Genomic DNA, 72,089 nt, shown 5'->3' with positions numbered 1-72,089 from the left:
TCTATTTCCTCAAAGTGTAACTTCAGTAACACCTCGTTGAGTGGCTGTTTAAACATTGACAAGCCTCTATGAGAACAGACCATACATTCTTATCCATGGCCTAAGATAAGAGAAAGCTAGATGGAGTAAGATATAGCAACAGCCACCAGGCCAGAAACAAGTGCCAAACCCTCAACTTAGCAGGCCATTGTGTGACTTGTGTCACTGTAGAGAAACTGTGGATAGCTGTCAGTCAAAGTGGCTGTGTCTGTTACTGAATGTCCTGCTTGACTTGAGACTAACTTTTTGTGCAACCATGAGTGAGAGTGTTTTATTTCAGTTTATCTAATGTGTTGTGTTATGAAATGACATTATCTATGACTATGGGCAAAGATGGTCTCTTGTGAAAGAGTCACGTGTGGCCTTGTGTCAGTCAGTGGTTCTCAATTCTTTCCTCAGGGACCCCCAGCTGTTCCAGATGTAATTCACTTCATTCAACGTGTCAATTAACACAATAATAACATGTGTGGAATTGTAATAATATAATATGGCTGACCAGATGTTTCTTCAAAAGGATCTAAAAATAACCTTTCAGATTATCCATAAAGGTTCTATAAAGAACTATCGTGTCTTTACTATAATTTCCCAATATAACCTTTCAGATATTTTGATATCTGATCAATAATCTTCTGATGAATGATTTATTTATTTTCCCTCACCTTAGTCTCATTCCAAACATTGTAATTTGTTGGTTATCTGCACGAATCCAGTCTTCACTATGAGTCATCCATACATCAATTGTCTTAAATAATTGATTTATTACTAACTAAGTCATTTACATAAATGCATAAACAAACAGTAAATATGGTTACATGAGATGATAGAATGTGACCTAGTGGGCTGAACCGGTATGGAGGCGTGTTAGACAAAGGGGCAATGGGGGTGTCGACTAAGAAGTCCCTACAGAGTTAATTATAACAATTAAAATGCTAATCCCTTACACATGAACGCTCACTCATTCGGGAACAATTGCAATCAATATATATATTTACGCTCAGTGTCGTCTTGATCGCTGGTGAAAAGTCTTTCTTTTGTAGAATTGTCCATCTCTCTCTCTCTGTCTTGTTTAGAGGGGATAGTTCAAAGTGACATTCGTTATAGAATAGATGTTTCGGCGGTTGTCGTTCTTCGCGTTCAATGATACCGAATTCCTAGCTGCAGACTAGTAATCAATATCAAAGACTTGTTCTTATTCTGTCGGTATCGATAGTATAAGAGTAACCACGTGGTATGGTTAAAAGATTCAGCAATGGTCTACAACCTTTGTCCTCCCCTAATGGAGAAAAACATGGTCTGCTGATAATTTCTCAAAGTTGGGTTTTATTCGGAATGGCAGAAAAGGGCTGTCCCAGGATGTCTGACCCTAACTGGGCTCAAGGGCCGGTCCTCTAATTTAGTTCAAATCCAATTGGGAATTGTAATTTTCTTCATTAAACAGTCCACAATCATATTACACCATTATACAAACAGTATCATACTCACTCGTTCATCTTATACAACAATTAGATTTAAACCTCATATCTGAGGCTATTATATAAACAGCGTTATGGTAATGTGGCCACACCGTCTCTCTTGAGCTTCCCAAGTTGTGACAAACGCACCAGTTCGTAGCTGGATTCTTCACCGATCTTTTACACTTTCTCTGGAACATGAAATTTGTTCGTACCTCAAGTTCTGTGAGGTGGAAGGATTTCCTTTGTCCTCTGAAAGTTTACCCTCTAATACTGTGTGGCCATGAGGCAGGGTCTTCTGAGGAATTTACGACCTCTGACCACAGCAGCCTAGTTGAAGGAGGAAAGGGGGGCGGCAGGGAGCGGGGGATGGGGTTGCTATACTCAGAGACCAACGTCATGACAGAACCATAAAAAAAGGGTTCTAGATAGCCCCACAAAAGGTAACCATAGTGGAACCCATTTTTGGTCCTTTTTAGAAAAAAATGTATAGTTCTTGATAGCACCAAAAAGGGTTACTCTGTGGTTACAAGCAGGGCATAACATTTACTTTTTAGTCCAGGAAGATGGCAGCCACTCAGATTTTTTTACAACCCAAAATATTTTTTCTCCCGCTAATATTACACCAATAAAACACCCCAAAATTTATGAGCACGCTTTGTAATGTTTCTAAAACAATAAATGTATTACTAGTAAGAAGTAATGTGCAATATTGTTTAATTTATTTACATTTTTGTGACCTAATTATTTTAACCAAAATATCACAGATGAGACAAGAATGTTAATCTGCCAGTGTAAGGACGGAAGGATACCGTGGTTGCATGACTAGAGACATATTTGTGCCTGTGAGATTGAGTTTGACAAGTAGAAACATTGTCTTTTCTTCCCTAGCAGTTGAAACTCAAACTTAGGGAAAAAAACGTTTAAATAGCCAAGAAACACAAGGACAAATTCTCACTTCAGTAGACGTTCACTTCAAGTAAATTAGACCAACTTTTATGCCTGTGCTCAGCGCTTCTAAAAATGAATCTTTTACTCAGCTCTTCATGTGTGCACAGCCACATGAAGCCGGAATAGGCTAAATCGGATTCATAGTTCTTTGATTTTGTGCGATTATTTAACCAGCTATGAAACAAAACGTCAAAAATAGTTTGAAAACAGCTCCTGCAGCATTTATTTTACTATTTATGATAATACTTGACTATTGTTATTAACAAATGTGAGTGGAATGCTCGCGCTGGGGGGCCCTGCCCACCCGCTAATGTGGCTGGTGAAATTAACATCTTAAAGGCACTGCATGGATATTCCGATCGCTGGATTTGCCGTGCAGCATTTACAGTGATATGATTGACCGGCTCAGTCTTATGTAGCAAAATTTGAAAGTTGATAAACTCACTTTTGAGAAAAGGGCCTTTGAATGTTTTGGTACCTCCTGGAGAGCTCTCCTTTGTCTCTCCTTTGTCTACACCCATTCAGCATTGTTCAAACTCTCTTAAGCCAGCCCCACCTATCTCTTTAAGGATTCACATGTGAGGTCATGTGCTAAACAAGAATAAGACTAAAAGTGGGATTAGCCTACAATAAGGAAAAATTCCAGGTAAACAGAAAGTGTCCAGATGAAAATATTTCAGAAATATTAGGTGACGCTAGCCCAGACACCGTTGTCTAAATTGATGGGTCATGTTAAAGAAATGCTATAACCGCCAGCCACATCCAGTGGTGGAAAAAGTACTAAATTGTCATACTTGAGTAAATGTAATGATAGAAACCTTCAAAGTAAAATACTTGATTAAAAGTATTTGGTTTTAAAAAATAAAGTATCAAAAGTATAAATAATTAAAAATTCCTTATATTAAACCAGACAGACCATTTTTTTTATTTACAGATAGACAGGGGCACACTCCAACATAATTTACAAATGAAGCATTTATGTTTAGTGTGTCTGCCAGATCAGAGGCAGTAGGGATGACCAGGGATGTTCCCTTGATAATGATATATAATAGTGAAGTAAAAGATTCCAAAAATATAAATAGCAAAGTAATGTACAGATACCCCCCAAAATACTTATAGTACTTTAAAGTATTTTCTGAGGCAACCTTTGTCAGCCTCAGAAAGCCTGGCCTCTCAACAATTTGAAATGGCATCATGTCCTTTGCAATGTAATATGAAAAGGACTGCAGTGAGGTCTTGAGCATTTTTTTGACGTGGGTCCATAAGCAGCCTGACTTTTTAAATGCGTGCTCGAGTGTCTGTGTCACAACCAGTAGCATCACTGGGTTTGTCTGCTGCATACCCACTCTGTAAACAAGGGAATAGCAAATGTATTATTATTACTAGTATTGTTACTTTATGATTATTATTCACTTACACACAGTCTATCTTCGGTGTTGCATTTGAGTATATGCAATGACCCAATGGACAATTGACATAAATACAAATGAGTCTTAAGACCGTGATAGCAATTGTAATGAGCCCAACAATTGACATAAATACAGGAGTCTTGTATAGTGTTTCTCCTGTTGGAACACTTTTACAACCAAGTCGACGTCTGCCGGATTTTAAATGAACAAAATATGTTGGCGGGTGACTAAACTACCTAACGTGTTATCGTGTGCAATGGGCGAATAGAGTCTGCAGACACACGATGCATACAGCAGCAGAACAACGTGTAGTGTTTTTACAAGAGTAAATAACACTGAAAGCTTCAGTTTACATTATTGACAAGCTATTAGCAAGTTAGACTAACCTTAAAATGTTTCCCCATTCCAAAGTCCCCACATCATGCATTGAGCTAAAAGTGAACTTACCTTGCATTCGCTATGAAGTAGTGGGTGGTGGTCACCAAGATGACTCAAAAGATTTTAAATGTTGCCCCCTTTCGCATCAATTTTTTGTTGTTGCATGTTCTGCAGACAGGGTGACCATCTTCGATTAAGTTTCCCTCAGCACTCTTATGAACCCCAAAATACGACGACACTTCAGATTTGGTCCTCTTGGAAGGCTGAAAAATCTCCCGAGCGCTGTCACCGCCATGTTTTCACACAAAACAACAAAACCCACGTTGCATGCTGCGCCTGCTTCAGACTGTTGCTAACTTTGGTTGATGCTGGACAGTATTTACAGTGAGTTTTTCAAACCGTGGTAATCAAACATGGTTTTAATTATAATTAATATTTGAAACGGTAATATTAATCGTCTGGAATTTTACCGTGGTTTATCGTGAAACCGGTAACCGTTTCATCCATACGTTACACACACTTCATACACGTAAGTTAATGTTAGCTAGCAAGCCAGCCACCACTAATGTTAAGCTAATTTAGACATGTCAAGTTAACGTTAGCTAGCTAGCTAATTTCTTTTACTTGAATCCCAGTCCATAAAGTAACGTTACCAGCAATACAAACCGATTGTCATAGACAGCTAAATAACTTCAATGTTAATCAGCAAGCAGCCATCGAAATGCAGCTGGCTGTCTAACAGCAAGCTTTAACTAGCAATACAAACCGGTTGTCATAGCTAGCTAAAGTTAACCAAATAGGTTCAATGTTAGCTAACTAACATTAGGCTATAACTAGACATGCCAAATGGCATTCTGAGAAAACATCACTAACGCTACCCACACTTCATACACGTAAATTAATCTACAATGTCTTCTTCAATTAAATTGTTTTACCTAAATTTATCATCTGATTCATTTTCATAATCAAAGTCTCAGCATTCCACGACCTTCCTCCAGAAATTAGTCCAACTTTTTCCCACTGATCTTTGTCAATAGTGCCCGATAAATTCAGGGCAGCAAAGTTATTGAGAGCAGTAGCAACATATTTGCAGTTCTCCATGGCTAACGTTATATATATATTTTTAAACTGCAGTAGAAAGCATTTTCTACGCATAACGACCAGCTAATTTTATAGACACAAGATGCTACACCGCAGACCTATCTGAAACTAATTTCTCTGAATGTCCAGCCGACTCATTATCTCAGCCAATCATGGCTAGTGGGAAGGTTCCTGACTTTTTCTTTGGCTAATCCCACAGGGCTTGTAATTTAACAACTTTATTCATATTTACAGATGACATAAGTTTGTTATCGAGAAGGCAATTCTGCCAAAAAACGCATATTGCTAAAAAAATAAAATAACGTTCAAACGTCTCTCCTGTGAAGTCATGACTTGCGACATATGGCAAGTTTCCTGAATTGGGTCATATATGTCCACTGCTGAAGTCAGTGCATTCATACTTCTTGCGCTTCGCAGCACAGAGCTGTTGTGAAGGTAGTTGTCAAGGAAGTGAGTTTGTGTTTATGCAGGATCTCCTACCTCAACTACCGTCAACCAATCATGTCAATGCGGAGCTATATGGAGCCCTCCGCATTGTTACAAAATATGAGAGGTGCATGGCGATGCGTTACAAAGCTCATTTTGGCCTTTGCGTGCCTATGGAGGCTCTGCATTTGCGTCACACCATCCATATAGCACCTCCAACCACATTTTCGGATCAAGCATGAATTGGCTCTTACCTGCCAATGTCAAAATCTACCAGCATTTGGCAGGTGGTGGATGTTAACTTCTAGGTCCTGGTTACAAGCCAAAGAACCTCTATCTGGTACTATTTAGAACCATTATATTTGAGTGTGTATTTTTTTGTATCTATTTTTTTTAATTTAACCTTTATTTAATTAGGCAAGTCAGTTAAGAACAAATTCTTCTTTACAATGACGGTCTACCCCGGCCAAATCCGGACTACACTGGGCCTATTGTGCGCCGCCCTATGGGACTCCTAATCACGGCCGGATGTGATACACTACACAGAAGTATACTTTTCACTGTGTGTGTACAATTTCCTACTGCATGTCCCAAAGTTGTTGTTTTTTGTCCCATAGGTATTACTGGAAAGGAGAGGTTCAAGATGCGACAGAAATTCTGATGGTAAGGTTATTTGGCAGAGCTTTTAAGTCTCTGGCCAGTCATTCAGAATTACGCTGTGAGTTGATACCAACTTTCCAGAGTGATAACAGGGACTTTTCTGCATTGTAGTTTGTGAAGACGAGGACCTCGAAGATCCAGAGGGTCACAGACTTTGTCAAGTAAGTTACATTTGGTTCCTTTAGAAATCATCCCAAGCAGTTACATGTCAGGTAAAGCCAAAGCATTTCTGGGTCCAGGGCAACAGTACTTCAGGTCTCAGGAAGGCAGTAGGGATGCTAATTTGCCTAATGTCTATGTTGTTCCATCCCTCCACCCCAGATCTGTCCATCCCTATGAGACTCCAGAGGTGCTGAGTTTTCCAGTTGAGGACGGGAGCCTGCCATATATGAAATGGATGGATGAGGCCGTTCCTGACGACTGACGAATGAGGGAGCATAATATCCCCAATGGTCTGTGATCTTATTGGATGTGAATCTCCAATCGGTTGATTAACAGGAGAGTTAGGCCACAGGGATTGGCTAGGAACCAGGAATCTTTGGATTAGATCGAGGGGTCCAAAGTTTAACTCATGCTTTTGAACTCTCAATCCACAGATGATAACGGATTAGCTCCCACCAGAGGGGCATACAGTGCCTTGCAAAAGTATTCATCCCCCTTGGCGTTTTTCCTATTTTGTTGCATTACAACCTGTAATTTAAACTGATTTTTATTTGGATTTCATGTAATGGACATACACAAAATAGTTAAAATTGGTGAAGTGAAATGAAAAAAAATTTAATGGTGCATGCATATTGTCACGTCCTGACCTTAGTTCCTTTTTTTAATGTCTCTATTTTAGGTTGGTCAGGGTGTGAGTTGGGTTGGGCATTCCATGTTTTGTTCTATGTTTGTATTTCTATGTGTTTGGCCTGGTATGGTTCCCAATCAGAGGCAGCTGTCAATCGTTTTCTTTGATTGAAAACCATACTTAGGCAGCCTGTTTTCACCCTTGAGTTGTGGGTAGTTGTTTTCTGTCTCTGTACCAGACAGGACTGTTTCGTTTGTTCCATTTTGTTATTTTTGTTCTAGTGTTCAGTGTAATTAAAAGATAATGAACACGTACCACGCTGCACCTTGGTCCTCTCCTTCTTCCACCAATGATAACCGTTACACATATGTATTCACCCCCTTTGCTATGGAGCCCCTAAATAAGATCTGGTGCAGCCAATTACCTTCAGAATTCACATAATTAGTTAAATAAAGTCCACCTGTGTACAATCTAAGTGTCACATGAACTCAGTATATGAACACCTGTTTTGAAAGACCCCAGAGCCTGCAACACCACTACGCAAGAGGCACCACCAAGCAAGTGGCACCATGAAGACCAAGGATCTCTCCAAACAGGTCAGGGACAAAGTTGTGGAGAAGTACAGATCAGGGTTGGGTTATAAAAAATATCCAGATCTTTGAACCTCCCACGGAGCACTATTAAATCCATTGTAAAAAACAAATGGAAAGGATATGACACCACAAAAAACCTGCCAAGAGGGCCACCCCCCAAAACGCACGGACCAGGCAAAGAGGGCATTGATCAGAGAGACAACAAAGAGACCAAAGACAACGCTGAAGGACCTGCAAAGCTCCAGAGCAGAGATTGGAGTATCTGTCCATAGGACCACTTTAAGCCATACACTCCACAAAGCTGGGCTTTATGGAAGATTGACCAGAAGAAAACAAGCAAACATGTTTGGTGTTTGCCAAAAGGCATGTGGGAGACTCCCCAAGCATATGGAAAATGGTACTCTGGTTAGATTAGACTAAAATTTAGCTTTTTGGCCACCAGGAAAAAAATGTCTGGTGCAAAACCAACACCTCTCATCAACCCAAGAGCACCATCCCCACAGTGAAGCATGGTGGCCATCTCATGCTGTGGGATGTTTTTCCTCAGCAGGGACTGGGAAACTGGTCAGAATTGAAGTAATGATGGATGGTGCTAAATACAGTGACATTCTTGAGGGAAAGCTGTTTGTCTTCCAGAGATTTGAGACAGGGACAGAGGTTAAACTTCCAGCAGGACAATGAACCTAAGCATACTGACAAAGCAACACTCAAGTGGTTTAAGGGGAAACATTTAAATGGTCTTGGATTGGCCTAGTCAAAGCCCAGACCTCAATCCCAATTGAGAATCTGTGGTATGACTTAAGGATTGCGGTACACCAGCGGAACCCATCCAACTTGAAGGAGCTGGAGCAGTTTTGCCTTGAAGAATGGGCAAAAATCCCAGTGGCTAGATGTGCCAAGTTTATAGAGACATACCCCTAGAGACTTGCAGCTGTAATTGCTGCAAAAGGTGGCTCTACAAAGTATTGACTGAAGTATTGGTGAATAGTTATGCACGCTCAAGTTTTCACTTTTTTATTTCTTGATTCTTTCACAATAAAAAAAAATATTTTGCACCTTCAAAGTGGTAGGCATGTTGTATAAATCAAATGACACAAATCCCCAAAATAATCCATTTTAATTCCAGGCTGTAAGGCAACAAAATAGGAAAAATGTCAAGTGGGGTGAATACATTCACAAGCCACTGTACTACAAAGCATGATCAATGAGTTAGCCAGCTAACATTGATGAACAACCAGAAATAACCTTATTTTTGTGTGATTCATTTAAGAAAGCTACATTTACACATGTTTATGTTGTTGAGTCAACTAGATATGTCCATTTCAAGGTTATCTTAAAAAAATCTAAAAAAGTTGGGTCTGAATATTTAGGCAAGTTAGCTTGCTAACTCATTGATCCTCCTTTGTACCCCTCTGGACATTGAGATTAAGTCAGACTCAGAGTTGTTAGACTCTTGTTGTTAGCGCTCTGTGTTATACAGGTCTGTGTTTTGTCATGTGTTTGATATGACCTCTGTAATGTTTGTTGTCAGTTTGTTAGACCTGAAAGAATTTGTAGCTCCAAATCTGAAAAGAATTGCCTGGAAACAGCATTAGGCTTGAAACAGTAATGTTATGTGTTTAATCAAGGTATTATAGTTTACTACATAACATTATAAACTCAGCAAAAAACTAAACGTCCTCTCACTGTCAACTGCATTTATTTTCAGCAAACTTAACGTGTAAATATTTGTATGAACATGACAAGATTCAACAACTGAGACATAAACTGAACAAGTTCCACAGACATGTGACTAACAGAAATTGAATAATGTGTCCCTGAACAAAGGGGGAAGGATCAAAATGAAAAGTAACAGTCAGTATCTGGTGTGGCCACCAGCTGCATTAAGTAGTGCAGTGCATCTCCTCCTCATGGACTTCACCAGATTTGCCAGTTCTTGCTGTGAGATGTTACCCCACTCTTCCACTAAGGAACCTGCAAGTTCCAAGACATTTCTGGGGGGAATGGCCCTAGCCCTCACCCTCCGATCCAACAGGTCCCAGACATGCTCAATGGGGTTGAGATCCAGGCTCTTCGCTGGCTATGGCAGAACACTGACATTCCTGTCTTGCAAAAAATCAAGCACAGAACGAGCAGTATGGCTGGTGGCATTGTCAGGCTGGAGGGTTATGTCAGGATGAGCCTGCAGGAAGGGTACCACATCAGGGAGGAGGATGTCTTCCCTGTAACTTACAGCGTAGAGATTGCCTGCAATGACAACAAGCTCAGACCGATGATGTTGTGTCACACCGCCCCAGACCATGATGGACCCTCCACCTCTAAATCGATCCCGCTCCAGAGTACAGACCGCGGTGTAACGCTCATTCTTTCGACGATAAATGCGAATCCAACCATCACCCCTGGTGAGACAAAACCGCGACTCGTCAGTGAAGAGCACTTTTTTCCAGGCCTGTCTGGTCCAGCGACGGTGGGTTTGTGCCCATAGGCGAGGTTGTTGCCGGTGATGTCTGGTGCCCTCAGTCCAGCCTCTCTCAGCCTATTGCGGACAGTCTGAGCACTGATGAGGGATTGTGCGTTCCAGGTGTAACTCGGTCAGTTGTTGTTGCCATCCTGTACCTGTCCCACAGGTGTGATTTTCGGATGTACCTATCCTGTGCACGTGTTGTTACACGTGGTCTACCACTGCGAGGACGATCACCTGTCCGTCCTGTCTCCGTGTAGCGCTGTCTTAGGCTTCTCACAATATGGACATTTCAATTTATTGCCCTGCCCACATCTGCAGTCCTCAAGTCTCCTTAAAGCATGCCTAAGGCACGTTCATGCAGATGAGCAGGGACCCTGGGCATTTTCTTTTGGTGTTTTTCAGAGTCAGTAGAAAGGCCTCTTTAGTGTCCTACGTTTTCATAACTGTGACCTTAATACACAAACCGCTTACAGACGGTAGGCAATTAACGACCATTCCACAGGTGCGTCTTCATTAATTGTATGGTTTATGGTTCCTTGAACAAGCATGGGAAACAGTGTTTAAACCCTTTACAATGAAGTTATTTGGATTTTTAGGAATTATCTTTGAAAGACAGGGTCCTAAAAAAGTTATTTTTTATTTGTTATAAGTTATTTCCATTGAATTGTATTCCTAAAACATCAGATTAATGATTAAATCACATTTGTTTTTCTTATCTGGTTTCCGTAAAGCTGGCACAGCATCCCTGTTTATCGTTTCACTGTGAAGTGAAAGTTGATAGTACTGCATTTTGAGTAGGGATTATTGAGCTGAGTTTGATATTATTGCTCTAAGGATAGCGTTTTGTAATATATAATGGGTCACAAATACTTTCCTTCTTCCTTGAGGTGATACATGATGCTTTGTACCAGTTAGGGTTCTATTCAATCTGTATCACTGAATATACATTTTAAGGTAAATTCCAATTGAGCCGACATATACAGTGTTTCTGTGAATGCAGTCTTCGCTAACACTGGAACATTGCTTTTAAATTTCAATCATGCTGTGATGCTGAACTTCCGTGGTACGGATTGAATAGAGCCCTTACATGTTTGAATTGTAGGGTGGGGTGAAGGCATTTACACATATTTCCGGGTTTTGCCTTACATGGAAAGAGGAGATTTGGTGCATGCACTAGCACTCTGTATACTGTAGTGTGTTGTGTTCACCAATTTTTAGCCCGTGATCCCTGACTGTTAGATCCAGAGAGGAAGCTGTGTGTCCACATTAAACCTGTTCCCCTGGGTACATGGAGCACAGAGAAGAAAGGTCCACCTGTTCAGGGCCCAGATGGATCTGGGCCTGGTGAAAGCAGGGCCTGTTGTGTATACACATTAAAACAACCACACGGTTAGGTCACTGTTTACATTGCATGCTGTAGATTACTGAGCTCTAGTTTATATACACATAGACACACACAGTTACATTCACACTTCGGCACCCTGCATCCTCTGAGGGTCATCTCTCTTGCTCACACATACACAGTGAACATAGTATACCTGAGGGACTAACTGAACAATGTTCTGTAATAAATGATAGACAAGATGTCAAACAGCTACAGTTTGTGTGGAGTGATTTATCATGGTACTGTTTTCAGAGCCAGTTTAGTTTGCTTCCTCATAGTCTTGAATAGAAGAATGCTGGTTAAACCATTGATGCAGCATAGTTTCGCTTAACTCGCTGAAGTTAGAATAGGGGTTAGTCCCCCATCGGAAAACTGTTTCCAGCATCAGAACCTCACAAAGGAAATGCAGACATGGTTAAGCAAGGTTTTGTTCCCGTGGATTTACCCATAATCCACTTTACCCCCAAAGTCAGAGGAAAGGGCAGTAGCGAGTAGCCTATTCCCTATATAATGCACTACTTTTGACCTGGGCCCATAGGTCTCTGGTCAAAAGTAGTGCACTTATACTGTATAGGAAATAGGTTGCCATTTGGGACTCACATTTTCCTTTTCACCATTGGATTAATGAACGACCCGAAAAATGTACAGCTATGATGTATATGTCATCACTATTTATTTGATGTTACTATCAGGGTCATGAATAGTGGATTGAGTTCCTATGAGACTAAATCACATAATGTTATGTCAGCGTAATATGTTGCTGACGGATCATGCCCACTGGAGGTTATCACTGAGTGGACTGCATACTGATGACCATTTACATTGAGGGGGATCAAAGATTGTGTTCACCACTATCGTATTGTGATGGATAGGCCTACTTTCTATTTTGGAAAACTACATTCAATAAAGGATCTCAACATTCAGTTACTAGCAAACAGGGTTGGGGAGTAATGGATCACAAAAAAAAATGTAACTAATCCGTTACCATCAAAAATATTGCAATCAGATTAGATACTTTTGAAAAACTAGATGAAAAATATCTTTCACACTTCTCTGTTTTCTCAATAACAATCAAAAGAGCATTGAAAAGTTTGTTCCACCTGAGCGAGTCTGACCACAAGTTAGAGACCACTATGACACACCAAATGTGTTTGATGGATCGCGGGAAAAGAGTAGGAATAGGCTTTTTTAGGCTACAGTCCAAGCTATTTCTTCACATGGTGCGAGGGCTGTCGGCATCCAAAGATTATCCAACTTGAATAAATGCTTGGAGGTAAGGATGACAGCAGTGATGTAGTCTACGGCGATACGGATATCACTTATTATTGATTGTTACATAGCGCATTGATGAGAATCACACTGCTGCTCTCTCATTTAGCTATTTGCGTCTTACGGATTGAGGTTGTTGTGGAAGGCTGTTCACAAATCTAAATGTTTATTTGAACTCAATAATGGTTGAATCGAATTGAAAAATTGAAAAATTGAAAAATCCACTCTTGCAATAGATAATGCAGATCCAAACCTATGGAATAAATGCATCTAATTCATGCTGATGAAAAAAAAATCCATAGGCATAAAGGACACATACTCTCACTTTTAATAGATTTAAAGGGGCAATCTGTAGTTGCTACATCAATTTTTGGACATATATTTAAATAAATTATATATACACTACCGGTCAAAAGTTTCTACATTGTAGAATAATAGTGAAGACATGAAAACTATGAAATGACACATATGGAATCATGTAGTAACCCCCCCAAAAAGTCTTAAACAAATCAAAATATATTTTATATTTGAGATTATTCAAAATAGCCACCCTTTGCCTTGACAGCTTTGTACACTCTTGGCATTCTCTCAACCACCGTCACCTGGAATGCTTTTCCAACAGTCTTGAAGGAGTTCCCACATATGCTGAGCACTTGTTGGCAGCTTTTCCTTCACTCTGCTGTCCAACTCATCCCAAACCAACTAAATTGGGTTGAGGTCGGGTGATTGCGGAGGTCAGGTCATCTGAAGCAGCACTCTATCTTCTTGGTCAAATAGCCCTTACACAGCGTGAAGGTGTGTTGGGTCGGGTCATTGTCCTGTTGAAAAACGAATTATAGTCCCACTAAGCACAAACCAGATGGGATGGCGTATCGCTGCAGAATGCTGTGGTAGCCATGCTGGTTAAGTGTGCCTTGAATTCTAAATCAATCTCAGACAGTGTCACCAGCAAAGCAACCCCACACAATTACACATCCTCCTCCTCCATGCTTCACGGTGGGAACCAGACATGCAGAAATCATCCTTTCACCTACTCTGTGTCTCACAAAGACACGGCGTTTGGAACCAAAGATCTCACATTTGAACTCATCAGACCAAAGGACAGATTTCCACTGGTCTAATGTCCATTGCTCGTGTTTCTTGGCCCAAGCAAGTCTCTTCTTATTGGCGTCCTTTAGTAGTGGATTCATTTCAGAAATTCAACCATGAAGGCCTGATTCACACAGTCTCCTCTGAACAGCTGATGTTGAGATGTGTCTGTTAATTGAACACTGTGAGGCATTAATTTAGAATGCAATTTCTGAGGCTGGTAACTCTAATGAACTTGTCCTCTGCAGCAGAGGAAACTCTGGGTCTTCCTTTCCTGTGGCGATCCTCATGAGCCAGTTTCATCATAGCGCTTGATGGTTTTTGCGACTGCGCTTGAAGAAACTGTCAAAGTTCTTGAAATTTTACAGATTGACTGACCTTCATTTCTTAAAATAATGATTTACTTTGGGGGGGGGGGGGGGGAATAGTTCTGCATGTTTTATGTTTTTTTTTGTTATTTCTTGTTTGTTTCACAAGAAAAAATATTTTGCATCTTCAAAGTGGTAGGCATGTTTTGTAAATCAAATAATACAAACCCCCCAAAAATCTATTTTAATTCCAGGTTGTAAGGCAACAAAATAGGAAAAATGGCAAGGCGAGTGAATAGTTCACAAGCCACTGTAAAATATAGAAAATAATACAAATAAAGAAAAACCATTGAAATAGTATTTTTGTCCAAACTTTTGACTGGTACTATATATATATATATATATATATATATATATATATATATATCTCCATTGATTCTTGAAGAATATACCTTATAAATGCCTCATGAGCTTAGTTCAACTATCACAGTCCATGAGAACCCAAAATATGAGCTTGTTTTACTCCAATGTTTGTAAACACTGTAAATGTAAACAACCACTGTATAGTCTCATAACATGGTTAAAAACATAAACAACAGAGTAGGGCTGGCTAATAAATCCTTAGTTTTGGGGACATGCTCAGGTAAAATCATTTGGCTAATCTATAGTTCCATATTTCCCAGTCCTATTCTTGAAGATCAAGAGGTATACCAGTTATTGGAATGACTGGAATTATAATAGACTTTGTTGTTGATATAATTTAATCGTAGTATTATATTTAGTAGAAAGTGATGGGTTAGAAGAAGCCTACATAGCCAAACCATAAAGTAACACTTGACATCCATATTTGGCCAGCTACGTAAACCTTAACATTGATTTATCCTGCAATAGATGTTGTCCAATTGGTAACATACATTTTTGTCTTCTAATGCCTCTTAAGGGAAAAGTAATCTAAAAGTCACGGAAGGTAATCAGATTACATTTCTGAGATGGGTAATCCAAAATTGACTGATTACAATTTCACAGGTAACTAGTAACTACAACGGATTACATTTTGAAATGAACCTACCCAACTCTGCGAGCAACTACACTTTCTTATAATTTACTTGAAATTAATAAAATACTTGCACTTGCCCTGTCATGCTCAAAATCCTGGAATTATCTTTAACACCCATTTGTCAATAATAAAACCATATGACATATGGCTCAATGTTATTTGTCTTTGCGTGTGATAAAAGTACATTCTGTGAGCAGAACTAGAACACAGTAATTAAGAATAGGCTATAAACCGTCGCCTTTAGCATTCCAATCGTTAAAAATTGGATCAAATGAACCGACAGAGCAATTACAATCCCCTTGGAAACAGAGAAAACTCTCAGGGGAATCGCAGGAGGCCCGACAACCTTTAGTAGTTATCTGAAGCTGTCTCCAACTCTCTATGTTGTTATCAAAATGACAGTCAGAAACAGTGCAGTGTTATTAAGTAGAATAAGCCATTTTTCAACTACTGGAGACCAGTGAATGTCAATCACATGACAACATTGATTCTGTGTGACACATACTCATCCAAGGTTGTGGTGGACATTGTCACTAGACCAGGCTGCTCCAGGCCTTGAGGCCACGGTCAGCCAATAGAAGACCAATATTGAAAAGCCCTTAGTAGGCTACTGGTGTGGGTGAAGTTCTAAAGGCCCCTGGAAATAGGGAGTCTCGCAATTACATTTCAGATTCATCATTGAATTTATTGCCAAATATTCTGTGCACCCCAGATGCTTCTCTTTAGTTTTTTTGCTACCTGTTTTTCTCTCTGGCCAACAGATAGGACAGTAGCTTAGGCCACATGAGCTGGACAAGCATGGGGAATACAGCAGCGTGGTCAATAACTTTCTAGGGTGGTCTGTCACGGTCTGTCACGCACCACCATGCAGGCATGCGTTTCCCAATGTGTATACAGTTGAAGTGGGAAGTTTACATACACTTAGGTTGGAGTATTTAAAACTCGTTTTCAACCACTCTACAAATGTCTTGTTAACAAACTATAGTTTTGGCACAATCGTTGGGAAATAATTTTTCCAACAATTGTTTACAGAGAGATTGTTTCACTTATAATACACTGTATCACAATTACAGTGGGTCAGAAGTTTACATACACTAAGTTGACTGTGTCTTTAAACAGCTTGAAAATTCCAGAAAATGATGTCATTGCTATAGAAGCTTCTGATAGGCTAATTGACATTATTTGAGTCAATTGAAGGTGTACCTGTGGATGTATTTCAAGGCCTACCTTCAAACTCAGTGCCTCCGAGCATACTTCCAAAGTTGTGGGAAAATGGCTTCGGGACAACAAACTCAAGGTATTGGAGTGACCATCACAAAGCCCTGACCTCAATCCTATAGCATATGTGTGGGTAGAACTGAAAAAGTGTGTGCGAGCAAGGAGGCCTACAAACCTGATTCAGTTACACCAGCTCTGTCAGGAGGAATGGGCCAAAATTCACCCAACTTATTGTGGGAAGCTTGTGGAAGGCTACCTGAAATGTTTCACCCAAGTTAAACAATTTAAATGCAATGCTTCCAAATACTAATTGAGTGTATGTAAACTTCTGACCCACTGGGAATGTGATGAAAGAAATAAAAGCTGAAAAAAATCCTCCTCTACTATTTGTCTGACATTTCACATACTGAAATAAAGTTCTGATCCTAACTGACCTAAGCCAAGGAATTTTTACTTGGGTTTAAATGTCAGGAATTGTGAAAAACTGATCCGACGTCAATTGTAGATTTAAACTCAGTTTCACAATCCCTGACATTTAGTCCTAGTAAAAAATTCCCTCACCTTTGTTTTTAACACTAACTTTACCCCTACCTACATGTACAAATGACTTTGAATAACCTGTACACCCGCACATTGAGTCGGTACCTATACCCCTGTATATAGCCTGATTATTGTTATTTTGTTGTGTTACATTTTAAAATTTATTTGTATGTAAAAAAATTTACTGTAGTTTACTAAGTAAATAACTTTATTTTCTTAACTGCATTGTTGGTTAAGGGCTTGTAAGTAAGCATTTCACGGTAAGATCTACACTTATTGTATTTGGCGCATGTGACAAATAACATTTGATTTGATTTGCACTGTTTGGATTATTTTGGAGTGGGCGAACATGCACAGGAAGCCTATGATTAATTGTTCAGCAGTCTTATGGCTTGGGGTTAGAAGCTATTAAGGACCATTTGGACCTAGTCTTGGTGCTCCAGTTCCGCTTTCCACGTGGTAGCAGAGAGAATAGTCTATGACTTGGGTGACTGGAGTCTGACAATTCTTTGGGCCTCCTCTGAAACCACCTAGTATATAGGTCCTGGATGGAAGGAAGCTTGGCCCCAGTGATGTACACTACCCTCTGTAGTGCCTTACTGTCGGATGCCGAGCAGTTACCATACCAGGTGGTGACGCAACCGGTCAGAATGCTCTCAATGGTGCAGCTGTCGAACTTTGAGGATCTGGGGACCCATGCCAAATTTCAGTCTCCTGAGGGGGAAAAGACGTTGTAATGCCCTTTAACAACTTTCTTGGTGTGATTGGACCATGATAGTTTGTTGGTGATGTGGACACCAAGGAACTTGAAACTCTCGAACTGCTCCACTACAGCCCCGTCGATGTGAATGGGGGCATATTCGTCCCTCCTTTGTCTTGCTCAGATTGAGGGAGAGGTTGTTGTCCTGGTACCACACTGCGTCATCTGTGGATCAGTGGGTCTAGTGTTTCCGGGATGATAGTGTTAATTTGAGCCATGACCAGCCTTTCAAAGCACTTCATGTCTACCGACATGAGTGCTACAGGGTGGTAGTCATTTAGGCAGGGACTATGGTGGTTTGCTTGAAACATGTAGGTATTACAGACTCGGTCAGAGGTTGAAAATGTCAGTGAAGACACTTGCCAGTTTGTCCGCTCATGCTCTGAGTACACATCCTGGTAATCCGTCTTGCCCCACGACCTTGTAAATATTGACCTGTTTAAAGGTCTTGCTCACATCGGCTACGGAGGGCGTGATCACACAGTCCTCTCATGCATGCTTCAGTGTTGCTTGCCTCGAAGCTATCACAAAAGGCATTTAGCCCTTCTGGTAGGCTCGCGTCACCAGGTAGCTCGCGGCAGGGTTTCCCTTTGTAGTCTAATAGTTTGCAAACCCTGCCACATTTGACGAGTGTCAGAGCCGGTGTAGTAGGATTCAATCTTAGTCCTGTATTGACACTTTGCCTGTGTGATAGTTCGTCTGAGGGCATAGGTGGTTTTCTTATAAGCTGCTGCTCCTTGAAAGCGGCAGCTCTAGCCTTTAGCTCGGTGCAGATGTTGCCTGTAATCTATGGCTTCTGGTTGGGATATGTACGTATGGTCACTGTTGGGACGACATCGTCGATGCATTTATTGATGAAGCCGAGGACTGAGGTGGTAAACTCCTCAATTCGATTGGATGAATCCCGGAACATGTTCCAGTCTGTGCAAGCAAAACAGTCCTAGAGCATAGCATCCATGGCATCTGACCACTTCCGTATTGAGCAAATCACTGCTACTTCCTGCTTTAGTTAATGCATGTAAGCAGGATTCAGGGGGATAGAATTATGGTCAGATTTGCCAAATAGATGGCGAGAGAGAGCGCTTATTACCCCTCTCTGTGTGTGGAGAGGTGGCCTAAGGTGGAGTTTTTTTCCCTCTGGTTGCACATGTGACATGCTGGTAGAAATTAGGTAAAACGGATTTAAGTTTGCCTGCATAAATGTCACCGCCCACTAAGAGTGCCGCATCTGGATGTGCATTTTCTTGTTTGCTTATGGCCTTATATGGCTCATTGAGTGCAGTCTTAGTGCCAGCGGTGGTTTCTGGTGATAAATAGACAACTATGAAAAATATAGATGAAACTATCTACCAAAAGAGTTGTTTTCTACAGCTTATCATGAGGTACTCTACCTCAGGTGAGCAATACCTTGAGACTACCTTAATATTAGACATCTAACATAACAGCTGTTATTGACAAATAGACACACACCCCAAACCCTTGTCTTACTGGACGTAACTGTTCTGTCTTGCCAATGCACGGAAAATGCAGCCACCTGTATATTATCAGTGTCGTCATTCATCCACAACTCAGTGAAACAAGATTTTTACCATTTTTAATGTCCCATTGGTAGGATAGTCTTGAAATGAGCTCCTACAATTTATTCTCCAGTGATTGCACATTGACCAATAGAACAGATGGGCGGGTTACCCACTCGCCAGCGAAGTCTCACAAGGCCCCCTGTATTTCCTTATTTTATGTGAATGATGGGGATTTGGTCCTTGTCTGGGAGCAACATTATATCCTTCGCATCAAATGTTCGTCCAGTTCGAGGTGAGTAATCGCTGTTCTGATATCCAAAAGCTATTTTCGGTCATAAGAGATCTACCATCAACATTATGTACAAAATAAGTTACAAATGATGCGAGAAAACACACAGAATAGCACAATTGGTTAGGAGCCCGTAAAACGACAGCCATCTCCACCATCTCCATCTCCATTCTTCAAATTTACATTTTTACAAAACACCAAAAAGTGTGCCTAATGACAGTCATCGATTGCCTTTGATTTGGCTTATATTATTTGATGGTTCTCGCTGACAAATTGACCTTTTTTGTAGCCTGAAAAGTTGGGACACCTAAAATGGGTCTGAAACTGTCCCGGGAAAAACAGGATCGTCACCCTAACACAAGTTCAATTTACTAGACTAGGCTACAATGTGTAGGCCTATTACCATGAACTTTAAAATAGGCCTACCTGTAGCCAGTGATGTAGTGGTAAAAAAAAAGCAGGTTTGCCGTCAAGGTGATAAAAGTAACACTCCCTATACTTTCAATGCATTTATCTGAAAAAAAGATAGTAAACTGAGTTTAGTTGAGTTTACCCTCCACTGCCTACACCGCTGCTGGTAGCCTACCCTCACAGCCAAGGCAATATTACACACATGAAAACACATTGAATGCAGGTTACCTGTTCTGCATAATACATGAGTTCAATCAAAACATGTTTACACCCTAGTTCATGAGTTGTCCATAATTCAATGAATGCTTGGAGTCTTCACAGATCGTGTGACATAAAACACCACTTTTCTGTCCTTACATTAATGACATTTATGACCGTGTTATTAGTAATTATTACACATTTAACAATTGAATTGAACTTAACCCTGTACGATTCCTGGATCTTGGAGATCTTGGAAAATGTGTAACAAAGTGCAACTATGCCTACATAACAATTTGTTATGTTTCGTCATGAAAACAGTTCTCAGGGGCACAGAAATCCAAAATAATGTAGGCTTATGCCATTGCGAAACGGAATGCTTCTAACAAAAAGAGTCAACTATAGGCCTACTGTCATTGTTGGACGGATTGGATGCGCATTGGTGTCTAGCTGCAGGCTAGTTGTCTGGTGATATTGGCGACCCTCATCAGCTGATCCAGGAAAGAAAATAAATAGTGATAGAAAATTATAATGCTAAATAAATAGTATACTTCTTCTGGCCACGGATGGCACGGAGAACACTAATACCCACGTGCACATGAAAATCAAAGCAATGAGTGCTCTACAAAAACAAACATTGATAAATCCAACATTTTAATTAGCAAGTACAAAGGAAAATCTATGAGTTTAAAGAAGCTCAGCTGAGGCCACATTCAGCACTACTGACCAGTGGAGGCAGGTAGGAGGAGCTATAGGACTCCGTTCCTTTATCACATTCCAGCCATTACAATGAGCCCATCCTCATATAGCTCCTCCCACCAGCCTCCACTAACACTGAGTGGACAGTGCCGTGGATAGGGAAACGGGGAAACGTACAAATAAATGGTTTAAACCATGACAGAGAGGTAGGGGTGTTTTTTTCATTTGGAAGTTTTGATTTTCATATTTACCACCGTAAGACCACTGCATTTGAAACAAATAGGAGAACGGTTAAATTAGCATTATTTAGAGAACCCCCTTAAAGATAAATTTTTGTTGCATTTAGGGGAGCTAATGTCTCATCCAGGGGCACTGAGGCCCCACTGGCTTCCCTGTCATTCACACCCTGCCTGTACATCATGTTATGGGTATGCTTGTCATTGTTATGGACTGGGGAGTTTCAGGGGAAAAAAACTAATACAATGGCGCCAAGCACAGTAAAAATCCCGGAGGAAAACCTGGTTCAGCCTGCTTTCCACCAGAAACTGGGCGAATAATTAAACTTTTAGAAGGAGAATAACCTAAAACACAAGGCCAAACTTAGTTGCTTACCAAGAAGACAGGGAATGTTCCTGAGTGGCTGAGTTACAGTTTTGACTATCTGCTTGAAAATCTACGGCAAGACCTGAAAATGGTTGTCTATCAATGGTCAACAACAATTTGACAGAGTAAGAAGAATTTTGAAAAAAATAAATGGGCGAATGTTGCACAATCCAGGTGTGGAATAATCTTAGCTGTAATCACTGCCAAAGATGATGTATTGACTCAGAGGGTTGAATACTTACTGTATCAAATGAAGATATTTTTGTGTTTTAGTTATCATTATTATTTTACAAGTTTTAGAATTTGTATTCAACTTTGACAGAGTATTTTGTGTAGATTGTTGACAAGAAAATGAAAACGAAATCATTTTTATTAATCCTACTTTGTAACATTACATAATGTGGAAAAGGTCATGTGCACTCTCACCCAGTGCACATGGGTGAGAGTGGGGGGGATTTTGAGAGGCAGAGTACCTCAAGTGGTGTAGTCCTGGTCTAAGCAGTTTTGGTGTTGATATGGTGTTATGTTAGTATGAACAGACAACACCAACTGGTGTTACTTTTTAAGCTGTTTAAAAAAAAAATTGTTGTTAATACAGGGTGTCAAATTGGCCAGTGTTGCCTAGTGTACATTTTAAAGTGTAAAATTTGAGTGATGATTCAATTGTTAAATTAACACTTATTGTTGTAAAGGAACCCCCATTGAGTGTTGGTGTTAATAACCAGTGTTAAACAAAAAACACAACCATCATTATCATATTTCCCAGCATGCACTTTTGCAGTTCGATTATTTTCATTATTTGATTCAATATCTATGTTTTTGCATGTACATTGATTAATTAATCAATCTTATGCTTCTCAAATATAAATAACATTCACTTTTCTAAACGAATCCAATCTGTTATATGGACTTATTGCACCTGTTACTGAAATGGTTGTTCCAGTTAAGATGCTTAAGGTAGAGCTCATGTTTTTGAGAAAGGGAACCAGTGTGGCCATGAGGTCGGGAAAAGATGGTGGACAGGGAAAAAAAAGGAGAAAAGTGGAATATATTAAAACTAAATAAGGAATGGGGGAATGCAGAAGCCTTCTGGAAGACCTGATGAAGAAGATGGTGGACAGGTAAAAAAAAATAGACATTTTGTTCGTGAATATGGAGTGGTGGATAACAGAGAACTTTTGGAAGAGCTAGAGAAGGAAATTGAATGTGACGAGGGTGACGATAAATTAACTGCCGTGGCAGGTGTAGTGTAGACTGGCAAATTTGGGCCTCGGCCTGATGATGACAAATACGATTCTGGCCCAGTGGGAGAGATTTTTGGAGAGAACTTTGGCAGATCCATATGTGGTATAAGGTTGGGAGGAGCAGGACATTTTGGGTTGGTCAAAGTGACTCGAAGTGTAATTGTTGAAGGAATTTTGTCAATAATGGCTAAATAAGGTATACATTTGGAGTAAATGTATAACTCACAGAGTTATGTTGTCTATTAAAGAATATGTTGGTACATAGGCAAAGAGGAAGGGTCAACAGACAACTCGTGATCACAGTGAAACTAACAGGAAATATGTCTGGTCCCCAACCAGGGTGAGGAGAAACCGTTGGGCGTGCAGTAGATTGTGTAACATATGGTAGCAGAAGATAAGCAATGTGTATGTGTTGGAATTGAATTGACAAGCAGCTTTGTGATCCAGGAGGAGGAGAGACATTATCGTAAGATATGACTCAATGTGTGATATATAAACTAATGTACTTTGTGATTGTGTTCAGAGCTCTCGGAAATAAATGCTACTGATTAATTTTGAGACTGGTCTCTGTCCATTTTATGCAAATAAGTATCTTACAAATTCTTAGAAACGGACAGAGTGTTTTAATTGAATTGGTTAATGAACATATAGGAAATAAATTCCTCTAACAGTTTGGTCCTTTGAGCCGGATCTAAATACCTGTTCCTGTCATCTGAAGGTAACAAGCCGAGAACCGTGCACGGGCGGGCCGTCGTCCAGTAGAACAAAGTCCTGTCCCCTGACATTGGGGCTCTATAACAGGCCGGTACACACCCCAGGGTGACAGGAACGGTGACTAGATCCAACCAACATTGCTTTTCCCAGTCTACGGCAAGGTCAGTAAGCTTTATTTTCGAATTTGGGGGGAATGATTTAAGATATTTTTGATTTGTTGTTCTAAAAATGCTTAGAATTTATCAATAATATGAGCTTGAGTATTCCAAACAGATTCACTCAGGGGTTACACACTGTTGTTTAAAGATCGATAGGGAGGCAGGTCCGAAAAGACCTGAGGTAAGGCGCTGCCACAAATAAATATAACGAGGATATAGTATGTTGGTAGTATAGGATGGTCGTTTTGTACAAATAGCATAGTCATGGTTAAGCATTAAAGCGGTAAATTATCCATAGTCCAAATGTAAAAGCTGGTATGCGAACAGGATAACTTAAACCTATTTAACGCTGAAAGAAATGAATATCCAAACAGGACGAGAGGGAAATGTAATCTAGAGGAGTGGGATAAAAGCCAAATCTATAGACAGAAGGTTCCAGGAGGAGGGAAACTGTAACGGCGTTCTTCGTTTGTTGAAGGAGAGGACCGAAATGCAGCGTGGTGGTTAATCATGATCTTTAATGAAAACAAATGACGGAACGATACATGAACTAACTAATAAATACAAAAAACAACAAACGGAACGTGAAACCTAATTACAGCCTATCTGGTGAAACTACACAGAGACAGGAACAATCACCCACGAAAGACAAAGCGAAACTCAGGCTACCTAAATACGGTTCCCAATCAGAGGCAACGAGAATCACCTGACTGCTGATTGAGAACCGCCTCAGGCAGCCAAGCCTATACAACACCCCTAATCAGCCGCGATCCCAAATACTCCAAACCCCAATACGAAATACAATAACATAAACCCCTGTCACACCCTGGCCTGACCAAATATATAACGAAAACACAAAATACAATGACCAAGGCGTGACAGAAACCTAATCTAGAGAAGTGGGATAAAAGCCAAATCTATAGACAGAAGGTTCCAGGAGGAGGGAAACCTAATCTAGAGAAGTGGGATTAAAGCCAACTCTATAGACAAAAGGTTCCAGAAAGGAGAAACACATGTAGAGATCCATACACATAGATGGTAAACATTAAAGAGACACACACATAGTCAGACAGGAGAGCAACTATAGTAACCAGGTAACGATAAACACCTACATAGATCATATAAATACATATACATAAATAGTGAAAAATACCATAACTACTAGTAACGGCAAGGATTTATCAAACATGGGTAGTCAAATCCTCAAAGGAGGTCCCGGAATCAACGGGAGATCAGTGCTATATGGAACTTAAAAGGAACATTGAATTCTGTCCAAAATGGAGAAAGAAGCATGAATTTGATTCACGTCTGGATGTGGAAAAGCTATAATTTCTTATAAAACAGATACATAAGGAGTGTATGTGAAGAAGCAGAATAAACAAGGGCTGAACACAGCTAGAGTCTGGCTGTCGGAAGCCAGGAAAAGAGTAGAAGGGGATAGGAAAAAGAAAGATGCAGAGTACCAAGAAAAGCTACCCTCCGCTCCCGCAGCCGAATAAGTTAGCCAATCGGGCGGGGATGGGGGTCAAAAACGATATCCTTCTCTAATAGACCAAGCATACAGAGGTAATCCCCACGATGAGGTGGTGATGGCTCAAAGAAGAGTGCAATTGCCACTCCGTGCTGGGACTCCCCCAGCTTATGATCTGGGAGCGGATGGTGTGGGGCCAGAGGGATAAAGAGACCTGGAGAGGGAGCAGGAACTGGTTAGGGCTTCATTGAGGAAAGTGGAGTTGGAAAGGGCATGGGCAGAGGCTCAGGCAGTGAAGGAGATAGATAGATCTGGGAGGGGAAAATATCAGACAGAAAAATCTCCGATATAGGAGAGAAAAATAGATGGAGGCCTAGGAGAGATTTTCAGTATTATAATGGGGAAGAAAAAAGAGCAGAGAGAGGACCAGTATCCCCTAATAGAATTACCCAATCCCCAGGCGGGGGAGGGTGATCATGAACCTGTTGTTCGGGTCTATAGGCCCTGGACGCAGAGAGACGTAGAAAAGGTAGTAGAATGAATCCCCCACCAAAAGACTAGATTAGCGTCCAGTTTCAGGCTAAACACAGGGGAGGTGGAAAGAGCAGTTAGAACTATTGTGGGAAGGACTGGTTTGCTGCGCGCGGAGCGCGGGTTTGCCGAATTATGCGCTAACTTAACGGAATATTACTACAGACACGCAGACTTCTCTAAGGTAACTTAATGTAGACAGGGAGAAAGTGAGACAGTCAGTCAGTACCTAGAACGTTTAAAAGATGTATTCAATGCCAACATTGGTACACCAGAACCAGCCCCCGGGGGTGATCAAAATACCCCTTATCATCAGCAATTAAAAATACCCTTTTTAACCGGAATGCGCGTTGAAGTCAGTAAGGAGGTAAAAAAAAGAAGTTAGTGGGATGGGGTTGGCAACCCTAGCGGAGGTCAAAAGATATGCTGTCCACCATGAACAGCAAGGACAGACAGAAAAAAGAAAAAGCGAGAATAGGAAGGTTCTTAGTTAGTTCTTAATGGCAGTACTAGAAGACAGAGCTACCGGAGATAAGGACAGGGAGAACAGGACTTGGACAGACAGAAAGGGGAAGTCAGGGGAAGGGAGAAAGGGAGAGAGTATGTTTTAATTGTAACAAAAAATGACATTTTGCGAGAGAATGTAAGGCGCCTTGTGTACATTGCGATAAAAAGGGCCATTATCACCGTGATTGTAAACAGAAACCACATAAAAAGGGGGGTAAAAAGGAAAAGGGGGAGAGGTGCCTGAAGCCTGACTCAGGCAGCGACAATGATGAATCCTGACTAGAGACTGATACCGCTAAGATAGTCAGGAAGGAGTTAGTGGACTGGTACAGCGAAAACGACAGTGACTGTAGTGACAATTTAGACCTTGATATGTTGGATAAGATGGACTCTGAGACTGAGGTGTTTGAATTAGCAACAGTAGACCTTGCCTTCGCTCAAGAAGAGAAACCCTTTTTGACACTTACAGTTATGGGAAAAATAATCAAATTTATGTGTGATACCTGTAGCACAGCTGTATGCAGTGAGGATGCACCAAAAGGGATTCAATCTTTGGGGAAAAAAATATATTGTTAATTCTGCGTCTGACCACCATTGTGTAGAAAGACTCTCGACTCCCATAACCCTCAGACATGAAATGACTGAGGGGGAGGTGACGGTCCCAGTACTCATATCAAAATTGTGTCCTGTGAATCTGTTGGGGAGAGACGTAATGAAACTCTTGAATATTGCCATAACACCGACAGACAAAGGTATGAAAGCCCAGGTTGTTAAATATAACATGGTAATCTGTGGGGAAGGGGAGCCGTATTACTGGTATAGTCTAGATGTATCGAGGGGAGGTTTGACAGACATACCCAAAGCATTGATGGAACTAACAGATGATGTCATACCAGGACCCACTAAAATGTCTCCAGATGACTTGCACTGTACTCTGTGGTTTATAACAGACACCCCGGCCCTGACCCTGTATATGAGAGGGCACTTCTAAAAACCACTGAACGAACCATTGGTCTGAAATGGCTTCACTATGACTCTACTCATGCAGCCGTGGAAGCAGAACTGCCTACTCATATGCAGGCTCTTTACAAAATGGAGCCCCCGTGTGTCCCTAGCTAAAGAGCCCTCTGGGCAGTGGAAGGATATGGGATATTGGGTGACAAAGGGGAAAAGGCTAACAGACTGGGTAACGGGGGAGGGAGGTTTGCAACATAGCTCTCCAGTTCAGTTTGCGTCTGTGTCTGTCTGTGGTCGGGCTAACTGTACCCCCACAGTGCACATGGGTGAGAGTGGGGGGGATTTTTGAGAGGCAGAGTACCTCTTAACCATAGAACAGGAGGAAGATTTAAAATGGATACCTGAATATTTCTGGTCTCCGGGCCCCGCTAATGTAGGCTAAAAGGAGTAACTCCGGTGCAAGTAGTTCCAAAATCAAATTATGGACCTTACCAAAAACAGTACCCATTAAAGCTGGAAGCAGTTAAAGGGATAACACCCACTTTTGAACAGCTGAGAAAGGGAGGGGTTATCATATCAGGGGACAGAGCGTTCTGTACCTCTCCTCTTTTTCCAGTAAAGAAGGCGTTTCCTAGCACTGACTGGAGAATGGTAATGGACCTACAGGGGGTCAATAACAGTGTGACACCAAGAACACATTGTGTACCGGATGTGCGGACACTCTGTTAAACCAGTTGAAGCCTGAGAATGCTTACTTTACTGTGATAGACCTTGTTAATGCTTTCTTTAGCATTCCGATACACCCAGACAGCCAGGGGTGGTTCGGGTTCACCTTTTTAGGACAAAAATGGACGTATAGCCATTTAGCTCAAGGCTATTTGGAAAGTCCAACAATCTACAGTCAGGCTATTACCAGGAATCTTGGAAAATCTGACCGTCCCCAGGGGAGTCAAATTTTGATATACGTTGATGATATTCTGTCAAATTTCTCATGGGAGGCCTGTAAAGCGGATACTCTTGCTCTGTTCCTCTTCTTAGCAGACCAAGGTCACAAAGTTAATAAGAGGAAATTACAGCTCTGGCAGGAACAGGTAATCAATTTAGGACACATCATAACTCAGGAAGGGAGATCGCTTAATTCAACCAGAAAGACAGCTTTCTTAGAAGCACCCAAACCACTTAACAAAAAACAGATGAGTTTCTTGGGAATTATTAACTATTGTAGGGCATGGGTCCCACACTTTGCATTGCATACAGGGTTACTTAGTTATTTGCTCTATGGTAAGGCTATGACAGCAAAATACAAAATTGTATGGACAAAAGAGGCGGAGAAACAGTTTGTGGCTATTAAAAAGCTATTGATATCTGACACTGTTCACACAGACTGTGGATTGCAGGGAGGGGTTCATGACATCAGTGTTGACTCAGAAACACGGAGGGAAGAATAAGCCGGTGGCCTATTGTTCCTCCCGTCTTGATGAGGTGGCGCAAGCAATGCCCCTGTGTTTGCAGTCAGTGGTGGCTGCAGCACGGGCTGTGGAGGACTCAGCCTCTGTAGTACTTTACCATGATTTGACTTTGAGGGTACCACGTGCAGTCTCAATCTCGTTATTGGAACATAAAATGGCATACATGTTGCCAGCTAGACACTTGTCTTGTATGATCATTTTGTTAACTTCTTAAGATATAGGGGGCAGCATTTTCACTTTGGATAAATAGAGTGCCCAATTTCAACTTCCTGCTACTCATGCCAAGAATATAAGATATGCATATTATTAGTAGATTTTGATAGAAAACACTCTGAAGATTCTAAAACTGTTTGCATCATGTCTGTGAGTATAACAGAACTTATGTAGCAGGTAAAACCCAGAGGACTAACAGTTCAGATGTTTTTCTTTTGAGGTCTCCGTCTGTTCAGTGGATTCTCATTGGGAAACGATATTTCTTAGTCACTTGTTTTCAGTTCCTACCGCTTCCACTGGATGTCACCGGTCTTTGGAATTTGGTTGAGGTTATTCCTTTGTGCAATGAAGAAGTACGGCCATCTAGGAAATGGGTAACACTGTTGAGAGTTGTGCAAGACTTGAAAAGTAGCGTTGGTTTGTTGTGTTCCTGTATTGAACACAGATAGACCTGTCTTCAATTGGATCGATTATTAATGTTTAAAAATACCTAAAGTTGTATTACAAAGTAGTTTGAAATGTTTTGGAAAAGTTTACAGGCAACTTGAGATATTTTGTAGTGACGTTGCGTAAATTGGTAGCTGTTTTTTTCCTGGATCAAACGCGCCAAATAAATGAACATTTTGGATATATATGGACGGAATTAATCGAAAAAAAGGACCAATTGTGATGTTTATGGGACATATTGGAGTGCCAACAAAAGAAGCTTGTCAAAGGTAATGCATGTTTTATATTTTATTTCTGCATTTTGTGTAGCGCCTGCAGGGTTGAAATATGCTACCCCCTTTGTTTACTGTTGTTCTACCATCAGATAATAGCTTCTTATGCTTTCGCCGAAAAGCCTTTTTAAAATCTGACATGTTGCCTGGATTCACAACGAGTGTAGCTTTAATTTAGTATCTTACATGTGTGATTTAATGAAGTTTGATTTTTATATCATTTTATTTGAATTTGCCACGCTGCATTTTCCCTGGCTTTGGCCAAGTGTGACGCAAGCGTCCCGTATACCTTAAATATGCCAAATATAACAATTGAGCGATGTACTACCTTGAACCCCTCCACTCTAATTCCTATAGCTACCTATGGGTGTCCCCATGATTGTGTAGCAGAGACGGAGAAAGTAGTTCTCCCCAGACCAGATCTAACTGATCTGCCTTTGCCAGATGCTGAAATAACTGTGTTTGTTGGTTGGGTCTTCCAGAAAGAACCCAGATGGCTCAAATGCTGCGGGTTATGTAGTAGTGACTCTCACTGAGGTGCTTGAAGCTGAAGCTTTACCAAATAATTACTCTGCTCAACCATTTCTACAAATGTACCACAGGAATGGAACATAAATCATAGAGGATCAGTGGAGGCTCCTCAGAGGAGGAAGAGGAAGACCATTCTCCTCAGTGAATTTCATACAAATTGAAATTGTAATATAAATGATCCATTTTAGATTAAACTATACTAAATATAATCACGTCACCCTAATAACTGATTAAAACACACTATTTTGCAAAGAAGGCCTCAACAGCACTCTGTAGGTTAGCACCATGGTGTAGCCAGAGGACAGCTAGCTTCCGTCCTCCTCTAGGTACATTGACTTCAATACAAAACATAAGAGGTGTGACAAGAGATGAAAAGAATCTGCCCACTCCATCAAGCAATGGGGGCAACAACACAGGGCATCCACGGGACCTCATGGAACCATGGACCGCACCTGCAGAAACTGGACAACAGGGAGAAGCAGAGGAGATACCTATCATAGACTTCTCCCAGCTGACGCTTGACATACCACCTACGCCACCTCCAGTGGTAGAAACAACCAGCTGGTATGATTGAGTAGAATCAGCCAACAGTAACACAGAAGCAGCAATGTGAGAGTCAGTAGTGCATGACCTTAAAGGGTAATAATAGGAAGCTTCCGTTTAACACACAGGCCTACCTTTAAAAAGATATATAAAGAGAACAGAGATCATAACACAGCATGATCCTCACTAACATATGAAACAGACTTCATATGGAGAATCATCATAGGTAAATGTACTATTGCACTATACGCTTTTTGATAGAGTAAAACAATATTTTGAGAACCGGATATTTGTGCTTAAGTACTTATTGGGTCATACTCTGAAGAAGCTGGTTGAATCTTGTGAACCCGTGACACTTGGCGCCCAACGTGGGGCACCGATAGTAATAATACTCTGAAAACGAAATAAGTTAAGGACCTATATACCCAGAGAAAGAAAACCATGGCAACTACCATATATACTACGGCAGCTCATGAGGAGCAAAGTACGGTAGAAAATAACGGTACAGAACAGGAAATGATACGCAGGCAAAAGGCAGGCCTACCCAGCACTAGGCTCGCAATGTGCGTACCAGGGATACCCTGGGGCCGCTGACCAAGAGGGAACAGACGGCCCCTCCAATAACAGGATTAGGCAAATAGCCCTGAATCCTAAGAATTTGCCGTGAAGACTGATCAACTTCACTAGAAATTTTTGGAACAGGTGGAAATTCATTATTAAATGATTAAGGAACACCAGTCTCTATTCAAAGTGTATAACTACTTTGAAATTGTATTATTTCCTTGGTAAAGTAAAGCTAACATAGTGCGTAAGTGTCACTATGGGTGTTGTATGAGAAAAAAAATCCCTGAGAAATAAAAAAAAGTACTACAGAGTTTATAACTAAATAGGAAATCTAAATAAAATCTCAAGGTAAAGAGCAATGGCGGGTTAGAGTCTACTCTTTGAGAAAAAAAAATCCCTGAGGAAACTAGAAAATACTATAGAGTTTATAACTAAAATAGGAAATTTATACAAACCTCAAGGTGAAGATATGGCAACAGGAGTGAATTATTTTCAACGCCGTCAAGGCAGGCAGACCTCGTAGTAATATGAAATTGGGTTCTAATAAAAGTCATCCCAGAAAAAGAAGGGGGACCAGAGGATGTAAGTGTGTATTGTGGCAAAGTGGCCTTCTATGCACAGCCCTGGTACCCCATGGCAATGGCCCTGCTACAAGACGGGACTCCAACGAATCTAAGAGACACTAGTGTAATGTTGAGAGCCATGCAGGAAGACTTATGTTAAATATTTAGGATATATTTTAAGCCAACAGGGCAGAGAAAAGATGAAGGTAGAAAAAGAGTGATTTTATAATCATTAAATGTAATTTTGAAAATAAATATGTTGCAGTTCTTAGGGATAATAAAGTACTGTAGGTAATGGATCCCATACTATGCAACATATATAAAATGTTTGATGAGACTGAGTTAAGATTAACCCAGGTTATTGTTAGATAAAATACAGTGGACTCCCGAAAGAGAGATTTCATTAGTACAGAAAACATATGCTATGTTTAGCAGCGTTTTGGCCTTATCTAATCATTTGAAGGTTTGTCTTCAAATAGTAGAAAGATGGCAAGAATATATGGCATCTGTTGTGACCCAGGGTCATTGAGAGTATCGGGTTAATTAAGTTGAACTATATAATTATCTTATAGGTTCCTACATAGAAATGTTGAGTTCTATAAAATTCGTTGGTGTAAACAGGGAGACAGTGAGACAGTCAGTCAATATTTGGAAACAGAGACCATATCTGGTACTGACAGTATTAGCTGCGGCAACGGGAAGCAGATGCGGAGGCGAAAAAAGGCTGGTTTTGAACCACAGTCATTAAAGCAGCAGTTAAGAGGAAGTTAAACATAGACATAACTACAGTGAAAGAGCTGAGACAGATAGTGGCCCATGTGCAAATATATTAGGTCAGTTAGACACTGACACAGGAGTAGGGGAATGGGACTTTACAGGGAAGTAAATAATGCAAAGAGTGGACACCTCAAGGTACAATTTCAGGATGGACTTTAAAAAATATATGAAAATAATAAACCACTTCGGGATAAATATGCTACAAGGAGAAGAAAATCTCCTCAGGTTATCGGACGCTAAATAATTATAAGTAAGGGGAGTCATAAATATGAACCATTTTTTGTTCCAGACTAAATTGAGAGAGTCAGAACACACATAAAATAATTGGAGGAGTACATAAGCCAGGGAAGCAATGCAAAATAGCCAGACACAAAAGAGGCCTTAACCAAGATGAATACTGCAGGCAGGAAACTGAATCTGACAAAAAGCCAGATAGGCTAGAAGGAAGTCAGCTTTCTAGGTTTCACAATCAGTGACGGAATAACAGCAAGCAAGGGGTACTTAGAAAAGGTGCAAGAAATGGAGAAACCACAGACTGTGAACGAAATGCAGAAGGGCCTGGGCAAACTAGGCTACATTAGAAATCATATACCAGGCTATAGCAGAGTGGCAAAACACTGCTATAAGGGTATCACAAGAAGAGAGGATCAGATAGGTTTATCCCATAAACAGTTTGGAAGAGAACCGATAGTCTGGACGGATAAAATGGAAAGTTCTTGGGAAAAACTTAAAGATATGGCAGGCCAAGCACAAACAAATGAGCCAAGGAACCCAGACCTACCCCTATGGATTTGTATAAAGCTAGAAGGAGAGGAAGTAGACAGAGATGGGTACCTATGGGTATCCAATGAGAGCGCAGAAAGGACAGTAAAGTGCTACAGTAAACAGTTAAAGGGCCCAGTAATGAAATACTCTTCAGAAGGAGCGAAGATGGCGCTGCTGGAAATATACTGGGACAAGATAGTAGCTTTGGCCCAAGGCCAGCAAATTATCGTTAAAGATGATGAGTTGAACAAACTATGGGCAGCCAACAACACAAAAAAAATGTTAGGAGTAACCACCACTACATGGGACAAATGGAGGAACGTAGTGGGAACTAAGGGAGTACTTTTTGTTGCGGATAAAGGTTGGGATCCGGAAGGTGAACCCCCAAAATTGGAGAAAAAGAAACATAAAAAACCCACAGAAAAGCCTAGGGACATAGTTGTGTTCACGGATGGTAGTGAAAAAACGGAAAAGACAAGATGGGCTTTATTGTAAAAAATAAAGCCACGGGGGACCAAACAAAGTCGAACAATCATAGGAACAGCCCAGAAAGCAGAAGTGATGGCAGTACTGGAAGCACTCCTACACTGCATAGGGTCTAACCTAAAAAGGATTGAAGTAGTAAAGGATAGTTATTATTGTGCACAAGCCATGACCTCAGACAAAATAACAGGTACAGAGGTGCCAAAAATAAGCCAATACATATGAGGGAGAATGGAGGAAAATCCATGAGTTAATGGATAAAATGGATATAGTGGTAAGTCACCAAAAGGCTCACACTGCCGACTTGGCAGGGGCAGAAGCAGACTTTAACCAACTAGGAAACAGAGAAGTAGATGAGCTAGTTCAGATGGGAAGAATAGTTCTCTATAAACGTGAAACAGACAAACTGAGAGCACTCCATGAGGATTGGGGCCACTTGGGGTCCCGAATATTAATGAAAAGGCTGAAAAAACAAACGAGGGCATTTTCTATACTAGAGAAGAAGTACTAGAAATATGCAAGAAATGCATCATATTCCAAGAACAAAAGGTTAGTAACCTAGGCAGGATGGCAGGTCAACACATTAAGTGCAACACACCATGGAAGCAAATAGCATTAGGTACTATGGGTCCTATGAAGATTGCAACCTCCTTAGGGCACAGGTACGCTATAGTAGCGGTGTGTATGGCTACAGGATACTCAATAGTGCTCACATCAAATTCATCCAATGCGGTGCCAGTGTTGCAAATGCTTAACCTTCTAACCCTTGCTCTAGGTCCTTTCCCATCCATTAGAACCAATAATGGAAGACAGTATGAGAATAAGAAGGTGGAGGAGTGGTGTGTGGACCATGGGGTCGCACACATATACTCCCCCCCCCCTTACACCCCACAGGCCAATGGCTGTGCCGAAAGGACCATAAGGAAATTGAAGACGACCCTAGGGTTATGAAAGGCAGAGAAAGATTGGGGACCTAAATTGGCACAGGCCTGTGTGGAAATTAACTTAACTCCAACAGACACAGGGCCTAGCCCAAGAGAATTGATGGGACTACCCAACATCAGCACAGTGGTGGAAATAGCTAATGCTCAGTCTCCCCCTCTACCTTGTGTGTTACAGGTGGGAGACTGGATTAGGATTAAGACCAGGAGCTGACACGGGGAATAGAGTAATCCCAACAAAACAAAAACAAACAAAAAAAGATGGAAAAAGACGCCAGGTAATTGCCGTGATCAGTGCAAACACGATCAAAGTAGACGGTGATATAACGGTAGACGTTGCACAATTTAAAAAGGTATGTCCACCAGAGTAGTTAATCCAGAGTGGCTGCACATGTTGACCTGCAGGTCAGGAATACAGGTGAGACGCTCGGATGACTCAGTATGGATAACCACTCATCTAAGACACGAACAACTGGCGAAAGCAGGAGTGGTAGTTCGGGGGAATACCAGGGCTGTGTGGCACGAAAGCAGGTGCACAGATCCAGGACAGAAAGGTTATATGAAAATAGCCCCATGTGAGGTATGCGGAGAACCCACAGGGGAGGTGCAGTATAAAGGCCCGGCCAAGATGAGCATAAGGCAGATAGCCACAGGAAGTGACTGTGGTAAGCGAGGTGGTATGCAAAGAGTAGGAAGGGTTCTCTGGTGCAAGAGATGTGATAGGGACGTATTTTCAAACTGCATGGTAGGAGTACAGGAAGTGACATCAGGATGGGAGCCGAAGCGGTGCACATGTGTAGGGACGCACAGAGGTGTGTTGGTCCAGAAGAATTGTGTGGAGTGCAGACCTCAGAAACTGAGAGGGGAGAATGGCCTGTTAAGAGGTAGCCTACTCACTCCAGTGTGAAGGGAGGAAGGCCTATGGCCTGTGGAAGCAGGGCCCTTCAGATTGGCTGGAGGAATAAGTACCTACACAAATTGTGAATAGTGGCTGGAAGAAAGGAAAGGTGACCCAGTCCCAGTGACAGGATATGGCACACAACCAGGAGAACCAGAATGTTGGATGAGGGTAGACGGGAAATTTTCCCTATGGAACCCTAGGAATTACCTAAGTCAGATGTTGACAAACAGACGTGACTGGGAACAAGATGATGAATATGAATTAGACAATAACCATGAGCGAAACGACCACCATGGGGTAATGAGAAGATGCTGGTGGGAAGGAACATGTAAGCCAGTGAGAGAACATAACTGGGGCAGGTTTATGAGGAAAGAGAAGACAATGTGCTGTGTCTCCAAGCTTATGGCCATAGAGGATACAGAACCCGTCAGGGTTGACAAAAGAGAAAAGCACATGGTGAAATTGGGCTGGCAAATATACATTGCCCAGGACCCCAAAACCAAATTGGACTGTCTATACTCGTGCCACATGTTGGTGGACAGGAAAGCAGCTCCTGGAGAGGGAAGAGGTAGAAATGAAGCTGCTCTACCTGATCCACAAGGAAAAATTTGAAGGTTGATTAATAACCTAATAAAAAGAAAACTAACCTCAAACACACAAGACCCTGGAGAGGACACATCTAGACAAAGGGACACAGGCCATACTAGGTCCACCATTTGTAAAAAAGAAAGAAAACAAAACTAACTAGAATGTCTCCCTCTGTTTCTACAGGGAAATGAGGCTGGGAGAATATAGAACCAGGCATAGGGAATGTAAGGTGGGATGGTGCTGGTGGGTAAGTATCCTTTCCACCATAATATTAGTACCCACCGCCATAATAATAGGACTAAACCTAGGGATAGTGTATGAAAAACAAGAGAGAATTAGTACAGGGACTAAGAGATACTCCAAGAAAAATGTGCCAACTCTATACCAACCTATAGAGCATTTACAAAGAGATGGGGCACACCCGTACAATGCACCATAACAAATGACTCACTGTGTCCAGGACACCCTTCAGTCAAGTTAAAACAGAGATATAATATTACGAAATGGAATCTGACCTGGGATCATAATAATACCATAGTGGTGTTGTGGAAATTAGTGACCAGTAACACACTCCAAGGGTATATAGTAAATATAACTAAAGGACCAGTACTGGTTAATCAGACATGTGAAAATGGACAATATATGAATTCATATAAAGGCGGCCAGTGGAGGGGACAGCTGGGTGATGCAGAGAATATAACGGAGATCAAATTTATCTATGATCAAAGTACGACCAGTTCACCTTGCGAAAGTGTTGAGTGCCACAGTTTAATCTTGATTCTAGCCATCCCGGATCCGGGATCATGAATACAGCCTCAAGCTCATTACCATAATGCAACGTTAACTATTCATGAAAATCGCAAATGAAATGAAATTAAAATATTAGCTCTCAAGCTTAGCCTTTTGTTAACAACACTGTCATCTCAGATTTTCAAAATATGCTTTTGAACCATAGCTAAACAAGCATTTGTGTAACAGTATTGATAGCCTAGCATAGCATTAAGCCTGGCATTCAGCATGCAACATTTTCACAAAAACAAGAAAAGCATTCAAAATCATACCTTTGAAGAACTCTCAGTTAGCTAGCAAATGTTCCGTTTTTCCAAAAAGATTGTTTGTGTAGACAAATCGCTCCGTTTTCTTCATCACGTTTGGGTAAGAAAAAAACAGAAAATTAAGTCATTACAACGCAAACTTTTTTCCAAATTAACTCTATAATATCGACAGAAACATGGCATACGTTGTTTAGAATCAATCCTAAAGGTGTTTTTCACATATCTATCGATGATAAATCATTCGTGGCAGTTGACTTTCTCCTCTGAAGAGAATGGAAAGCGCATGGACCTAGAGATTACGCAATACTTTCGACGCAGGACACCGGGCGGACACCTGGTAAAAGTAGTCTCTTATGGTCAATCTTCCAATGATATGCCTACAAATATGTCACAATGCTGCAGACACCTTGGGAAAACGACAGAAAGTGCAGGCTCATTCCTGGCGCATTCACAGCCATATAAGGAGACATTGGAACACAGCGCCTTCAGAATCTGGGGCATTTCCTGTATGAAATTTAATCTTGGTTTCACCTGTAGCATTAGTTCTGGGGCACTCACAGATAATATATTTGCAGTTTTGGAAACGTCAGAGTTTTTTCTTTCCAAAGCTGTCAATTACATGCATAGTCGAGCATCTTTTCGTGACAGAATATCTTGTTTAAAACGGGAACGTTTTTTATCCAAAAATTAAAAGAGCGCCCCCTATCTCGAAGAAGTTAACGACTGCTTTCAACACCTCGGCGTGGCCTAGGAGGACAAAACCAACACGTTGGCCTCGGATGAGCAAAAATAGCATGACCACAAGTCATGCATCAGCAAGTCATCCATCGGCAAGTTCAGCAATAACGACACCCCGTGAACCAGGCGAAAACAATACTAGCACCCTAGAGCGAGCTAAAAGGAAAGTGGCCCCCCTGACCACACTGGCGCGCGACAAAACAGAAATGAACCTAACACACACAGAGGGCCCAAGACAGGGTATGGATCAAGGGGGCTTAGATATATTATGTCTGAAAGGGAATAGCTCCAGGTACCGAGTAAGGCGCAGCACGCAGAGGCGAATTACAGGACCAAGCCCTGAAGCTAAATGGTTGAATGATATAGTGTTATACCTACACCCTGGAAATTTCTCCTCATGGGATAATAGAATACTGGGAGGAAGCAAGGGTATTATTTTACCGTATGCAAAAAATAGGACCTATAAGTATCTGGGATTTACTAGTGGCCCATTAGATAGATTCCACCGGATGGAATATGGAGTGTGGGGACATGACATTCCCAACTCCACCAGGCCAGGAGAAAAACCAATAAAGTATTCCACCTCAGGATGGGTATGCCTTACGACACAGAATAATACAAACCCAGGGTTGGCCTATCCCAGGTCAACCCCATGGACAGCACTAGACCTTAGGAGTTTGAAAGAAAATGATCAACAAAGCCTTGAGATGGCCCAAAGAATGTGTGCTAAAGCCCCATTATGGAACTGGGGACAAGAACCAAATAACCCGTTCTATAGGAAAGAAGGGAAGACCGCCCAACAGTATTATGACCAATGGGTTAGACCCCCTGCGAATAAAACTGAGGCCTGGGCACAATACCATTGCATCTCAGCCCATGGCATATTGAAAGAATCAGGAATCCCCCACTTCCATAGATGGTCAGGGGGACATTATCCTTCACCTGGAATGCTGGGGGTAGCGCCGGCCTTCTCAGGCAGGAATGAGAACGCAAACCAAAAATTGGTAGACATGGTAAACCCACGGGGCGCTTGCCACTCCAGAGTATTGGCTGGAGGAGGTATTTTAAAACATATAAGAACACAGGACAAAATGGAACATGTGCATCAATTTGGATACAGTTTCCCCCCAATAGGAAGATTGAACACTGATACCCTTATATGGATGCAGGGATTAATGCTACAGAAATGGAATACAACCATGGGAAAAATGATTAGGAATGCATTAATAATGAAAGAAACGGTCATTAAAAACTTTGAAGCCAGCACTAGTATGAAGAGTACCATGGTGTCCAAAACATTTGACCCAATAGCAATGGGATGGGATAAACGCCAGTTAGACCCCACTCCGTTAACCGGAGGATACGTACAATTAGCATGCTATGGAGGCATTAAATTCCATGTAAACCAAGGGGATATAGCTGGCACCAGGGATCAGACCCTTCGAACAGATCCCTCTCTAGCAGATTGGGCTAGATATACCCTTGAACCCATGACCGCCCGGTGGCTGATGGGAGGGTATAAGGAATGGGCCATAAAGCTAATGTGGCCACAACAGGACGAACCATGGGGAGACCTATGGGGAAAAGGGTCAGACTGGGATAAGAATATGACCCTGACTTGGAATATGTCCACGTGTAAACAGTTATTTGACAATGGTACGGTATCAGAAGGGTGCAGTATAATTCAACGAAACTTGGAACTGTTAAAAACTATGGGGCAGGAAAACTACTGTAACATATTGAAGAGAAGGTTCTGGGACAAAGGAGCAGATGGCATAACGTGGTATCGAGACGAGGACACCACTATGAGTAATGGTTTAGGAGTCAACTGGTTAACTAGAGCATGGGGAGGTTTTACCACAGGGATGGCTAAAATGGCAAATGATATAATAGTGGAACCAGTAAATAAGGTGGTCACAGCCATAAAAGACAAATGGGAGGAAGTCACTTCATGGTGGCAAGAAATGAAAGAAAGATTCTGCCTAGGAATAAGTATCACAGTAGGGATCTTGATATTCATAGCGCTTATGATAGCCCTAAGTTACGTCAAAAGAATGGGACTTCCAGTAGATGCAGTACTGAGGAAGGGGTGGCTATCCCTATTTAAAATAATTAAAATAACCCTTAGACTACTGAGAGAGTTATTAAAGTTAATGCTAAAACTCTTGTGGAAGATATGCAAAGGAGTAATAATGTGGACTATGGTATACGAGAGAGTACATCAAAGATCTCCTGGCTGATTAGAGGAACGGGAGACAGAGGGAACACGGGTAGACCTACTAGAGGTCACGAACTTGTGACCCGCCGAGGTGTCATAGTAAAGGAAGTAGGCAGTGCCTGACAAGGGGAGGGGGCACTGGCTGAAGGTGAATAAAGGGTAGCTGTTTCTGCACAATAAGGCACAAATGACTTAAGCAGCCTGAGTACAACACAATAAAGAAAAGCTTCTAAACCATAGAAACTACCAACAACCTCCTAAGAAAATGGCATCCAACTCCTCCAACCAATCCGACTTTGAGAACAGGGACCTGACTCAAAGAGACCCCCAGGAGGAGGTAGCTATAACATTGTGTCAACTACTACAGATTATGATTTGGGGAATGTTGGGTTGGAAAAATAGGCAGGGTCAGGGGGTTATAACATTGTTAGCAATAATACTTAGCACCCTAGTGGCAGTGATTAGGTTTGGTTTGGTTTATCCAAAGGACAGACTGTAATGTTGTCTATGGTACCTGTGGTGGTAATACAACAAGTGGCACCAGTACTGGGGAAGCATTATGGGTTGATACAATTTGGAGAAACTATGGCAACAGTCTTCGGCGCAATAGGCCAGATAGGAGGCTTTAAAGTAAACATGACAGATACCACAGGGCTATGTGAACAATTGAAGGGATTTGCATACGCTGGATGGGTAATGGAAGGGCTAATTTTGGTAATAATAATAATGCAGTTGTGGAAAGAACTAAAAAAACAGAAAAATAAAAGAAGCCAAATTAGGAGACAGGTATTAGGAAAAGCACTACCCATGGTAATATGGGTAGTTATAGCTATGGCCCTTAATGCCATTGCACCATTTTCACGGGAAATGGAATGAACTATGGCAATTATGGGTTTTGTGCTTACCAATCTTTTCTCCCCCTCATATCCTTAGGAAAACCCAGAGAAGTGCGACAGGGTAAGACCTGGATATTATTTAAAACAAGACGGGGAGAGGGAGGAAAGGGTGGGCAAAAAAGGTAGGATAGTTAGAGTAGAAGAGAGTAGGTGGCTATGGTGTAAGGGAGCTGAGGACAGAGTCATGATAAATTGTGGGCGATGTGGGAGATTGGCCCCCGGAGAATTGGAGCAGGAAGACATACATGGGGTAGTCCTATCTGGAACCACATGCTATGCGAGGATTGTTATGAACCTCATGAGGCGTATCTGATAGAAAGAATAGGTGAGGAGGAGTACTTTGGCGCAGTTACATCCTGGGGATTCGGGGTTAACATGAAAGCCACAGCAGGAAGGCGTAGAGTGGCGATAGGAAGGAAAGAGATTACAATAGTAGACTTCAAAGATAGTAGCAAATGCCCATGTCGGCCAGCGAATTGGAAATATGGATCACCACCTCTGGTGATGAAAAATTTAAGGACAACAATGGAAAGAGACACAAGGAGAGAGCCCCAAGTTATGCTAGGGGACTTGGAGAAATGTTGGACCAAAGAGGACTTAGAAGTCCTGGAGAAACATCTGTGCTACACGAGGCGGGATAAGGCCGGGGCAGAGTGGCACGAGAGTACAGTCAGGAGGTTTGGCCTTAAGTGGAAGATGTTGGATTGCAACATAGGGGCTTGCATGACCGACAACAGATGGGTAGAAATGATGTTAGGAGATATCTATAGGCCAAGAGCTAGTAAACATGGAGTGAGGAGGAGATTAACTGAGGAAGAGGTACGGGCCCAGAAAAAGGTAGAGGGGCAAGGAAAAGAACCAGTTTTCCTTATAGAAGGAAGTAAGGAAGAACATGGAGAGGGACCAGGTTTGAAGATAAGGAGACTAAGAAGGTATACCCCAAGGCACAGACAGGATAATCAGAGATCAAGGAAAGAAAGGGAGGAAAAACAGAAAGAGAGAGGTAGGCAGTTAGTGAAAGGATGGTTTGGGTGTGGCTCAAAAGACAATGGCCCTAGCGGGCTGCCAGACGCAGGAGTTAGGAGGCAGACGGCACAGGGGCCAGCCTGGAGACCTATCTGGGCGCTAAAGGCAACAGAGGGAAGACAATGTAAAACCATACAAGGAGATGGATCAGAGCATAAGGGCGAGGGACCTAACTGGTCCAAAATTGCAGATCTTACTAGTTCAGTAGTAAGGTGTGAGGCAGCAGCAGGAGATCTGAGAAGGGAGCTGAAATACATTGGGGATGAACTTAGAAGCATGGTAAACCCCAGAAGTAGGAAGGGCAAGAAGAAGGCCAAGAAAGGGAGGTGACAATAACAATGGTCTAACCAATCTTCCCTGAATTATAGGAATCAGAAGCTTCAGAGGAAGAACAGATGTATGAGGAAGCAAAGATCCTAGGAGAATGGTGTATGGCTAGGATGGAGACATTCATTAAACATTGGCAAATAATGGATAGGCCTGACCTGAATGACTGTTGCGAGGGGCATATGTTGTGTTGGGAAAATACCAAGGAACTAGACCTATGTGGAGGGTGTGCATTTAATGTAAAGGGGACTCTACATGGAAGGCTAAATTGGCGAGGGAAAGATTTGGAGAGTGTGTGTTTAGGTTGCTTAGAGGAAGCCAGAGATTGGCCAAAAATGAGGGTAATGGTAAAAAGAGGGATGGCTTGGAAAATGACCCAGAAGAAGAAGAGGCAAAGTTGAGGGTTGTGTATAATGGTAAAGAAATATAATGGGACAGGCAAACAGGGAAGATAGAGTTATCAGGGCTAAACAATGAAATATATTACACAGGATGGAGCCAGGACCAGGGGAGGATGGAAGCATCGGTGCGAGCATTGTTCTAGCATAACCAAAGGGAAAATAATTAGAGACACAAGATCTGGGAATAGCCTTATTACATATTTTTGTAAAGCTTGCTTTTGTGGTGCAACATGCAATAAGTTAGGGTACTGTAAATATAATGAAGATGAAGCAGAGGACTGGCCCAAAGATGGGGCATATGCAAACATTGTGGTGAACGGAAGATTAGCAGTTAAGTCAGTAACGAGTGATGGTCAGTACATCAAGAGTAGGTATTGGTTGAAGATGGAAGATGGACAGGAGGTTAGCTATGGCATGGTACAGAGGATAGATGGGCTAATGTTAGGGGTACGCTATAATGGGAGAATAATGAGGCAAGGAACTAAGAGAAATGAGTGTTCAGATGCTGGAGCGGGTGTGACAAGAGATGAAAAGAATCTGCCCACTCCATCAAGCAATGGGGGCAACAACACAGGGCATCCACGGGACCTCATGGAACGCACCTGCAGAAACTGGACAACAGGGAGAAGCAGAGGAGATACCTATCATAGACTTCTCCCAGCTGACGCTTGACATACCATCTACGCCACCTCCAGTGGTAGAAACAACCAGCTGGTATGATTGAGTGGAATCAGCCAACAGTAACACGGAAGCAGCAATGTGAGAGTCAGTAGTGCATGACCTTAAAGGGTAATAATAGGAAGCTTCCATTTAACACACAGGCCTAAGATTACGTAGGTCTACAGCCCCAGTGGGAACTTCCCCTTTAAAAAGATATATAAAGAGAACAGAGATCATAACACAGCATGATCCTCACTAACATATGAAGCAGACGTCATATGGAGAATCATCATAGGTAAATTTACTATTGCACTATACGCTTTTTGATAGAGTAAAACAATATTTTGAGAACCGGATATTTGTGCTTAAGTACTTATTGGGTCATACTCTGAAGAAGCTGGTTGAATCTTGTGAAACCGACTGAGTCTCCGAAAAACAGAGGTCTAACCACCTCTTGATCACATAGACAAAGCGGGCGTTCGTATTTTTGACACCAGAAACCAGAGGTGATTAGCAATTCAAGGAAAAACAGCCAAGTACCAGTTACCATATATTGCATCTATGCACAGAGTTGGAAGTGAATAGTATTAGGATATACACTTTTTGTTGGACTAGAACAATATTTTGAGAGCTGGATATTTTTGCTTAAGTACTTATTGGGTCATACTCTGAAGAAGCTGGTTGAATCTTGTGAACCCGACTGAGTCTCCGAAAAACAGAGGTCTAACCACCTCTTGATCACATCGACAAAGCGGGCGTTCGCATTTTTTGACACCAGAAACCAGAGGTGATTAGCAATTCAAGGAATAATAGCCAAGTACCAGTTACAATATATTGAGTCCATACACAGAGTTGGAAGTGTATAGAGATACTGGAATTCGGAATCTAGCGTCATAGCTGCGAGAATACCGATTACGGGAAAGTGACCAAAGGGCTGAGCATTTAAGGTAATTGAACTATTTTTGCTATTTAGTCAATATTGTTAGAAGTGTTAACACATTTAAAGTTTTGCAATATTATCTGGCATAGCTTAATTAAAGCATTAAGGATTGATTGAGCATTATTGTTGATTTGAGAAACTGTATAACCATTGAATTGTAAGGATGTGTATAAGACAAAAAACAGAGTGACTTAATAAAAGCTTGAAACTTTGACAACTAGGCCAGATTAACGATCTGGAGAGCAAATGCCTTTGACACTCTCACTGAACAGCAAGTGACCCTGGTAATAGGTTAAAGTGATTGCACTAAAGAATATTTCATTGTGTGGACAATAATATATTTTTAAGAGAGTCAAAACATATACCAATACTAGTTTCCAAGTGACTACTAGCTGACGAGCATAATAACTACTAGGAGTTGTTATTAGGTATTGATATATACATAGGTAAAGATAACTTGAAAGTAAGGAAATATAGGAGGAATCCATAACACTTAAGAATATTTAAATAGGAGTATATCTATCCAAGGCCTCATACTAGACCGGAAAAGAACGGAGTGACAACGTGAAAGAAGGAACAAACCCAACTTACGCGAAGGGCCATTACGAATAAATAGAAGGGTTGGTAGAGCCGCACGGCTAGGCCCTTGTTACACCAAAGTAACTAAAGTCCCAAAGTACTCTGCCCAGCCAGAGGACGGGGTAGAGGCTTTTGCTGCAGGCATTGGGCAAAAGTCAGCACCGTGACAGAGGCTCATGGTTCTCATTCCCTTCCATAGACTTACACAGTAATTATAACAACTTCCACAGAACGTCCTCCAGCCTATCAAAGCTCTTGCATGTTGTCCACTGACTGACATGTTGTCCACACAATCAAAGGATCAGAGAATGAATATCATACTGAAAGCATAAGCTACTGCTAGCTAGCACTGCAGTGTATAAAATGTGGTGAGTAGTTGACTCAAAGAGAGAGAAAGACAATAGTTGAACAGTTAACAAATTAATTTATTCCAAAATGAAGTAGAAGCAAGAGAGAAATAGAGAGAAAGAGAGATTGTTATTATTATTTTTTTTACTTTGTTTCACTTACTTAGCTAGCAAATGGCAGCTAGCTAGTTTAGCCTACGGAAACACCCTGCTCAAACAGAGGGATGCTTTGTTAGCTAGCTGGCTATGACATTCCAACACAACACTGAAACTCTCATAAGGTACGTTTTTGGTATTATTAATTTATTGCCACCGGGGCCTGCCAGTGTAACTGCTTATTGACTGTACATTAACATGTTAGTGGCCAGATGGAAGCCACTCCTCAGTAAAAGGCACATGACAGCCCGCTTGGAGTTTTCCAAAATGCACGTAAAGGACACTCAGACCATAAGTATCAAGATTCTCTGATCTGATGAAACCAAGATTGATATCTTTGGCCTGAATGCCAATCGTCACGTCTGGAGAAAACCTGGCACCATCCTTAAGATCAATGGAAACAGGAAAAAGAGGACAGTGCATGCCCCCATTCTCAATGGAGCACGTTGAGAGCTTCAAGTTCCTTGGTGTCCACATCACCAACAAACTGACATGGTCCAAGAACACCAAGACAGTCGTGAAGAAGGTAAGACAAAACCTATTCCACCTCAGGAGACTGAAAATATTTGGCATGGGTCCTCAGATCCTCAAAAGGTTCTTCAGCTGCACCATCGAGGGCATACTGACTGGTTTCATCACTGCTTGGTATGGTAACGGCTCAGCCTCCGACTGGAAGGCACTGCAGAGGGTAGTGCAAACGGCCCAGTACATCACAAGGGCCAAGCTTCCTGCCATCCAGGACCTCTATACCAGGCGGTGTCGAAGGACCTAAAAATTGTCAAAGACTCCAGCCACCCTAGTCATAGACTGTGCTCTCTGCTACCACACGCAGGCATTACCGGAGCGCCAAGTCTAGCTCCAAGAAGCTTCTAAACAGCTTCCACCCACAAGCCATAAGACTCCTGAACATCTAATCAAATGGCTTCCCAGACTATTTGCATTGCCCCCCCTCTTTTACACCGCTGCTACTCTGTTATCATCTATGCAAAGTCACTTTAATAACTCTACCTACATGTCCATACTACCTCCACTAACCGGTGCCCCCGCACATTGACTTTGTACCGGTACCATCTGTATATAGTCTCGCAATTGTTATTTTATTGCTGCACTTTAATTACTTGTTCTTTTTATTTCTTATTCTTATCCATATTTTTTTAAACTGCATTGTTGGTTAGGTGATCGTAACTAAGCATTTCACTGTAAGGGTGTATTAGACACATGTGACTAATAACATTTGATTTTATTTAATTCGATGGTGAAGCATGGTGGTGGCAGCATCAGACTTTGGGGATGTTTTTCAGTGGCAGGGACTGGGAGACGAATCAGGATCGAGGGAAAGCTGAATGGAGCAAAGTACAGAGAAATCCTTGATGAAAGCCTGCTCCAGTGGTGTAAAGTACTTCAGTAAAAGTCTTTCAAGCACTACTTAAGTAGTTTTTTGGGGTATCTGTACTTTACGTTACTATTTATATTTTTGACAACTTTCACTTTTACTTCACTACATTCTTAAAGAAAATTATGTACATTATCTCCATACATTTTCCTTGACACCCAAAGTGTACATATTACCATTTGAATGACTTGCAGTACAGTAAAATGGTCCAATTCATGCACTTATCAAGAGAACGTCCCTGGTTATCCCTACTGCCTATGATCTGGCAGACTCACTAAACATACAGTTGAAGTCGGAAGTTTACATACACCTGAACCAAATACATTTAAACTGATTTTTTTCACAATTCCTGACATTTAAACCTAGTAAAAAGTCCCCGTCTTAGGTCAGTTACGATCACCACTTCATTATAAGAATGTGAAATGTCAGAATAATAGTAGAGAGAATCATTTATTTCAGCTTTTATTTATTTCATTACATTCCCAGTGGGTCAGAAGTTTGCATACACTCAATTAGTATTTGGTAGCATTGCCTTTCAATTGCTTAATTTGGGTCAAACGTCTCGGGTAGCCTTCCACAAGCTTCCCACAATAAGTTGGGTGAGTTTTGGACCATTTCTCCTGACAGAGCTGGTGTATCTGAGTCAGAATTGTAGGCCTTTCTATAGGATGGAGGTCAGGGCTTTGTGATGGCCATTCCAATACCTTGACTTTGTTGTCCTTAAGCCATTTTCCCACAACTTTGGAAGTATGCTTGGGGCCATTGTCCATTTGGAAGACCCATTTGCGACCAAGCTTTAACTTCCTGATTTATGTCTTGTGATGTTGCTTCAATATCAGAAGCTTCTAAAGCCATGACATAATTTTCTGGAATTTTCCAAGCTGTTTAAGGCACAGTCAACTTAGTGTATGTAAACTTCTGACCCACTGGAATTGTGATACAGTGAATTATAAATCTGTAAACAATTGACAGAAAAATTACTTGTGTCATGCACCAAGTAGATGTCCTAACTGAGTTGCCAAACTATAGTTTTTTAACAAGTTATTTGTGGAGTGGTTGAAAAACTAGTTTTAATGACTCCAACCTAACTATGTAAACTTCCGACTTCAACTGTAAATGCTTAGTTTGTAAATTATGTCTGACTGTTGGAATGTGTCCCTGGCTGTCAAATAACAATAAGGAAATTGTGTCATCTGGTTTGCTTAATATAAGGAATTTGAATCATAGCATTTATTTGATGACAATTAAGTCCTTTTTGCACCACTGTACATTTAAATACACCACTGTACATTTAAAACCAGATGCTTTTAGACTTTTACTCAAGTATTATTTTCTATTAACCTCTCTAGGGTACGTGGGACGCTAACCCCCCACCTGACCAACATCCAGTGAAAGTGCAGGGCGCCAAATTCAAACAGAAATCTCGTAATTAAAATTCCTCAACCATACATGTATTGTACACCATTTTAAAGATAAACTTGTTGTTAATCCCACCACAGTGTCCAATTTCAAAAAGGCTTTACGACAAATGCATACCATGTGATTATGTTGGGTCAGTACCTAGTCACAAAAAACAGCCATTTTTCAAGCCAAAGAGAGGAGTCACAAAATCCGAAATAGAGATAAAATTCATCACTAACCTTTGATGATCTTCATCAGATGGTACTCATAGGACTTCATGTGACACAATACATGTTTTGTTTGATAAATGTTGTTGAAAATACAATTGTTATGCATGGAATTAAAGATATACTTCTCCTTAATGCAACCGCTGTGTCAGATTTCAAAAAAGCTTTACGGAAAAAGTACACCATGGAATAATCTGAGTACAGCGCTCAGAGACCAAAACAAGCAACCAGATACCTGCCATGTTATGGAGTCAACAAAAGTCAGAAATAGCATTATAAATATTCACTTACCTTTGATGATTTTCATCAGAATGCACTCCTAGGAATCCCAGTTCCACAATAAATTATAGTTTTGTTCGATAAACTTTATGTCCAAATACCTCCTTTTTGTTCGCGCATTTAGTGCAGTAATCCAAATGCGCAAGCACTATGTAACGGCTCTCGTAGGTTGAAAGAAGGAGACCAAGGTGCAGCGTGATAGGCGTTCATGATTTTTAATAAAACTGAACACCGCAACAAAATAACAAAGTATAAAAACGAAAGCGCACAGTTCTGCCAGGCAGCAAAACAGCTAAACAGAAAATAACTCCCACAAAACCCAAATGGAAAATCACAACTAATATATGATCCCCAATCAGAGACAATGATAGACAGCTGCCTCTGATTGGGAACCACACTAGGCAAAAACAACAAAGAAATCGAAAACATAGATTCTCCCACCCGAGTCACACCCTAACCTAACCAAACATAAAGGATAAATAAGGATCTCTAAGGTCAGGACGTGACACACTAGGTCCAGACAAAGTCATAAAAGTTATATTACAGTTCATAGAAACATGTCAAACTATGTATATAATGAATCTTTAGGATGTTTTTATCATAAATCTTCAATAATGTTTCAACCGGAGAATTCCTTTGTCTTTAGAAATGAAAGGGAACGGAGCTAACTCTCACAGGTGCGCGCCTGACTGAGCACATGGCCTTCTGGCAGACCCATGACTCAATCAGCTCTCATTCTCTCCCACTTCACAGTAGAAGCCTGAAACAAGGTTCTAAAGACTGTTGACATCTAGTGGACATTAGGAAGTCCAATATGACCCCACAGACACTGTATATTGGATAGGCTAAGACTTGAAAACCTACAAACCTCAGATTTCCCACTTCCTGGATGGATTTTATTTCTCAGGTTTGTGCCTGCCATATGAGTTCTGTTATACTCACAAACATCATTCAAACAGTTTTTGAAACTTCAGAGTGTTTTCTATCCAAATAATATGCATATCCTTGTATCTGGGCCTGAGTTGCAGGCAGTTTACTATTTTCATCCAGACATAAAAATACTGCCCCCCACCCCAAATAAGTTTTAAGGCATCTTTACTTTTACTCAAGTATGACAAATGAGGAATTTTTCCAACTCTGCTCCAGAGCTTTCAGGACCTCAGACTGGGGTGAGGGTTCAACTCCCAATTGGACAACAATCCTAAGCACACAGCCAAGGAATTGCAGGAGTGGCTTCGTGGCAAGTCTCTGAATGTCCTTGAGTGGCCCAGCAATAGCCCGGACTTGAACACGATCGAACATCTCTGGAGAGACCTGAAAATAGCTGTGCAGCCACGCTCCCCATCCAACCTGACAGAGCTTAAGATAAGAATTGGAGAAACTCCACAAATACAGATGTGCCAAGCTTGTAACATCATACCCAAGAAGACTTGAGGCTGTAATCGCTGCCAAAGGTACTTCAACAAAGTACTGAGTAAAGGGTCTGAATACTTATGTAAATGTGATATTTCAGTTTTGCATTTTTAATACATTTGCAAAAATAAAGTAAAAGCACTTTTTGCTTTGTCATTTGGGGGAATTGTATTTAGATTAATGAGCAAAAAAATTCTACATAAATTTAGGAAAAGGCTCTAACGTAGCAAAATGTGGAAAAAGTCAAGAGGTCTGGATACTATCCGAATGCATTGTAAATCAGTTAAGGAGGATACATATTAATCAGTCAAGGATACCCATCACTACACATTCTGTGAACTTTAAACTTGTAGAATGCACGCCAACTCAAGCTGCACGTTTTTAAAACGTTTAAAATCACTGTATATTGTTATTGATGATATCTAGTAAGCCTACATACCCAGCTGTGCACACCTACCATAGCCTAAACAGCCCTCCTATTTGCCTCGAGTGATGGGGTTTAATGGGACAGCCATTGAGCAATGCATGAGTCAGAGCTCTCTCTTCATCTTAATAACAAACCATTGTCCTTCATCTTCAATCCATTATCAATTTCCAAGCACATGCTGCTCTGCCCTGCTGTGAAATATCTGTGTTGTGCTTTATGGTGTGTACATAATCAGTCCGGCGACCACGCACTGCAGGTCCATACCAGAGCGGCGCACACTAAAACCAGAGTGCCATGTGATGAGCAGATGAACAGAGTGTCGTACGGTTCTGTTGGGTTGTGGTTGTAAGGAGTTTTTTTTATGTACTTGAGAAGGGATATCATGGATAAGAACCCCGTATTTCAGATGTCTTGCGCTCAACACCAACGATGGATCAAAGTGTCAGGTAGGTCTTAGTCTCTGTTAACCCAGAAATGCAATCTTGCATAATTTGGTAAACTGTGTGATTTATTTCTGTGTTCATACTTGGTAGAAGTTTTAAAGAAAAACTATTTTACCTCTTAAATATAGTTGTGCTAGAATTTCAAATTCATAAATGTAAATTCACTAATAAAAATATCACTATATTAATTGTTTTCTATAAGGAGTTTGACCAGTATATTAAGATCATTTTACATTCTTCTAATAAGAAAGCTGTAAAATGTGTCAATCAATGTGTTTTAAGGCCTTTGTATAATCCATATTTTTTTGTACCCCCTAGAATAGTGAATATATTGTTCTTGTTTGTTTTATACTTCCTGTATGTCTAATTTTGTTTTGTGCAAAAGAATATATCATTTTAAAAGTTGTGTCAAAAATCAAGTCTCCACCAGAGAATGTGTATTTCATGATGAGATGCTTGTGTCTCCGCCCTAACAATGGGAGTCATTGTCCACAAAGGAAGGCAGGCAATAACAGGCAAGATAAGGTGGGATAAGATGACAGATACAGTGGGGCAAAAAAGTATTTAGTCAGCCACCAATTGTGCAAGTTCTCCCACTTAAAAAGATGAGAGAGGCCTGTAATTTTCATCATAGGTACGCTTCAACTATGACAGACAAAATGAGAAAAAATATCCAGAAAATCACATTGTAGGATCTTTAATGAATTTATTTTTGAATAAGGCTGTAACGCAACAAATGTGGAAATGTTAAAGGGTTTGAATACTTTCCAAATGCACTGTATAGAAAGTGTTGTGATGCAATCTCGAAATTGAATACATTTCCACTCTATTTCTGACATGGTACAGGTGTCTTCTGCTTTTATAGCCCATCACCATGTGTGTTTCAAAGTAGATTTAGTTTAAGACTACCAAGAAACACTCTGTGTGATCATGATTTAGCCCACTGCAGTGAAAGATGAATGACATCACACTTGCTCAGACCAACATGTTCCCATCGTATCCACACCCAGTTTTGTTTCTAATGCTTGTAAGACTCTGCCCCGTATGACTTCAGATACTGTCATGTTGTTTCTTTCGGTGTCCAGATTTGTTCGATATTTTTAAAATGAAGCATTTGATTCTTCCATTCACCTAACATTGGAGTATCATTTGACTTCCAATATTGAAGTAATAGCTTCTTCAATATGTGACACAAATAATATAATCCTACCTGTTGGGTATTTCACCAGACCCTCATATGCCATGTCTTAAATATGCCCGATAGCTGGATTAAAAGTTAATTTACACTGACAGCCAACATTCTAAATCTGCTGATAACTTTTGGACTTTTATAGCACTCCCAAAAGTTATTGACTCATGGTAAGTTTTACACTTAAGATATGACTTTCCGTTGTGCTGTAGAATTTGACAATTTTGTCTCTTGTATAATACATCCTATATCTTAGTTTATACTAGATTAAGAGTACATTTTCCTTAACAGTTTTTTCATTCTACATGTTCCAACACTCCCTCCATCTTGTGCCCATATCAGTCTCGGTTCCTATATTTTATATTTTTCTTCTAAGAGATTGCTAGTTGGATAGGTTCTCTGCAAGGTTTTGTATATCTTACCTATCATATGAGTATCTTTTTCTGTCTCAAATGGGATTCCCTCAACATTGATTTGATGTCTTAAAGCTTTCAGGTCAAATTATTTTTATATCAAACTTTCAAGTTGCATATATTTTAAAATGTCTACATTGGTCAGTCCAAAATTGCTTCATAATTCTGTCATGAAAATAATCATATTTCCTATTGCCACATCATTTACGGTTTCTATGCCTTTAGTTTAGGGCCAATTTATTATGGAATTCTGAAAAGCTATGTAAGGATTGTTCATTAATAAGGCTGTGTTTTTAAGGAGTTACATTGGTTCTTGTAGAATCTGTTTCATTTTATTTCATACTGTTATGTAAGGGATAAGTTCTGTACATTACCTTGGAAATAATGGATGACGGAGTTCATTTTTTGATAGGTAATGTACAGAACGGAGGAGTTTATCCCGCATATACTACAGTTGACTAAGAAAACAATATAAAAGCACATTTACTGGTAGAAATACATTTTTGTTGTTGTTGATATTTGTATTTTTATAAGCAAATGTATAATTTCTCATATTTTGTTTTCTAGAGACGCGACCCAGTCGTTTCGTTCGATATTTACGGACGCACCCCAGTAGTTTTTCTTTAAGTTCCATTGCCTTGCTCAGTGTTAACGTTCTAATCTCTTGCTTGCTGCTAGCTAGCCAACTAGCTACAGCTACACAGTCACGACCTCTGCAGACAGAATAACAGCCACGTTTATTCTGTTGTGTTTGTTTAAGCTGTCTATCCCGCTAACACCAAAATTGCCAAAGAAAACAATATTAATCACACATTTACCGGCAGAAATAAAACATTTTCGATTATATTTTCATTTATATCAGCAAATTCATACGTTCTCATCTTTTGGTTGCTAGAGTTGCAACCCAGTCGTTCCGTTGCCATGCTCTCTGGCAACATTCTTATTCCTTGCTTGCTGTTAGCTAGCCAACTGTCTGAAGCTAACACAGTCACAACCTCTGCGGCCAGAATAACAACCAAGTAGCTGTTGTTTTCTATATACATATTCTATATACATATTCATTTGGATACATCCATAACAATTATCTGATAAGGCCCAATTTTTGACTGGCATAGCTATAAAAGTTTGCCTTCTCATCAGAACACTTGTCAACACTGACTGTAAACTACTGACTGTTAATTAAAAATATATATATATATTTCACCTTTATTTAACCAGGTAGGCTAGTTGAGAACAAGTTCTCATTTGCAACTGCGACCTGGCCAAGATAAAGCATAGCAGTGTGAACAGACAACACAGAGTTACACATGGAGTAAACAATTAACAAGTCAATAACACAGTAGAAAAAAAGGGGAGTCTATATACATTGTGTGCAAAATGCATGAGGAGGTAGGCGTATAATTACAATTTTGCAGATTAACACTGGAGTGATAAATGATCAGATGGTCATGTACAGGTAGAGATATTGGTGTGCAAAAGAGCAGAAAAGTAAATAAATAAAAACAGTATGGGGATGAGGTAGGTAAAAATGAGTGGGCTATTTACCGATAGACTATGTACAGCTGCAGCGATCGGTTAGCTGCTCAGATAGCAGATGTTTGAAGTTGGTGAGGGAGATAAAAGTCTCCAACTTCAGCGATTTTTGCAATTCATTCCAGTCACAGGCAGCAGAAAACTGGAACGAAAGGCGGCCAAATGAGGTGTTGGCTTTAGGGATGATCAGTGAGATACACCTGCTGGAGCGCGTGCTACGGATGGGTGTTGCCATCGTGACCACTGAACTGAAATAAGGCGGCGCTTTACCTAGCATGGACTTGTAGATGACCTGGAGCCAGTGGGTCTGGTGAAGAATATGTAGCGAGGGCCAGCCGACTAGAGCATACAAGTCGCAGTGGTGGGTGGTATAAGGTGCTTTAGTGACAAAACGGATGGCACTGTGATAAACTGCATCCAGTTTGCTGAGTAGAGTCTTGGAAGCAATTTTGTAGATGACATCGCCGGAGTCGAGGATCGGTAAGATAGTCAGTTTTACTAGGGTAAGTTTGGCGGCGTGAGTGAAGGAGGCTTTGTTGCGGAATAGAAAGCCGAATCTTGATTTGATTTTCGATTGGAGATGTTTGATATGAGTCTGGAAGGAGAGTTTACAGTCTAGCCAGACACCTAGGTACTTATAGATGTCCACATATTCAAGGTCGGAACCATCCAGGGTGGTGATGCTGGTCAGGCGTGCGGGTGCAGGCAGCGAACGGTTGAAAAGCATGCATTTGGTTTTACTAGCGTTTAAGAGCAGTTGGAGGCCACGGAAGGAGTGTTGTATGGCATTGAAGCTTGTTTGGAAGTATATAGAATGGTGTCGTCTGCATAGAGGTAGATCAGGGAATCGCCCGCAGCAAGAGCAACATCATTGTTAAGCATATCCCAGTTTATGTCACCTAACAGAACAAACTCTGAAGCTAGATGGGGGGCGATCAATTCACAAATGGTGTCCAGGGCACAGCTGGGAGCTGAGGGGGGTCGGTAGCAGGCGGCAACAGTGAGAGACTTATTTCTGGAGAGAATAATTTTCAAAATTATTAGTTCGAACTGTTTGGGTATGGACCTGGAAAGTATGACATTACTTTGCAGGATATCTCTGCAGTAGACTGCAACTCCTCCCCCTTTGGCAGTTCTATCTTGACGGAAAATGTTATAGTTGGGTATGGAGATCTCAGAATTTTTGGTGGCCTTCCTGAGCCAGGATTCAGACACGGCAAGGACATCAGGGTTAGCAGAGTGTGCTAAAGCAGTGAGTAAAACAAACTTAGGGAGGAGGCTTCTGATGTTGACATGCATGAAACCAAGGCTTTTTCGATCACAGAAGTCAACAGATGAGGGTGCCTGGGGACATGCAGGGCCTGGGTTTACCTCCACATCACCCGCGGAACAGAGGAGGAGTAGAATGAGGGTGCGGCTAAAGGCTATCAAAACTGGTCGCCTAGAGCGTTGGGGACAGAGAATAAAGGAGCAGATTTCTGGGCATGGTAGAATATATTCAGGGCATAATGCGCAGACAGGGGTATGGTGGGGTGCGGGAACAGCGGAGGTAAGCCCAGGCACTGGGTGATGATGAGAGAGGTTGTATCACTGGACATGCTGGTTGTAATGGGTGAGGTCACCGCATGTGTGGGAGGTGGGACAAAGGAGGTATCAGGGGTATGAAGAGTGGAACTAGGGGCTCCATTGTAAACTAAAACAATGATAACTAACCTGAACAACAGTATACAAGGCATATTGACATTTGAGAGAGACATACAGCAATCACAGGTGTTGAATTGGGAGAGCTAGCTAAAACAGTAGGTGAGACAACAACAGCTAATCAGCTAGCACAACAACAGCAGGTGAAATGGCGTTGACTAGGCAGGGAGGGTCGGATTAACTACACACAGAGCCTGAGTGCGGCTGGGGCCGACAGATAAAACATAAACAAGCAGAATGGAGTACCGTGATTAATGGACAGTCCAGCATGCATCAGCTATGTAGCCAAGTGATCAGTGTCCAGGGGGCAGCGGTAGATGGGGCAGGGAAGCTAGACTGGCGAGTATTATACAAGGGACACGACACGACAAGACGTCTGACTGCTACGCCATCTTGGACCAAAAACTAGGTTAGAAGCTAAATAAATAGTTTGTTGCTAGCAAACCTGTCAATATAACAACATAATTCAAAAATATCAGTTGCTGAAAACAGCTGGTCAAACTAGAAACATGTGGGAGGATTTGACAGAAAAAGCGGCGGAGGGGACCAGTGAAATTCATGCTAATCCCTTACCATGCTAGGTCATCAAAGCTCCAAAGAAATATGTCTCTGCAATGCTAACTTGCTACGTTTTTTCCCTCATTGGACCTGTGTTTACAATGTATCCAATTTCAGTTTGTGCAGTTGTTGGTTTAGCTTTCTGTAACTTTGCAGCAAGCACCGTCTGCGTATGTAGGTGCATATTGCATCATGATTGCAAGGTGTCCAAATGTCTTTTCCAACTGTCCCAATACCTTTTCCAACTGTCCCGTGATTTGGTTTTAATGTCAATTCTAGAATGCCATTCTAGCCAATCTGAAATGAGTATTCAACAAAGCTGTGGTATAAAGTGTTCTTAACTAAGAAAGTAGTCCTGTCTAAGTCATTCTTAGTTATATCCTTTGAAAATAGACATGTGAAAAGGATGCAGGCGAGGGATGCCTGGGAGGAGCATCTTTAAAATGCACCCATTGTTCCACTTTAGTGCATTTAACAATAAAATGCAACTGTGTTCGTTGTGCATAGTTTATGCTCGCCCGTAGCGTAACCCCACGCTACTATGGGGCACTCTGTTCACAATGTTGACATCAGCAAACCACTCGCCCACACGTTGCCATAAACGCTGTCTGCCATTTGCCCGGTACAGTTGAAACCGGTATTCATCAGTGAAGAACATACTTGTGCAGTGTGCCAGTGGCCAATCGTAGAGGAATTAACATAGAATTCTCTGGCAACAGCTTGGGTGGACATTTCTGCAGTCAGCATGCCAACTGCACGCTCCCTCAAAACTTGAGACATCTGTGGCATTGTGTTGTGGGACAAAACTGCACATTTTAGGGTGGCCTTTTATTGTCCCCAGCACAAGGTGAACCTGTGTAATGATCATGTTATTTAATCAGCTTCTTGACACCCCTCCCCCTTTGTTTTTCACTGCTGCTATTCACTGTTTTTTTTATCTATGCATAGTCACTTTTCCCCAACCTACATTTACAAATTACCACGACTAACCTGTACCCCCGCACATTGACTTGGTACCGGTACTCCATGTGTATAGCCTCGTTATTGTTATTTTATTGTGTTACTTTTTATATAGTTTTTTACTTTAGTTCATTTAGTAAATATTTTCAACTCTATTTCTTGAACTGCATTGTTGGTTAAGGGCTTGTAAGTAAGCATTTCATGGTAATACCTGTTGTATTCGGCGCATGTGACATATATAATTAGATTTTAATTTGAAATGCCACACCTGTTAGATGGATGGATTATCTTGGCAAAGGAGAAATGCTCACTAACAGGGATGTAAACCAGAAATAAGCTCTTTGTGCGTATGCAACTTTTCTGGGATCTGTTATTTCAGCTCGTGAAACATAGGACCAACACTTTACATGTTGTGTTTATATTGCTGTTATATGTATTTCCCCCTTTGAATTGTCTTATCAGTGTACCTGTAGCCTGTTGGCATCGACTACTTCTATCATTACCTCATAGAAAATAAAAGTTACTTGGGGAAAGTAGATTATAGAATTCTACTGAGGGTAAGGTAAATTAATATTGATCAAACTTACGATAAGCAAGTCTTTAGGTATCACTGTATCCAGCCTACAGTGTACGTCTAGCGCACACTGTGTTCATTGCTTTCTCTTCTTCTCAGTACAGGGGGTTCAATTCTGTCAGCGGCGATCTCCATTACTCGTAATGTTTGTAAGCCTTCAAGTGGAAAGGTTTCTTACAGCTTAATTAAGGCTTCATCAGCGCATCTGAATTCCATCCTTTGCGTTCCCTTCTGTACCCACAGCACTGAGATTTGATCCCATTTTCCTCCAGTGACTGTCTGATTGGCAGGTGTTCCTTGCATTTCTTTCTCAGCTTAGCAGACAGGTGGATGAATAAAATGGTCTGGCCTTGGATTTTGATCTCCTTTCCCTGTTGTGCCGTCAGCACGTTGAGTTTGGTCTGATAGTTCCATATGCGTGGGTATTTGACATTCTTCTCTTTCATGCCTATTTTATGGCATCATTCCAGATCCTCTAGTGATATGTCAACATCAAGATCCTCTGATATCAGTTTGACCACGTAACTGGAAAGGTCTACTTTTTCCTCGTCTTCTGGTAAGGGCAATATTCTCATGGTACATCTCATTCTGTTTTCTTGGTCCAATTCCTCTTCTAAAGTTTGCATCTTTTTTGTCTTGTTCGATTCATGTGCCTTTACTGTCTTTACAAAGGATTGTAGCAGTGTGTTGTTTTTTGTTTTTGCATTGACAGTATTGTAGCTTTCCTGGATAGCAGTTTGCATTACTCTCGTTTGCATCTCCAAGTTGCAATTTGTCCTTTCCTTTTCCATTGAAGGAGGTCATGCACTGTTGGAATCTACTGAATCCTTCTCTGTTGGACAAGACTGACAGCTCACACTCTCCCAGTTGCTTGGGGATATGTTGATTTATCAAGTTTGGAGGCTTGATTTAACTTTGTTGTCTGGTTTCTACATATAAATCAAATCAAACTGTATTTGTCACATGCGCCGAATACAACAAGTGTAGATTTTACTGTGAAATGCTCACTTACAAGCCCTTAACCAACAGTGCAGTTGAAAAAGAGTTAAGAAAATATTTACTAAGTTGTCTAAAATAAAAAAGTAATAATAAAACTAACACAATAAGAATAACGAGGCTATATACAGGGGGCACTGGTACCGAGTCAGTGTGCGATGGTACAGATTAGTTGAGGTAATTTGTACATTTCGGTGGGGGTGAAGTGACTATGCATAGATAATAAACAGTGAGTAGCAACAGTGTACAAGAGGGAGGGAGAGGGTCAATGTAAATTGTCTGGTGGCAATTTTCTTAAATGTTCAGCTGAGAAAACAGTCTGTTTGGGTGACTGGAGTCTCTGACTATTTATGGGCTTTCCTCTGACACCGCCTACTGTATAGGTCTTGGATGGAAGGAAGCTTGGCCCCAGTGATGTACTGGGCCGTTCACACTACCCTCTGTAGCGCCTTACGGTCAGATGCTGAGCAGTTGCCATACCAGGCGGTGATGGAACTGGTCAGGATGCTCTCAGTGGTGCAGCTGTAGAACCTTTTGAGGATCTGGGGACCAATGACAAATCTTTTCAGTCTCCTGAGGGGGAGAAGGTTTTATCTTGCCCTCTTCAAAACTGTCTTGGTATGTTTGGACCATGATAGTTGGTAGGTGATGTGGACACCAAGGAACTTGAAACTCTCGACCCGCTCCACTACAGCCCCGTTGATGTTAATGGGGGCGTGTTGGGCCCTCCTTTTCCTGTAGTGCACGATCAGCTCCTTTGTCTTGCTCACATTGAGGGAGAGGTTGTTGTCCTGGCACCACACTGCCAGTTCTCTGACCTTCTCCCTATAGACCGTCTCATTGTTGTCTGTGATCAGGCCCGCTGTTGTGTCGTCAGCAAACTTAATGATTGGGTTGGAGTCGTGTTTGGCCACACAGTCATGGGTGAACAGGGAATTCAGGAGGGGACTAAGTACACACCCATGAAGGGCCCCAATGTTAAGGATCAGCGTGGCAGATGTGTTGTTGCCTACTCTTACAACCTGGGGGCGGCCCGTCAGGAAGTCCAGGATCCAGGTGTAGAGGGATGTGTTTAATCCCAGAGTCCTTAGCTTAGTGATGAGCTTTGTGGGCACTATGATGTTGAACGCTGAGCTGTAGTCAATGAAGAGCATTCTCATATAGGTGTTCCTTTTGTCCAGGTGAGAAAGGGCAGTGTGGAGTGCAATTGCATCATCTGTGGATCTGTTAGGGCGGTTTGCGAATTGTCCGGGAGTCTAAGGTGTCCGGGATGATGCTGTTTATGTGAGCCATGACCAGCCTTTCAAAGCACTCACTGCTACCGACGTGAGTGCCATGAGGCGGTAATCATTTAGGCAGGTTACCTTCACTTCCTTGGGAACTGGGACTATGGTGGTCTGCTTGAAACATGTAGGTATTACAGACTCGGTCAGGGAGAGGTTGAACATTTCTGTGAAGACACTTGACGGTTGGTCCACGCATGCTTTGAGTACACATCCTGGTAATCCATCTGGCCCCGCGGCTTTGTGAATGTTGACCCGTTTAAAGGTTTTGTTCACATCAGCTACCAAGAGCGTGATCACACAGTCATCCAGAACAGCTGGTGCTCTCATGCATGCTTCAGCGTTGCTTGCCTCGAAGCGAGCATAAAAGGCATTTAGCTCATCTGGTAGGTTCGTGTCACTGTGAAGCTTGCGTCTGGGTTTCACTTTGTAGTCCTTAATAGTTTGCAAGCCCTGCCACATCCGACGAGTGTCAGAGCCGGTGTAGTAGGATTCAATCTTAATCCTGTATTGATGCTTTGCTTGTTTTATGGTTCATCTGAGGGCATAGCGGGATTTCTTATAAGCGTCCAGATTAGTCTCCTGCTCCTTGAATGCGGCAGCTCTAGCCTTTAGCTCAATGCGGATGTTGCCTGTAATCCATGGCTTCTGGTTGGGATATGTACGTACAGTCACTGTGGGGACGACGTCGTCAATGCACATATTGATGAAGCCGATGACTGAGGTGGTGTACTCCTCAATGCCATTGGATGAATCCCGGAATATTTTCCAGTCTGTGCAAGCAAAACAGGGCTGTAGTGTAGCATCCGTGTCATCTGACCACTTCCATATTGAGTGAGTCACTGGTACTTCCTGCTTTAGTTTTTGCTTGTAAGCAGGAATCAGGAGGATAGAATTATGGACAGATTTGCCAAATGGAGGGCGAGGGAGAGCTTTGTATGCATCTCTGTAGGTGGAGTAAAGGTGGTCTAGGATTTCTTTTTCTCTGGTTGCACATGTGACATGCTGGTAAAATTTGGTAAAACTGATTTAAGTTTGCCTGCATTAAGGTCCCCGGCCACTAGGAGCGCCGCTTCTGGGTGAGCATTGTCTTCTTTGCCTATGGCCTTATATAACTACAGTTTTGTCTGTACAACACAGAGCTACTCACACACCAAGCATCCTATTGGTACACCCATGCACCAATTTGTTTCTAATATCTTTTAAGACATTGTCTGGTAGATGTTGTCTAAGTCCCCTTTTCCATCTGTTTGACCAGAAATCCAAACCTTTGCTTATTCCACTTTTTTTTATGGAAAATGGTTGAAAAATGTATATGTGGCGTAATTTATCAAAAATGTAGACCCAATATGACATGCTCCTATAAACTTCACATGTGGGTGCTCATGAGTCCTTTTAGATGGAAAGGTGGGGCTTCCCACTTGTTCCACTAGATTGGGTACTGTGTAAGGAGATTACTTTTGTCTACGAGTTTATGATTTTAGAGAGAATGAGAGCCTTAGAATGCATCAGTACATGGTTTAATATTTGTGATGACCTTATGATCCTAGTTTCAGAGGATATACACTGTGTCACATGATGTCTGGGTTTTGTTATTTTAGTAAATCTTACTGAATCCTACCACCCACCACCACACTGTCCAGGTCATAACACAAACACACAAACACAGAGAGTTAGAGCAAGAGAGAGCTCTAGCTGGAAGAGGAGTCAGAGAGTCAGACTTCAGAACAGGCTCTGCCTAGTGCCCACGCTATGTGTGGGTGTCTTTATGTGGTGAAGAGCAAGCCGTGTAGTCTGCACACCTGAGAATAACACCCACACACAGTAGACTTTGACTATAGTCCTCTCATCCCCATTCTTCCTGTCCTCTCTCTCTCTCTCTCTCTCTCTTTTTATTTCCTTTATCTCTCATTTTGTATTTCACTTATTTCTCTTTTTTTTCTCTCTCGCTCACTATTTGATTTCCTTTTCCTTTCTTTCATTTCATTTTTCCAATTCTCAATTCCGTTTTATTTTTCTCCAGAAGCTAGCACATTACGTTTTAAATATCACTCTCTTAGGGACATATCCCTCTCTAAAGCTCTGCCAGTCTCTCTCTCTCTCTCTCTCTCTCTCTCTCTCTCTCTCTCTCTCTCTCTCTCTCTCTCTCTCTCTCTCTCTCTCTCTCTCTCTCTCTCTCTCTCTCTCTCTCTCTCTCTCTCTCTCTCTCTCTCTCTCTCTCTCTCTCTCTCTCTCTCTCTCTCTCTCTCTCTCTCTCTCTCTCTCTCTCTCTCTCTCTCTCTCTCTCTCTCTCTCTCTCTCTGTATAGCTCTCTGCTTCCTCATGGGACTGGCTCTGTTTTACAGGCTCCGCCAGACTCTACACTCCACTAGAAATGTTCACCCTGCATTGGATGTTCCAATCATAGAATAAGAATTATTCATTCTAATTCTGTTTCCGATTCCTCATTTTTCATTTGAGGTAATCAGTAGCTGTTTTGTTGGTATATGCCTCAGTTCATGTTTCAGATATCCAAAGCAAATTGCTCTACAAAATGAGCTACACAGACAGGCCTACCTTTCTACAAGCCGGTGTGACTGATGCTCTCCTGAGGCTGAACTGAAATGCCAGCGGTAGTACTTTACAGCCAAGCACCTCACTCTGTCTGGTCTGATATGATATCATTGATGTCTGACAGCAGACCTGACAGAGAGACCTTCTGTGACTAACTTCCTCTCACCACGACTCAACACTCCGACAGCTCCCCTAGTAATGAATGGTGATAGTGATTATGTCACCACCACCACAAATGCATTTTCAGACGATTGACTGATTTAGGATCGTCAATCTGTGACTTGGATGCCTGTGTGGCGTTCTTCTGACCTTGATATCTGTCAGAGGGTTGCTTTTTCTTCTGTTCGACATCAGGACTGCTCAGTGGTAGAGATGTGAAACACACACACACACACTGTAGTAACTGGCTAGAGATCTAAGCTTTTTCTTTCTGGCTTTGTGGAGAGGAATCCCATGAACTTCACATCACTGAGCTCATTATGTGTTGCTGCTGGCCCATACTTTTACAACACTCAGAGTCAGCCAATCAAGACCTCTGTAATGAATTTGTATTACCATTACCCTTTGTCCTCCACTAAATGGGACTGACTGGCTCAAATCGGTCTTATGTAGCAACATTTGAAATAGTGGTTTTACATTGGATAAAAGTAGAGACTCAGAGCTAGAAAATGGTATATCATACACTACAGTTGAGGAACAATGGGAAAGTAATTCTGCATTGAAAGTTGATAAAATACTGAAGAGCACTTCTTTGTCTACACCCATGCAAACATCATTCACAACCTCTTAAGCTTTCGCCCCACTCATCTCTTTAAGGATTCACATGTGAGGCCAAGTACTTAACAACTAAAGATTTCAAGACTAAAGGCAGGTTTATACTATGGGTGTGTTCGTAAATTTTAATCTGGAGTGCCAGAGTGTGCTCTGGGCGTTCATAAAGTCAGAACGTTGTCAGGTTGTCCGTTTGTAAATTCAGAGCCTTTGACTCTCGGTGTGTTCACTCTAGCCGATGAGTAGGGTTGATTGAGCGTTCTGACCTAACAACAGCAGTCAAGCACACAAGCTAACCGGCTACCGTTGGCAGTGCTTGCTAGTTGCTTCCAGACACAAATGAAAGAACAGCTCACTTTTATATTATCCAGAGTGTCGGTGACTGCAACTGTGCTGCTTGCAACAATTGAATTACGCTTTTTTTGTGCTAACGTTTACTGACACCGGCCATATTCAATGGATGTTGAGCTTTCGTAAATGTGTCACTTATTCACCAGCTACGTCTATCGTTACTTGTATAGTGTATAGTCTTTTGTTGAAACATGTACAGTAGTTAGCTAGCTAAAAAATTAACCATAGTCCCAACTCAAAACGTTACTACTCTGCATGAATCTGCAGGTACCTAACAAACCAGGTTCAGTGTTTGCTAACTAACATTAGGCTAACTAGCAATACAAATGGCTCTGAGATACAAATAATATTACTACACAGATCATATATGTAACGTTAGCTAGCGAGACAGCCAGCTATCAGTACACTTTATCTTGAAATGAAAATAACTTTCTGACAAAATTAGAAATGTGCAATATCTGAAAATGTAGCTAGCTAGACTCTCTTACCCATATACATGGATAGACGCTTCTCCCTCTCTGTCACGGATGCCATGGTTGCCCTTAGTTTAAAGATGTAATCCGTAGACAGGTGTTTTATACAACAGCATGCTGTGTGTTCTCTTCTCGACTCCATCTGCATATTTGAAATCAAATTTTCTCCATCTTCTTAACTATCATACTCTAATTCCACTGATTTCAAAACTCCGTCCTCCAGAAAGTGGAGAACAACACTTATGCAGTTCTACTATGTGATATCTTTCAAAAAAGCTGCGTTAGAAAGGATTACCTACACATACTGACCAGCTCATGTTATAGATAGAAGCATGCTATATGGAAGACCAATCCAAACTCATCTCTCGGCATAAATATATAAATATACCTATATATATAAATATATGTCATTGTTTCACTGTGTTGCGGTATTCAGGAATTAGCGCCTTTCCTTCCTTACATATGCAGTAACTTTGCTAATGAAGTTGAGTCAGCTGCTGTTTATGATGTGGTGCACTCTGGTTGGTTATATTTGGCTGATGACATCACAACAAGTAGTTTACGACTGTTGTCTCTCTCTGAACAAAATGTCCCCCTCAGTGTGTTGACTGTCAATATAGGGATAAGGCGTGTTGTCAGGTAATTAGCTTGAATTCACATGATCATATCTGCATCCCTATGTGCCCCACTCCACCCCCTATATCTGTCTTTCGCTCCTGTACGAATGAATACGACAAAACAAAAGACTGATGTCTTATTTACAGTAAGGACAGGTGAGGTCAAGTGTAAAAATAAATGGGCAGAAATAACGAAACATTTACATAAACCTTCAGCAGGAGGACTTGTTCATCATAATGGCTGGAATGGAATAAATTAAACGGTTTCAAACACTTCAAACATATGGAAACCACATGTTTGACTCCGTCCCATTTATTCCATTCCAACCATTACAATGTTCCCGTCCTCCTATAGCTCCTACCACCAGCCTCCACTGACACGCTCACGCTAATAGACAGACATGCTCTCTGTGTCTCCAAATATTCACTGTCTGATTGGGGAAATAAGTATGAAGTTGCTTATCTCTTACAGGGTATTTCGTGTCCTTTAGATCTGAGTAGTGCACTTCGGATGAGTACAGTTTCCCATCCAAAAGTCAATGGTATTTTTCTCAGGGAGTGAAAGTACATCTTCAGGTCTCTACCAGTGTGATGGGACCAAGTGTCAGTTGATGTCAGTTATATAATGTGTTTGGAGCCAGTGATGTTGGACTGGTACTGTCTTAATCCTGTGCTTATAATTGAAACTCCTCAGCACACAATTTGATTTGTATGGCACCATTGTATAGAGTAGCCTACAATGTAGGAGTTAGGAGAGTGATAAAGGACTTTTTTTTATATAAAGAACTAGGCAAGTCTTATTTACAGAAGTTAGTCACAGAAGGTCTCTCTGTCAGGTCTGCTGTCAGACATCAATGATATCACATCAGACCAGACAGAGTGAGGTGCTTGGCTGTAAAGTACTACCGCTGGCATTTCAGTTCAGCCTCAGGAGAGCATCAGTCACACCGGCTTGTAGAAAGGTAGGCCTGTCTGTGTAGCCCATTTTGTAGAGCAATTTGCTTTGGATATCTGACACATGAACTGAGGCATATACCAACAAAACAGCTACTGATTACCTCAAATGAAAAATGAGGAATCGGAAAAAGAATTTGAATGAATAATTCTTATTCTATGATTGGAACATCCAATGCAGGGTGAACTACTAGACAGAGCCAGTCCCATGAGGAAGCAGAGAGCTAGAGAGAGAGAGAGAGAGAGAGAGACACAGACAGACAGACAGACAGACAGACAGACAGACAGACAGACAGACAGACAGACAGACAGACAGACAGACAGACAGACAGACAGACAGACAGACAGACAGACAGACAGACAGACAGACAGACAGAGATATGTCCCTAAGAGAGTGATATTTAAAACGTAATGTGCTAGCTTCTGGAGACAAATAAAAGTGAATTAAGAATTAGAAGAACTAGGCAAGTCAGTTAAGAACAAATTACATAAGTATGCACACCCCTGAGTCAATGCATGTTTAGAATCAGCTTTGGCAGCAACAACATATTGAGTCTTTCTGGGTACGTCTCTAAGAGCTTTGCACACCTGAATTGTACAAGATTTGCACATAATTATTTATTGAATTCTTCAAGCTCTGTCAAGTTGGTTGTTGATGATTGCTAGATAGCTATTTTCAAGCCTTGCCATCGATTTTCAAGCCAATTTAAGTCAAATCTGTAACTAGGCCACTCAGGAACATTCAATGTCGTCTTGGTAAGCAACTCCACTGTATATTCGGCCTTGTGTTTTAGGTTATTGAGTTAGGAATGATGTCTGTATCTTTGTAGTGACTCAGTTCTTTGATACACCATACAAAGTGTAATTAATAACTTCATTATGCTCAAAGGGATATTTACCCATCTACCAATAGGTGTCCTTCTTTGTGAAGCATTGGAAAACCTCCATGGTCTGTGTGGCTAAATCTGTGTTTAAAATTCACTGCCCGACTGAGGGGCCTTACAGATAATTGTATGTGTGGGGTACAGAGATGAGGTAATCATTTAAAAAATCATGTTAAACACTATTATTGCACACAGAGTGTGTCCATGTAACATCAAATCAAATTGTATTTGTCACATGTGCCAAATACAACAGTAAAATGCTTACTTACAAGCCCTTAACCAACAATGCAGTTTTAAGAAAATACCCCAACAAGTAAAAGAGATAAGAATAACAAATAATTAAAGAGCAGCAGTAAAATAACAATAGCAGGGCCATATACAGGGGGTACTGGTAGAGAGTCAATATGCGGGGGCACCGTTGTCGAGGTAATTGAGGTAATATGTACCTGTAGGTAGAGTTCTTAAAGTAACTATGAATAGATAATAACAGAGAGTAGCAGCAGCGTAGAAGAGGGAGGAAGGCGGGGGGCAATGCAAATAGGTTCCCCTCTCTCCACTGGGATTCTCTGCCTCTAACCCTATTACAGGGGCCGAGTCACTGGCTTACTGGTGCTCTTCCATGCCATCCCTAGGAGGGGTGCGTCACTTGAGTGGGTTGAGTCACTGACATGGTCTTCCAGTCTGGGTTGGCCCCCCCCCCTTGGGTTGTGCCATGGCGGAGATCTTTGTAGGCTATACTCGGCCTTGTCTCAGGATGGTAAGTTGGTGGTTGAAGATATCCCTCTAGTGGTGTGGGGGCTGTGCTTTGGCAAAGTGGTTGGGGTTATATCCTGCCTGTATGGCCCTGGTGGTATCATGGGATGGGCCACATTGTCTCCTGACTCCTCCTGTCTCAGCCTCCAGTATTTATGCTGCAGTAGTTTATGTGTTGGGGGCTAGGGTCAGTCTGTTATATCTGGAGTATTTCTCCAGTGTCCTGTGTGAATTTAAGTATGTTCTCTCTAATTCTCTCTTTCTTTCTCTCTCGGGGAACCTGAGGCCTAGGACCATGCCTCAGGACTACCTGGTATGATGACTCCTTGCTGTCCCCACTTCACCTGGCCGTGCTGCTGCTCCAGTTTCAACTGTTCTGCCTATGGAATCCTGAGCTGTTCACCGGACTTGCTACCTGTCCCAGACCTGCTGTTTTCAACTCTCTAGAGATAGCGGGAGCGGTAGAGATACTCTCAATGATTGGCTACGAAAAGCCAACTGACATTTACTCCTGAGGTGCTGACCTGTTGCACCCTCGACAACTACTGTGATTATTATTATTTGACCATGCTGGTCATTTATGAACATTTGAACATCTTGGCCATCTTCTGTTATAATCTCCACCCGGCACCTGGCCACCCCTCATAGCCTGGTTCCTCTCTAGGTTTCTTCCTAGGTTTTGGCCTTTTCTAGGGAGTTTTTCCTAGCCACCGTGCGTCTACACCTGCATTGCTTGCTGTTTGGGGTTTTAGGCTGGGTTTCTGTACAGCACTTTGAGATATCAGCTGATGTAAGTTGGGCTATATAAATAAATTTGATTTGAAATATTCTGGGTAGCCATTTGATTAGATGTTCAGGAGTCATTTGACTTGGGGGCAGAAGCTGTTTAGAAGCCTCTTGGACCTAGACCTGACGCTTGCACTTGCCGTGCGGTAGCAGAGAGAAGAGTCTATTACTAGGGTGGCTGGAGTCTTTGACAATTTTTAGGGCCTTCCTCTGACACTGCCTGGTATAGAGGTTCTGGATGGCAGGAAGCTTGGATTCTTAATAAGCACAGTTTTACTCCGGAGCTAATTTAGGCTTGCCATAACAAAGGGCTTGAATACTTATTGACTCAAGACATTTCAGCTTTTCAGATTTTCTAAAAGTGGTTTTGGAAATTATTGTGAATAAAAAACAAGAGTCAGACATGATTTTCGGACACGTGTGAAGTTTCATGTGAATTTTTCACATTACTCAAACACACGTGGCTTCCCAACATTTCACATGTGATATTCTACGTTTTCAGATTAGAACCTGGGTGAAGCCAATGTCTAGACCATTAGAGCAGGAATGCCAACACTGGTTTCTCGTCTAATGTATATTTATGATCAATTTCTCTCAATCGCAGAAAGCTGACGGTTCAATTTAAAATAGGGCTGTCAAACGTTTAAAATTGAATAAAGATAATAGCAGGATTTGCTGTGATTAATCATGATAAATCGCTTATTCAGAATTTGATCAAAATTAGCTGTAATTTAAGATTTTTCATATAAAAAGCTTTACAAGAATATTGACGTGTTGATTTTCTCCAAAATAACGGTTAGCAGAATCAGGTAACTTGATGAAGCACACTTTCAATGTAAGCATGTTTTGATATTGCATTGTTGTTTTTACCTTTTAAATTATGTATTTTTTATGTTTTCACTGTATTTTGAAAGACAATGTGGCTAATCACGATAAAAAAAATCACAATATTAACTTATTAACTCTGACAGCACTAATTCAAACGCATCGCTTTGTTGAAAGGTATCTGTTTACATTCATTCTAAAAGCATACACATTCACACATTTTCAAATACATTCAAATCCCTTTTAGGCCTGTGTATTAATATGGTATAGGGGACGGTTGCGTCCCACTTGGGCAAAAAACTGGGAAAATGCAGCGCGGCAAATAAAAAGAAAACAACATCAAAATCTGACTTACATTAAATCACACATATAAGATACTCAATTAAAGCTACATTCGTTGTGAATCCAGCCAACATGTCAGATTTTAAAAAGGCTTTTCGGCGAAAGCATAAAAACTATTATCTGATGATAGCCCAATAGTAAACAAAGAGTAGCATGTTTCAACCCTGCAGGCGCTACACAAAATGCAGAAATAAAATATAAAACATGCCTTACCTTTGACGAGCTTGTTTTGTTGGCACTCCAATATGTCCCATAAACATCACAATTGGTCCTTTTATTCTATTAATTTCATCCATATATTTCCAAATGTCAATTTATTTGACGCGATTGATCCAGAAAAAAACTGCTTCCAACAAATGCAAGGTCACTCCAAAATATTTCAAAAGTTGCCTATAAACTTTGCCAAAATATTTCAAACTACTTTTGTAATACAACTTTAGGTATTTTTAAACGTTAATAATCGATCAAATTGTAGACGGGTCTATCTGTGTTCAATACAGGAAGATAACAAACCATACTACTTTTCACGTCTTGTGCAACTCTCAACAGTGTTACCCAGTTCCTACTTATTCATTGCACAAATTAATAACCTCAACCAAATTCCAAAGACTGGTGACACCCAGTGGAAGCGGTCGGAACTGAAAACAGGTTCCTAAGAAATATAATTTGCCAATGAGAACTCAGTGAACAGACAGAGACCAACAACTAAAATCTGAACGGTAAGTTCTCAGGGTTTTGCCTGCTACATAAGTTCTGTTATACTCACATACATGATTCAAACAGTTTTAGAAACTTAAGAGTGTTTTTTTTATCCAAATCTAGTTATAATATGCATATCTTATATTCCTGGCATGAGTAGCAGGAAGTTGAAATTGGGCACGCTATTTATCCAAAAGTGAAAATGCTGCCACCTATACCTTAAGAAGTTAAATGTAACAAAAACCAATGGACAGCTAACAATAATAGAAGCTAAAACTAGCTAGCTAGGACAAAATGGAAGACTAGATAGCTAGTGGTTAGCAATTAGCATGTGACTATTAGATACACATTTCATAAAAAGTACACTTCTAAAATACAGGTGAAGTCAGAAGTTTACATACATTTAGTTTGTAGTCATTAAAAAAAATTTTTCAACTACTCCACAAATTTCTTGTTAACCGAATATAGTTTTGGCAAGTCGGTTAAGACATCTACTTTGTTCATGACACAAGTAATTTTTCCAACAATTTTTAACAGACAGAATATTTCACTTATAAATCACAATTCCAGTGGGTCAGAGGTTTACATACATTCAGTTGACTATGCCTTTAAACAGCTTCGAAAATTCCAGAAAATTATGTCATGGCTTTAGAAACTTCTGATAGGCTAATTGACATCATTTGAGTCAATTGACATCATTTGACTCAATTGGAGGTGTATCTGTGGATGTATTTCAAGGCCTACCTTCAAACTCAGTGACTCTTCGCTTGACATCATCGGAAAATCAAAAGAAATCAGCCAAGACCTCCACAAGTCTGGTTTATCCTTGGGAGCATTTTCCATATGCCTGAAGGTACCATGTTCATCTGTACAAACAGTAGTATGCACGTCTAAACTCCATGGGACCATGCAGCCGCCATACTGCTCAGGAAGGAGATGTGTTCTGTCTCCTAGAGATGAACTTACTTTGGTGCGAACAGTGCAAATTAATCCGAGAACAACAGCAAAGGACCTTGTGAAGATGCTGGAGGAAACGGGTACAAAAGTATATATATCCACAGTAAAACAAGTCCTATATCGACATAACCTGAAAGGCCACTCGGCAAGGACGAAGCCACTGCTCCTAAACCACCATAAAAAAATCCAGACTATGGTTTGCAACTGCACATGGGGACAATGATCATACTTTTTGGAGAAATGTCCTCTGGTCTGATGAAACAAAAGTAGAACTGTTTGGCCATAATGACCATCGTTATGTTTGGAGGAAAAAGGGGGAGGCTTGCAAGCCTAAGAACACCATTCCAACCATGAAGCACAGGGGTTGCAGCATCATGTTGTGGGGGTGCTTTGCTGCAGGAGGGGCTGGTGCACTTCACAAAAAAGATGACATCATGAGGTGGGAAAATAATGTGGATATATTGAAGCAACATCTCAAGACATCAGTCAGGAAGTTAAAGCTTGGTCGCAAATGCGTCTTCCAAATGGACAATGACCCCAAGCAAAATGGCTTAAGGACATCAAAGTCAAGGTATTGGAGTGGCCATCACAAAGCCCTGAAAAAGTGTGTGCGAGGAAGGAGGCCTACAAACCTGACTCAGTTACACCAGCTCTGTCAGGAGAAATGGGCCAAAATTCACCCAACTTATTGTGGAAAGCTTGTGGAAGGCTTCCCAAAACTTTTGACCCAAGTTAAACAATGTAA

The 72,089-nt window shown here is 41.2% G+C and overlaps 2 protein-coding genes across 6 annotated transcripts in view; both read left to right on the top strand.

The window, feature by feature from the left end:
• zgc:63972 (protein CutA homolog) overlaps nt 1-7,140 on the top strand; it is a 20,548-nt gene extending 13,408 nt beyond the window's left edge. For all 4 annotated transcript variants that reach the window (XM_020466070.2, XM_020466071.2, XM_020466069.2 and 1 more), the window contains 3 exons: nt 6,373-6,418; nt 6,527-6,576; nt 6,737-7,140. In XM_020466070.2, the coding sequence (XP_020321659.1) occupies nt 6,373-6,418; nt 6,527-6,576; nt 6,737-6,839 (199 nt within the window). In that variant the 3' untranslated portion in view covers nt 6,840-7,140. The remainder of the gene's footprint in view (nt 1-6,372; nt 6,419-6,526; nt 6,577-6,736) is intronic.
• Nucleotides 7,141-39,137: 31,997 nt separating this feature from the next.
• LOC116358301 (uncharacterized) lies at nt 39,138-68,243 on the top strand. Of its 2 annotated transcripts, none has more exons than XM_031809497.1 (2): nt 39,138-44,514; nt 68,021-68,243. In XM_031809497.1, exon 1 carries the CDS (start codon nt 41,355-41,357, stop codon nt 42,507-42,509), a length of 1,155 nt encoding a protein of 384 aa, XP_031665357.1. In that variant the 5' UTR covers nt 39,138-41,354; the 3' UTR covers nt 42,510-44,514; nt 68,021-68,243. The 2 variants fall into 2 exon arrangements, with proteins under 2 accessions (XP_031665357.1, XP_031665356.1); XM_031809496.1 differs by lacking the exon at nt 68,021-68,243 and adding an exon at nt 50,036-50,180.
• Nucleotides 68,244-72,089: the final 3,846 nt, after the last annotated feature.

Source organism: Oncorhynchus kisutch, linkage group LG29 (genome assembly GCF_002021735.2).
Source record: "Oncorhynchus kisutch isolate 150728-3 linkage group LG29, Okis_V2, whole genome shotgun sequence".
In the NCBI taxonomy this organism is placed as follows: Eukaryota; Metazoa; Chordata; class Actinopteri; order Salmoniformes; family Salmonidae; genus Oncorhynchus; species Oncorhynchus kisutch.
This window is presented reverse-complemented; position numbering and strand designations above follow the sequence as displayed.

Coding starts and splice junctions, on each gene's coding strand:
- LOC116358301 (XM_031809497.1), top strand. CDS start 41,355: ATGTGGGAGATTGGCCCCCGGAGAATTGGAGCAGGAAGACATACATGG.